General features: G+C 40.0%; 1 protein-coding gene across 3 annotated transcripts; it reads left to right on the forward strand.

The window, feature by feature from the left end:
• The first annotated feature begins 20337 nt into the window (after positions 1-20337).
• LOC148035041 (pentatricopeptide repeat-containing protein At5g27110-like) lies at positions 20338-59839 on the forward strand. 3 transcript variants are annotated; one of them, XM_087679934.1, is made up of 3 exons: positions 20338-22659; positions 51850-51976; positions 59492-59839. In XM_087679934.1, exons 1-3 carry the CDS (start codon positions 20639-20641, stop codon positions 59501-59503), a joined length of 2160 nt encoding a protein of 719 aa, XP_087536060.1. In that variant the 5' UTR covers positions 20338-20638; the 3' UTR covers positions 59504-59839. The 3 variants fall into 3 exon arrangements, 2 of the variants coding, with proteins under 2 accessions (XP_087536060.1, XP_087536059.1); XR_015691140.1 differs by lacking the exon at positions 59492-59839 and having other exon boundaries at positions 20338-26317; positions 51850-51940; XM_087679933.1 differs by lacking the exon at positions 59492-59839 and having other exon boundaries at positions 51850-52078.
• The last annotated feature ends 12250 nt before the right edge of the window (positions 59840-72089 follow it).

Consider the following 72089-nt stretch of genomic DNA (forward strand, 5'->3'; position numbering starts at 1 on the left):
CATTTGCATGGATATGAGAGATAGTTATTCTAGATGTATTTGCATCAATGTATTGTATACTTTTTGGGGAGATATTTATTTGTGTATTTTGTTGCAGCCAAAATGTGGAGTTTAATAGGGTAAATAAAGTTAATGTGCGAAAGATGAAAGAAGTGGCAAGGCCACAGGGAGGGCATGTTATTGAATCCACAAGGATAGCAAGGATTCAAAGAAATGCAAAGGCTGCTTCAAGTTCTTTGGAGTTTAAACACCTCGAGACCAAGATGAATGAGTTGATGGAATTGCATATGAGTTTATCCATATGTGTCGATCATGCTCTTGCCATTTACTCTACAGAGTTGCATGAACAAGCTAAAGGTTTGTACGGTGTTGTGTGAATGGTATGTGGGCATCATTTTGGGGGCTTGGAGATAACCATGAGCCTGTGATTTGTCAAAGGGGTTGTCGACTACTGTTCTTGCAGTTTCAAATGAATGTTAATAGGTTTAATACCTTGCTACATCAATTGAATTGTCAAATGAACAATCACAAATGAGGAGGACTTGCTCAGGATGAGGCTAATGATCTATTATTGTCTCACTTATATCTTATTTTAAAGTGCTTGGGCTAGTGCTTTTTTTTGTGATGATGTGTGTTTCCTTTTTGTATAACGAGGTTAAGCCTCGAGTAAAATGTACTAGCATTCCCTACATGCTTTGCAATGTGATGTGATGCCTCTTTCTTGAGGTTTGATCTATATAAAGAATTATCATGTCTTGCAATGTGGATACAACTTTATTGATTTTTGCAGTGTAATGCATGCGAGAGTAATATTCTCTAATTGTATAGTCTAATTGTAATGTTTGAATATTCACCTCTCTCTCTCTCTCTCTCTCTCTCTCTCTCTCTCTCTCTCTCTCTCTCTCTCTCCAACATTTGGATGAAGCTTATGATCTATTGTTGTCTCGCTTATGTTATTTTGAAGGGCTTGGGCCACTGCTTTTTTTGTGATGATGTGTGCTTCCTTTGTTGTAACGAGACTAAATTGAGTAAAATGTATTGGATATCTACAATGTGGTGTGATGTCTCTTTCTTGACATTTGATTTGTACAAAGAATTATCATTATCATGTCAAACAATGTGGATATAACTTTATTTATTTTTACGGTGTAATGCATGTGAATAATATTCTTTAATTGTATGGTCTAATTGTAATGTTTGAATATTCATCTCTCTCTCTCTCTCTCTCCAACATTTGGTTCAATTTATAGGGACTTGAATTAGATTAGGGTAATAATATGCATTTTTCTCTCTTTTAAAGAGTTTGTAAACATTGATTGCATCTATAATTCTATGTATGTATCCAATGTCTCTTTGTTGAGGTTTGTTCTATAGAAAGACTTATTATGTCTTGCAATCTAGAGAGAAAACTTCATTGATTTTTGCAATGTAGTACGTATCAAAGAGTAATATTCTTTGTAAAATACTTGGATATGGACATCTCTCTCTCTCTCTCTCTCTCTCTCTCTCTCTCTCTCTCTCTCTCTCTCTCTCTCTCTCTCTCTCTCTCTCTCTCTCTCTCTCTCTCTCTCTCTCTCTCTCTCTCCAATATTAGTTTCAATGTCTAGGAACTTGCTATGGATTGGAATAATGTGCATTCTTTCTCTTTTGAAGAGTTTGTAAATATTAAATACATTTTTATTTTTAAGTATATTACCTCTTTCTTGAGGTTTGATCTATAGAAAGACTTATTATGTCTTGCAATCTATAGAGAATAGTTCATTGATTTAAGAATCCTAACGTTTTAGGTATATTGTGCATTCATGTTGAAGAGTAATGTTTGGGTTTGAGTTATAGGCTTTGGGGGATTACTTGCCTGTTAGATATATTTATTTTCGTTTGCCTTTGGATTAGATATCTAATTGTATAGAATATATAAAAATATATGATGATTCTGATTTTGGCTGCTATTATTCCTTGCACACAGGAGGATTGTGCTAATTTAAATTGTTGTAGTATTTTGGATTATGTGATTCTAAATTGATTCTACTTTTAAGTCTTTTTGAAAATACTAATCCCAATCAAGTCTCTCCTTGAAAGAATGCATGGTTTCCCTTGATGTGTAGGCTTTGTGACAATCCAATCAATATGGGATTTTGGCATCGGACAACTAGCAGGGATTATGTGTTACGTATTCATAGGCATGGACTCAACTCTACACGACATAGACGATGACAAATTGCTAGGCTTAGGGCTCAAATGGCAAAACATGACCAAAGGGGACACAAAGAAATGTGTTCTACTATAATTGAGTGTCAGGATGTTTTGCAAGGAGGGGCTCTAAATCATGGTAGCTTAATTCATGAGGGACTTCACAGTTTGATTGAGCAACAATTTACTAATGATTATAATTGTGATGCTGAAAAACACCAAAATCTAGGAAATCCTGTGATTAATGAGTCACATGTCAATAATGCTCCAACCTTTAGTCCTTGAAATGGAGGTTTTTGCTCTATTTTACATGCTTTGCTTGCAATGGATATTCATCATGTAACTACAATATTGCTATTTCAAGACCCGATTGTGCATTCCATGAGGAGTCTTTCTAAGATGTGTGAGCGATGTTACAGCTAAATTGTGGAGATGTGAGGCTCAAGTGCAGGGGACAGTTTTGTTTGGTAAACATTGTTGTCGAAATGGAAAAGTAATATTGCCACCATTGCAACATCCACCATAGCTATTGCATGATTTGTTACATGGTATGCATCCTCAAAGTAGAGTATTTAAAAATAATATATGAACATATAATAGTGCTCTTGCATTTGTGTCACTTGGTGCCAATGTTGACGAGCTTTTGTCTATTGTGGGAAATTCTTATACCTTTAGAGTGCATGGTTCGATTTATCATCGTATAGGCCCTTTGATTCCTAATGTGCAACGACAAGAAAGGCCAAGATTTGCACAACTTTATGTTTATGATATTGAGCATGAGTTATCTAATCAGTTGGATGTTATACCTAATTTATTGATGTATATTCATAGTCTATGATGCATCAACACAATGAATATACACAAGCTTTTAGATCCGTGGGTATGCAATTGCAAAACAATCCCTTGCATGATTTGAGAATGGCTATTTTTGGGGTTCAACAGGCTAATAGACAATGCTCAGCTCCAGTGGCAACTGAGGTTGCGGCTATCATGCCAGGACAAGGCAATGAGAATACTCTTGATCGTCGAGACATGCATGTTTATAGTTGAGATGGACGATTCATTACTATTTCAAACTTGCATAGGGCATATATGCCAATGCTATACACTCTTCTTTTTCCTATGGGTGATGATGGTTGGCATGTAAAGGTACCTTATAGTGGTGTTAATGTTCCAATTAATATACATGGATTGTCTAATAAGGACTGTGCCACTCAGATGCAATTTTATGCATTTCGACTACAAGTGCATGAGGACACCGAGGTGTGCATGTTGTGGGGTGGTCGATTGTTGCAACAATTTATTGTTGATGCTTACTGTAGCATAGAGCAATTTAGGTTGGCTTGATGTCATCAGAATCAATTGGTTTTATGTTCGGAAGTTTATAAGGGCTTAGCATATATGATGGGAGTGATGGATGATGGGCCAGTGGGAATTATTGGTGCCTCTGTTGGTAAAAGGGTAGTTTTGCCATCTTCTTTTATTGGTGGGCCAAGGCACATGTATCAGTTGTATCAGGATGCCATGGCTATAATGTAGAGTAAGGGAAAACATAATCTCTTTATAATGATGACATGTAATCCAAAGTGGTTAGAGATAACTAATGCTTTTTTGCTTGGACAGACTGCTTATGATCGTTCTGATTTGACTATTCGAGTCTTTCATTAAAAACATGTTGATATGATGCATACATTGTTGAAAAGGAATCTATTTGGGAATGTTGCAGGCTAGGTTAGTGTGATTGAGTTTCAAAAGTGGGGGCTACCGCATTCTCATACTTTGCTAATTTTGGAGTACCCTTTTAAATCCACTGAAGGATGCCATTATGATAGATTTGTTTGTGATGAGTTTCCTGATAAAGCAAAGTTTTCAGCTTTGTTTGAAACTATCTCAAAATGCAATGTCCATGGTCCTTGCAGTGCAATGAATCCCAAGAGCCCTTGCATGCGCAATGGTCGATGCACTAAAAAAATCCCTCAGAGGTTTGTGAATGTAACAACTGTTGATAGCTCTGGCTATCCTATTTATAGAAGACGAGATGATGGAAAGGTGGTCACAATAAAGGGTAATACTATTGATAATTGATGGAATGTTCCATACAATCCTTACTTGAGTAAAAAATACAATGCATATGTAAATGTTGAGGTATGCTCAACGATAGCATTTGTATAAGTATATGTATAAGGGACATGATCGTGCAACCATTAAATTTTATGTTGGAAACTCAGGGTTAAATGAGTGGATGAGTTCGAGAGTTATTTAGATTCACGGTATGTTTTTGCTTCAAAAGCGTGTTGGCAAATATATGACTATGCATTGCACAATGAGAAGCCTGATATACAGTGGTTGCAGATACACTTGCCTGATGAGAATTGTGTGGTGTTTCAAGATACAGACAATATATCAAATATTATGTAGAATGAAGATAACAGGAAAACTACTCTTACGGAATGGTTTGTGTGCAATCGTATTCATCTAGAGGCTTGAGCTATTCGCTATCAAAACTTTTCGGTGTCTTGGGTGTGGAATGCACAACGAAAGATATGGACAAAGAGAAAGCGTGGAAATACATGTGGTTGAATATACTTTGTGCCGCCTATATCTAATGAGTGTTATTACTTGCGAATACTCTTGACAGTGTCTCGAGGATGTATGTCTTTTGATGATTTGTGTACTATTGGCAACGTGGTATATAACACCTTTAAGGAAGCCTGCATTGCAAAGGGCATGTTAGAGGGTGATGATGAATGTGCTGTGTGCTTGGAAGAAGTTGTATCTATACAAATTGGTACCCAGTTGCGTGCTTTGTTTGCTGCAATTTTGGTCTTCTGTGAGCCTGTGCAACCTGGTCAGCTTTGGGATAGGTTTATGTCACTAATGGTAGAGGATATTTTGTATAAGTTACAACTAGAGTATGTGCATATATCTTTTGTAGTTCTACAATAAGAGGCATCAAACATGGCTTTATTGCATCTTTAGGATCTTTTACGATAGCATGGGCGAAGATTGTCTGACTTTGATGGATTGCCAGAACCTCACCGAACATATTCTCAGTTGTGTACTAACCCTCTTTTAGAAGATGAATATGCATATGATATACTAGATCAATGTAGAGTTTGTGTTTCTATGGAGGCAATGTTGAAAGATAGACAGAGAGTTGCATATAATGCAATTATATGTGCTATTGGTGGAAACTCTGCAGATGTTTTTTTTTAATGGTCCCGATGGGTCTGGAAAGACATTTCTTTACAAGTGTTTGCTTGTTAGGTTGCGCAGTGATCAACATATAGCATTAGCAACAATATCATCTGGCATTGTTGCTTTGCTTCTATAGGGCTGTCGTATTGCTCACTCAAGGTTTAAAATTCCATTGGATCTATGTAATCAATCCCCTATAATATTCTTGTTCAAAGTGATCTTGCTCAACTATTCAAATAATCGAACCTTATTTTGTGGGATGAGGCTCCCATGCTGCGTATGTTTGCATTTGAAGTTGTTGACAAAACTTTAAGAGATGTTATGAGCTGTGATAAACCATTTGGTGGAAAGGTCACTTTTCTTGGAGGTGATTTTAGGCAGATCCTACCCGTCATGATGCAGGGCTCCCATGAAGATATTGTTAATGCGGCACTATTTTACTCTTATTTATGGCAGTATGTTAAGGTGCTAAGGTTGTCTGGGAATATGAGGATGTCAACTGTTGGTGGTATAATCGATAATGGATTTATTAGTTGGATTCAAGGGATAGGGGATGGAGTGGGTATTACAGAAAATTGTGATAAGTTACATATTCCATCTAGCATGGAATTGAAAGGACACTCTATCGAAACCTTGGTTAATAGTGTGTATGGTGAAGTGTCCACGATGAGAGACTTTGGAGCATATTTCAGCAAGTGTGCTATACTTACAGCGTGGAATACAGAGATGGCTTCTTTGAATCATTGTGCATTGCAATCGATGCCAAAAGAAGTTATATATTACTATAGTGCAGATTCAATTGCATAGATAGGTGATAGCTCATTTTTATACTTTGTAGAGTATTTAAATACACTAGATCTTGGAGGTGGATTTCCTCCCCATCTATTGTTGCTAAAGATGAATGCACCTATTATTCTGCTTAGAAACTTAAATCCAACAAAAGGTTTGTGTAATGGTACACGGTTGATATGTAAGGCATTCAATAAAAAGGTGATAGATGTTGAGATAATAACAATGACAAATGTAGGGGAACGGGTTTTCATTCCTAGGATCACTTTTATTCCTAGCACCTTGCAATTTCCATTTACTATGAGGTAGAGGCAATTTTCGACTAGCATTTGCTATGACGATCAATAAGTCGCAAGGTCAGACATTGTCCGTTGTCAGTATTTACTTAAAGACACAAGTATTTACACATGGACAGTTGTATGTTGCATTTTCAAGGGTGAAATCCTCATGTGGTGTGAGGGTCTTACTGGATGAGAATGGAAGCATTGTGAATGTCATGACAAACATTGTGTACAAGGATGTACTTCAGAAGATGCAATAAGGTGCATTGATTTTTTGCAGAGATGCATACAGATATGTATTTTTTGGAGGGTGGAATGATATGCTTGCATTTTTGCAGAGATGTATCCGCTGAATTTTGATGGCTTTATAGTCCTTGCTTTGCGCATATGTGAAATGGCCTTTGTACTATATTTGGTTGGCATATACTCAATGGTAATTGAGCATATATTTCCTACATTGTATATAAGTGTTTGCTTGACTTTTGCAAATGCCTACTCCAAGTTGAAGTTATTATCCAGATTCCGAGTATCAGAAGGAACTACAGTGTATCTTGCGCACAGTGACAATGCATGATATTATAAGAAGAACACTTGCAAGGGTCATTGAGCATTTATATAATGATGTCAATATAGAGATTTTACTTCCAGTTTTTATTGAGGTGGTGCATTGTGGGTATACTCAATGTTTTCGAGTGCATATGGGTGAAGTTGAGTAGAAAAAGAGCTTTCAATGATCTCACACTGATAGAATACCGAGGGGGTGGCCGGTGTATGAATTTAAGGACCTAAGTTGTTTTGTGACACCGAGATGAAGAGTGGCAATGGGACTGGCTTCACCTGGGCATGCTGTGTTAGAGAATAGAATTTTTCCCAGTGATTCCTCAAAGAAAAGAAAACTTCATTTTGGATAGGCCCCATGGGAAGTTTCAACATTTTTGTAGCGTTTTGATGTAGATGCATATGCATAATCAAAAAATTACACTTTGTGGTTTGTTGATACTTGGATTTATGGTACAAAGTTGTCGACTCTAGAGCAAGCTTTGGTTTTGGGCTTTGCTTCACCTATGTGGATTGTCAATATTGCTAAGAGTCTGTATTTGATGTTTGGATATGCTTAAACTTTGTGGTTTGTTTCAGCGTAGCAATATTATTTTTTATTGTAACATCCAAGGATCATGTAAAGCTACTTCTAACTTTTGCGCAAAGCAAGTATGGATGCAACTACAATATTGGTACACGGTCATTGCATGTATATATAAGTCTATGTACTCCTAGATGAAATGCATGTTTGGCCCTTTGTACATGCATGCAAGAGAGAGAGAGAGGGAGGGAGAGAGTGTGAGTGAGTGTGAATAGAGAGGGGAGAGGTGTAAAAGGGGTGAGAGATAGAGTAGAGGAGAGGGATAAAAGAGGGGAGGGAGGGAGAGGTGAAAAGGGGGGAGGAAGGAAGAGATGGAGGTTGTAGAGGGAGAAGAAAGATAATAAGGGAGGAGGGAGGGAATGAGGATGATAGATGTGAAAAAGAGAGATGGGTAACAAATATACAAGAGAGGAGTTGCAAATGGAGGAAGGGGGGTGAAGATGGGTAGAGAGAGGGAGGAAAAGGCAAAAAATAGTGAGAGAGATTCGGGATAAAGAGATTATAGTAAGCAAGCATATGGTTTCTTGCACTCAAGGATACAAAATATGCATTTCATATGTCTTTTGTTTATGATTTGGTGCAATGTTATTTCCAATTGTAACATCCAAGGATCGTATAGAGCTACTTCTAGGTATCATGCAAAGTACATATGTGTAAAGTTTACAAGTTTGGTGCATAAAAGGCATTGCATACATATGTGAGTCTCTATACACCTAGATGCAAATGCATGTCTATCCTTTTATGCATGTGTACACAAGAGAGAGAGAGAGAGAGAGAGAGAGTGTGTGTGTGTGTGTGTGTGTGTGAAAAGACAAGGAGAGATATAAAAATTGTGTGGGAGAGGGGTCGCAAACAAAGGAGAGGCATAGACCAAGGGAGGGAGGAATACATTGTGGATATACTCAATGTTTTCAAGTGCGTATGGGTGAATCTGAATAGGATAAGAGGTTTCGATGATCTCACACTGATAGAGTACCAAGAGGGTGGGCGATGTATGAATCTAAAGACCTCGATTGTTTTGTGACGCTGCATCAAGCTATGATAATGCTTACTGAATGGTTTGCGGATGTTAGGCTAGGTATTGTTGTTTTAATGTTAAGTAGTCTTTGTTGGTTGTTAGATGTGCTTACATTTACGTTGTGGGCTTCTAAAATTTTAGGTGCAAGAAAGAGAGAAAAGACTATCATGTCCCCTGTACCATCAACAAGACGAAGAGTGGTGATGGGGCTTGCTTCGCCTAGCCATGCTATGTTGGAGAGTAAAAAAGTTCCCAGTTATTTTTCAAAGAAAAGAAAGCTTAGTTTTGGTTAGGCCCCACGGGAAGTTTCAAAAATTTTATAACATTTGGATGTAGATGCATAGGCATAATCAAGGAGTGACACTTTGTGGTTTGTTGATACTTGAATTTGTAGTGCAAGGTAATTGGCACAGTCTCTAGAACAAAGTTTGGTTTCAGGCTTTGCTTCACTTGTGTGGGTTATTAATATTGAGAGTTTGCATGTAATGCTTGGACAGACTTAAACTTTGTGGTGTGGTTCATATATCTTTCATTTTTGGTTCGTTGCACCATAGCAATGTTATTTCTCATTGTAGCATCCAAGGATCATCTAGGGCTACTTCTAATTGTTGTGTAGAGCAAGTATGGATACGAGTTTACAAGTTTGGTACATTGTCATTGCATGTATATATGAGTCTATGTACTCCTGGATGCAAATGCATATTTGGCCTTTTGTACATGTATGTAAGAGAGAGAGAGAGAGAGAGAGAGAGAGAGGGCGAGAGAGGGAGGGAGAGAGTGGTGAGTGAGTGTAATATTTCCACGCAATAAAAGTTAGTTGGTTAGTTCGAAAGTTAGTTAATTAGTTTTAATAAGTTAGTAAGATTACTAAGTAAAGACTAATTAAGGTAAAAACTAACTAATGTTAATAGCTAATAATTTTTATTTAATTAAAAAAATATTTTTTAAAAACTCGAAAGTTGTAAATCTGATATTTTTCTCGGATTGACAAGGACCGTAGCCACCCTTCACGGAAGTTACAATGTGAACAAGACTTATGAGCCATGTTAATCACTAATATTGATATGTATAGTTTGGATGGTCCAAAAATATTAGATTTTGGGCAAAACTAGCATATTTTAGATATTATCCTAAAAAGATAGAACTGAATGTCATTTAAAAGAAAAGACAAGTGATGTTCTAGTTAGTTTTGGAGATTTTATAAAAAGAAAGAAAAAAGATAAAGAGAGTGATTGGCAAAATCGCGCGCGCCGTGATCGTAGTCTATAGGCAATAGACATCACTTCAAATAGGGAGAGAAAGAAGGAGTGATCTGAAAGCTTTCCAACTAAGTGTCTTGCAGTTTTACCCCCCTTTTGAAGCCAATGGAACCATCAAATTTATGAGTTAAGCATAAGATCACTGAGTTTTCCAAGAGTCCCTCCACCAAGAACTCTTGTTCTATGCCTCATCCCCTCTTCTCTAATTCATTATAAATATGAGGCATGGGGAGGCACAAGAGAGCATAAGAAGACCCGAGAGGCTGCGAGAGAGAGGTAGAGAGAAGGATACCCCTCCAAGAGATTGTGAGAGAGAGAGAGAGAAGAGTTACCCCGAGAGGTTGCACAATTCCCTCTATCTCGATCCTTGACTTAGTCGTCTTCTATTACGCTCTCCCATCTCAAATCTATTCTGCCTTCTTAATCTCTCGAGTCTACTTGCGGATGATGGCCTCCAAGTGAAGAATATCGCGTGCAGATGGCAATCCTAGAACCAGGAGCAAAGCTTCAGGCGAAGGCATCACTGTCAATCCAACTGCGATTCTAGTCGTAAGTAATGTATTTCTAAATTGATAGATGCTTGCTTTGATTCTTGCATGAGATACATTAGGCTCCATATATGATATACGATGTCGTGATGCTATGCGAACACAGTGTGAAAAAGCATGAAATGCATCATCATCCGACTTCTTTATTGATCTAGAGAGTAAATGTGATCTTAGTCATTAGTACTAGTATGAGTTGCATGGATTATCCAAACATACTAGATTTTTGGATAATTTTAGCCTATTTTAGATATATTTGACATTATTTATTGTAAAAATTTCAAAAAGTTAAAAAATCTTCCAAATTAGGATGGCATGCAAAAAGCAAGTTATTTTTTCAGTCAGTTATGAGATTTTTCATAAAAAAAGACAAATTGGCAAAATCGCGTGCATCGCAATCGCTATTGACAGGCTGAAAACTACAGTTTGAGTTGGAAGAGGAAGGAGTGATCTGGGAGATTCGTGAGTAGGTATCTTGAGATTTTACCTCCCTTTCGAAGCCAACGGAGCCATCAGATTTGGGTTCCAAGCAACAGAGAAGAAGCTGTTATTTTCTGATCCACGTTTTTGTTCTATAAAGAAGCTCCAGGAGATCTAATGCTTGGAGAGTACTTCTGAGTAGTGCCAAATAAATAATTTCAGGTTCTATCAATACATATTGATTTGGTTCATCGTGCTTTGTCATTATTGTGTTTACCTCTTGTGTATTCTTTATCTTCTCTTCCATCTCCTATCTCTACTTCCTTCTACCTCAGATCCCTGGTGGATTTGACCTTTTGACAAAAACCCCTCCGACATTGGTGAACCCGCTGTAAAAGGTTATTAGAAGAAGGAAAGACAAGATGGGAGAACCTTCGAACAGAATCTCCAGTGATGTTTTGCAACTGTTGGTGCAAAATATGAATATGCTTATGCAGGTACAACAACAACAACAGGTGATGCAAGCCTCTGCTCAAACAGAAAGTATTGTGATGAATGCTTTGCAAGCAGTTGAGCGTGAGGTGAAGTTATTCAATGGCAAGAATGTATCTGCATATGTACATACCTATGCTCAAAAGATGTGGGTGGCTCAGCCTCCATGGAGTCCATATTTTGTATGTGTTATTGTACATGAATTGAAAGTACGGATTGCTGAATTATATTTGTAGAATGCTGATGGGTAGTTTTCAAGAAGACACTCAGGGAAAAATTTTACATTGAGGATACTAGTTTGATTACACGCAAGATTTTTCAGGAGTGGGTTTTACAATCCAATAAGGGTCTTGTGGCTACATAATTGTTAAGAGAATTTGAAAGTTGATTTGAGTAGTTGGATCTTGCAGAGCAGCAAGCTCTTGCAAGCCAGAAAATTGAATTGTTTCTACAAGCAGTTGATCCTGAGCTTCAATAGAAGCTTGATGATTTGCTGGAGGATCAGACTACAGAGACAGGTCGTAAAACACAGTGGAGACATGTCAAGGAAGCTGTTATTGTACTTGTGAAGAAGCATAGAAGAAGAGAAAGATTGCATGTCTCTAGCTTGCCCAATGTTACGGGCAAGACATTTGATATATCCAGTAAGCCACCTACTTCTGTGGCTAACCCTATGGTTGTATTTGCTACTGTTCCCTCTGTCAGGGAAGATGTCTTAGATGAATTGGTCAAAGGGATGCAGGATCTTCAATTGAAGGTTGCAAAATTGGATGAAAAATGATAAGAGGAAAGGGGACGGGCAGCAACCCCTAAGCCAAGAAAAAGATGTATGTGGTGTGATAGTTTGCAGCATGAGAGAAAGGATTGTGCTGCCTATCAGGAGGCCTTGGCACGACAGCTCATCTTTTGGAAAGATGGCAAGATCCGTGCACAAGAAACGGGATTGCCTCTTGCTTTGAATTTTAGAAAGGGAGGTATGCAGAAGTTGTTGGAAGACTTGGCAGTTTGAAATGCTTATGCGACATGCTTCTACTTTTGGTCTACAGTTGGAAAGAATGCATGTCCAAGTGATGGTTGGACCAAAGGATGAAATATGGACACATGCTTTACATGTAGCTGAAGAGAGAAAGGTTACTGATAGTGAAATGTTTCATGCAAGGCAAGACATTCATGACATAACTGGTTGGGAATCACCGATAGATGCATGTTCAGTGTATGCATATTTAGCAAAGATACAAAACATGGATCTACTTGTGGAAGAAAAATGAAAGAGAGATGAAGATAATGCAGGGACATCTAAAAGAAATGACAAGAAGACATATGGATTTGTCCAAAGCTATAAATCAGCCATCTCTCAAGCATGTTATGGAAGAAGTTTTGCAGGAGCAGAAACATGATAGCAAGCAAAAGAACAAACAATAGGGATATAAGCTATAGTCTAATATTGAGACAGTTATGGATACCTTGGAAGACCCTGTACTAGAAGATTCAACCATTGTATCTATAGATTTTCTTAATGTATCTGAAGAGATTTACGAAGATCATGTTTTACTTGATGTAGAGAGTCAAAGGAAGATTGATGACTTGTTGGATGCACATGATTTGCAGGATAAAGTTATTACCTATGAGACAGTTCATGAGCTTGAGGATATGCCTGTATTAGAGGACTTTAGATATGATGCTCCACAGTTGGAAACTGTTTCAGATGCTTTATCAAAGGCCTTGATAGACAAATCAAAGTTGCTTCAAGATATGGATTGTTTCACTATTTTCGGTGATGGTGAGAATGTGTTGAATGCAAGTGAGACTCAGTTTATGTTGGATAAGGAGCAAAAAGGTTGTCAGAAGAAACTTCCCATGCAATGGGATTTGAAAGAGCATGCATGTTGGATAAGGAGCAAAAAGGTTATCAGAAGAAACTTCCCATGCAATGGGATTTGAAAGAGCAGGCATGTTGCTATGTATTTGTTGATGGGTGTATTGATAGCATGTATATGGAGATTCAACGACCTCTAATGTATGATATGCACCCAAGGCCTTATTAACCTAGAGGGGGTACTAAGTATGGCTCAAGAGTTGTACAAATGTCGAGTATTTTGATCTATGATCCAAGGGGATGATTTCTTATATGCACGATAAGCAACAAGTTGATATGATGGGTGTTTGACCCGAGTGGTTCATCGGTGGCACATACCAAAGGATGTGTAGGTTCAGAGGGGGTGGATGTCGTGCCACTATGCGCGCACAGTGTGAAAAACTCTGGAGTGCATCATCATCCGACTTTCTTATTGATCAAGAGAGTCAATGTGATCTGAGTCATTAGTACTAGTGTGAGTTGCATGGATTATCCAAGAATACTAGATTTTTGGATCATTTTTAGCCTATTTTTGATATTATTTATTGTAAAAACTGAAAAAGTTAGAAAATCTTCTAGATTAGGATGGCATGCAAAAAGCAAGTTGCTTTTTCAGCCAGTTATGGGATTTTCATAGAAAAGACAGATTGACGAAATCACACATGTCGCGATCGTTGTTGACAGGCTAAAAACTACAATTTGAACTGGAAGAGGAAGAAGGAGTGATCTGGGAGATTCGTGAGCACATGTCCTGGGGTTCTACCCCCCCTTTCAGAGCCAACGAAGCCATCAGATTTGGGTTCCGAGCAACAGAGACGGAGCTGTTATTTTCTGATCCACATTTTTGTTCTACAAAGAAGCTCTAGGAGATCTAATGCTTGGAGAGTACTTTTGAGTAGTGCTAGACAAAGAATTTCAGGTTCTGTCCATATATATGGATTTGATTCATCGTGCTTTGTCATTATTGTGTTTACCTCTTAGTGTATTCTTTATCTTCTCTTCCATCTCCTATCTCTACTTCCTTCTACCTCAAATCCCTGGTGGATTCGATCTTTCGACAAAAACCCCTTCGACAATGAGAATAGGTCATGGCAAGGGATAGGCCTCTTCTCATATATTTGAAAGATGGAGTTTGCAAAATGTATGCATTAAGGAAAGTTAATTGCACTTAGTTACGTATGGCTTATTTTGATAGAGCAATCAGCCAGGGGTTATGAATAGCATAATCGTAAAAAGAATAACATTAGGAATTGTACATACAAGTATTAAGTAAATTTTGCATATAATCGCTCTTTGATCCCAAGGGGGAGAGCAAATATGCGATGGAACTATTATTGCGTCTATTCTTGTATTGCTTGAAAAAAATATAACTAGTTTTGTTGGTTGATTGAACAACACCCTAAATGTTTTTTTTTCAATCAACTGATTTTTGCATTTGTGATTTGGGTAAATATTCCAAGGCTTGTGTTGATGGCAAATGCATGGCAAGGGTCTGTAATGACAAGTTGCCATGGGGATAAAGGAATGTTTTCCTAGAAGGTGATATTAGGGCTAATTGCGTTGATTATGCTTGATTCTTAATTGAATTAATTAAGGAAGGATATTTTGCATGGGTGGATCATCTCCAAGATCGCACCGCGAATTAACCTGAGAGAGCACTGCTCGATTCATGGGCTGAAGGTCGAGTGGTAAAAAGGCCAACCACAGAAGTTGTGTCTCACTCATAGGTCGCTTGGGGTTAATGGAGCTTTGGACACCCCTTGCCTAGATCAGAACGGAATTGTAGACTGCGGTGAGCCCAACGTCTAGGGTGTTGGAAGATCCTATTCTAAATAAAGGATGGAAATTTTGGTGCCATGTGATTTGGACCGGGTACTTCTATTGGACAAAAGGGATACATAATTCTCCTGTATGGGTAGGAAAAAAAGATTAACTTGAAGATAAGTTAAGAAACTTGTTTGTCAAAAGGATTGCTTGTTTTGTTTTCGTATATGTGTTGTAAATTATGTGAATGAATCATGTTCCATAAAAGGCTTAATTAATAAAGCTGATTTTAAATGTCGCACATAAATGTGGTAGGACCTAATTAGAAAACTAAAGCTATCAAGGAAAGCGGATGGACGAAATCCCCGACGGGTCCGTCCTATGGCAGGGTGGTCCCAGAGAACTGGGAGGCTTCTCACAAGGATTTATCGCCGTTCAACTTTAGATATTATTAAGTTAGAACCTGATTCATGCCTTTTTAGGGGACCGAAATGGGACTATGCCCTATGGGCAGAGAGATTGACTAGCGCATCCCTCTCGTTTCCCATTCTCTTTGAACCAAGTGTGGTATGGATTTGCTTCAGATTGGGTATCTCTGCATAAAGTAGGATGTCCAAAACCTGACGCTAGAATGCTGTTACGAGACCTTGGCCCTAGGAACCCTGATTTTAGGTCAATCCTAGTGGGTTCGGCCGTGAACGTTCCGTTGTGAGGTGGACTCGAGAAACCCTAGGCGACAAACCCTAGAATATTCTCTGGGAGTGCCGGACATCAATATTTAGATTTATTTCTCGATGGACTGCTAAAATGTGCTTGGATGGGCATGTTATAGTTGGTATCAAAGCCAAACTTCGTAATGATATGCGATTGATTTATGTATGGTTCATAGACATATCCTAAACAGAAATAACCTGAGTGGTATGGCTTGATTGTTAGGCACCTTTTGCATCCACGAATGCTGACATGCAAGATAAGAAATTCATTCTCAAACAAATTAAGGCACCCAAGTTTGATGGAGAAGGTTCAGACGTTGCAATAGAGGCAGAGACATGGATTGAGTCTATGGATGACTATTTCTCTGCTTTGGGAACTGTCTCTATAAATCAAGCAATGATAGCCAAACTTAAGCTAGTTGGCCAAGCTCGGATATGGTGGAAGCAATAGTGAAAATATCAAGGTGTTTCTAAAGCCGCTGTTACTTGGGCTCAGGTGAAAGATGTACACGGATGATACCTTCCGCCGACCTACCAGACTTTAAAGATGAATGAATTCTTCAAGCTCAAGTAATTGGAATTAACCTTGGAAGCTTACTACTCAAAGTTTGTAACCCTACTAAAATACACACCGCTTATGGATATTGTGCAACAAGTATCCAAGTTTTGCCATGGCTTGAACACTCCTCTGAACTACCGTCTTGAAGCAATGCACCTAATGGACTTGCAAGATGCATTACTCCGAGCAAATCCAATCGTCAAAGAACTTAAATCGGGCAATTACAGCAAAGATGACTCTCGAGATCAGGGTAAGAGATGCCATATGTGCGAGAGATAGGGCACATCTGTAGGAGATGTCCTTATCGTCAATGCTTTCATTGCAATGAGCTAGGACACATCCAAACTGATTGTCTTGATCTAAGTCCAGAAGACATTCAGCCTCTAAGAAAACGAAGTTACATAGGTGCAGTCTATGGATATATAGAGAAATTAGATGAAGATGAAGACCTAGAACCTACAACACCTCTTCAAGATGATTAGAAATCCTAGAAAATTTATTGACATGAAATACAACTTGTATTGGAATAAACTTTACTCTTGTAACTATAATTAACATGAGTAATATGAGTTGCATCTATTTTGAGCCTAGAACTTGTAAATGATTAGAGATACTCTGGCAAGGAATGATAGTTATAACTTGCAATGAATTCTTCTTAAGTTGTTCCTTCTCAACTAATATAGATCTTACTAGAATGTCGAAGCTTGGAAGTATTCTTTAGTATTACAAGCAAAGCCAATTGTCCATGGAGCTCAGTCCCGAACTAAGCAGAGGACAATCTGGGAACATAGTTTCCAAGATAAAGGACCACTTTGATCTCCTTAAAGGATCCTAGGACAATTTAGTCTAAAGAAGAAACTCATGCAAGGACGCAAGTGATAAAGTTTCACACTATTTCTATTGCAAGGAGTTAGGTCATTTCAAAAGGGAATATCCAAAGCACCTTAGACATCGACGCTTCGAGTGCCACAACATTGGATATAACTATGTCAGATGTCCGAACCAGACTCGAAGAGAACTTGAACTTACAAGGAATGAAATGTAGAAGCTCAAATGATCCAGAATATACCAAATACTTAGGAAAAACCTAGAAGATATTCATGACATGTAACTACAATAAATTTTCTCTTGTAATCAAAACTCAGATATATCAAATACAATAGGTTATTGTTTCAAAAGACCGCATGCATATGAGTGATCAAAATAACACAATGAAAGTATGGTAAGCCCATAAACCATAGGTTCCAAAATGATACCCCCTGTTTCTCTCGAGATGAGGACATCTCGATTTCTCTAAGGGGAGGAGGATGTAATATTTCCACGCAATAAAAGTTAGTTGGTTAGTTCGAAAGTTAGTTAGTTAGTTTTAATAAATTAGTAAGATAACTAACTAAAGACTAACTAATGTAAAAACTAACTAGGGTTAATAGCTAATAATTTTTAATTATATATATATATATATATATATACACACACACACACACACAATCCAAGAGTCGTAAATTTGATATTTTTCTCAGATTGACAAAGTCTGTAGCCACCCTTTATGGAAGTTACAATGTGAACGAGACTTATGAGCCATATTAATCACTATTATTAATGTGTATAGTTTGGATGGTCCAAAAATATTAGATTTTGGGCAAAACTAGCATATTTTAGATATTATCCTAAAAAAATAGAACTGGATGTCATTTAAAAGAAAATACAAGTGATGTTCTAGTTAGTTTTGGAGATTTTATAAAAAGAAAAAAGAAGATAAAGAGAGTGATTGGCAAAATCGCGCACGCCACGATTGTAGTCTATAGGTAGTAGACAACACTTCGAACAGGGAGAGAAAGAATGAGTGATCTAAAAGCTTTCCAACCAAGTGTCTTGCAGTTTTACCCGCCTTTTGGAGCCAATGGAACCATCAGATTTATAAGTTAAGTACCAAATCACCGAGTTTTCCAAGAGTCCCTCCACCAAGAACTCTTATTCTCAGTCTCATCCCCTCTTCTCTAATTCATTATAAATATGAGACATGGGGAGGCACAAGAGAGCATAAGGAGATCCCGAGAGGCTACGAGAGAAAGATAGAGGGAAGGATATCCCTCCAAGAGAGAGAGAGAGAGAGAGAGAGAGAGAGAGAGAGAGTTACCTCGAGAGGTTGCACAATTCCATCTATCTCGATCCTTGACTTAGCCATCTTTTATTAGGCTCTCCCATCTTGAATCTATTATGCCTTCTTACTCTCTTGAGTCTACTTACGGACGATGGCCTTCAAGTGAAGAATGTCGCGTGTGGATGGCAATCCTACAACCAGCCAACGAAGCTTCGGGCAAAGGTATCACTGTCAATCCAACTACGGTTCCGGTCGTAAGTAATGTATTTCTAAATTGATAGATACTTGCTTTGATTCTCGCATGAGATACATTAGGCTCCATATATGATGTACGAGAATAGGTCATGGGAAGGGATAGGCCTTTTCTCATATATTTGAAAGATGGAGTTTACAAAGTGCATGAGTGCATGTATTAAGGAAAGTTAATTGCACTTAGTTACGTATAGCTTATTCGTTGAGAGAGCAAATGGTCAGGGGTTATGAATAGCACAATCGTAAAAAAGAATAACATTAGAAATTGTACATACAAGTATTAAGTAAATTTTGCATAGAATCGCGCTTTGATCCCAAGGGGGAGAGCGAATATGCGATGAAATTATTATTGTGTCTATTCTTGTATTGTTTGGGAAAAATACAACTAGTTTTGTTGGTTGATTGAACAACATCCTAAATGTTTTTTTTTTCAATCAACTGATTGTTGCATTTGTGATTTGGGTAAATATTCCAAGGCTTGTGTTGATGGCAAATGCATAGCAGGGGTTTGTAATGATAAGTTACTATGGAAATAAATGAATGTTTTCCTAGAAGATGATATTAGGGCTGATTGCCTTGAGTATGCTTGATTCTTAATTGGATTAATTAATGAATGATATTTTGTACGGGTGGATCATCTCCAAGATCACACCACGAATTACCCTGAGAGGGCACTACTCGATTCACGAGCCGAAGGTTGAGTGGTAAAAAGACCAACCACGGAAGTTGTCTCATTCCTAGGTCGCTTGGGGTCAGTGGAGCTTTGGACACCCCTTGTTTAGACCGGAACGAAATTGTAAACTCCTGTGAGCCCAACGTCTAGGGCATTGGAAGATCCTATTCTAGATAAAAGATGGAAATTTTGGTGCCATGTGATTTGGACTGGGTACTTCTATTGGACAAAAGGGATACATAATTCTCCTGTATGGGCAGGAGAAAAAGATTAACTTGAAGATAAGTTAAGAAACTTGTTTGTCAAAAGGATTGCTTGTTTTGTTTTCGTATCTGTGTTGTAAATTACACGAATGAATCCTGTTCCCTAAAAGGCTTAATTAATAAAGCTGATTTTAAATGTCGCACATAAATGTGGTAGGACCTAATTAGAAAACTAAAGCTACAAGGAAAGCGGATGGACGGAATCCTCGATGGGTCGTCCTATGGTAGGGTGGTCCCAGAGAACTGGGAGGCTTCTCACAAAGATTTATTGCCGTTCGACTTTAGATATTATTAAGTTAGAACCTGATTCATGCTGTTTTAGGAGCCGGAATGGGACTATGCCCTATGGGCAAAGAGGTTGATTGGCGCATCCCTCTCGTTATCCATTCTCTTTGACTTACCCATACCTGCTTCGGATTGGGTATCTTTACGTAAAGTAGGATGTTCAAAATCCGACGCTAGAATGCTATTAGGAGACCTTGGCACTAGGAGCCCTGATTTTAATTCGATCCTAGTGGGTTCGGCTGTGAACATTCCACTACGAGGCGAACTCTGGAAACCCTAGGCGACAAACCTTGGAATATTTCTTGGGAGTGCTGGGCGGTGACACTTAGATTCGTTTCTCGATGAACTGCTAAAACGTGCTTGGACAGCTGATAGACGGGCACGTTATAGTGAGTGAGTGTGGATACAAAGGGAGAAGGTGTAAAAAGGGTGAGAGATAGAGGGGTTGTGAGTAGAGGAGAGTGAAACATATGTTGTTTTTGTGATAACATTACCCACTGTGCAATAAGGAAGTGAAGCTGTGGTGCGATTCCCTTGCACCCGCTTGGCGACAGCAAGATAACGGAACGCTAGTGCAAATTCAAAAAGAAAGGCGATGCTTTAGCTTGCCATAGTGCACCATCGTTTTACATTAAAACTTGGTTTTAGTGAACACTAATTAAGATCATTCATGGCGGCTGGGCAGATGCATTGAGAAGCCAGTTAACGACTTGGCAAATGAAGGCTGAAGACAGGTTCTGATCAGATAAGCAGTGTGGGCGCAGAGGGAAGAGACAGAGGCAAGGGGGTGAACATGGTTCTCTGTCTAAACATGTATTCTGTAATTCTGCATCCCCAACCATGGCTGACCTGCGTGCTGCTGAGCATTACCTCATCGACATCTTGCGGAAATGCAGAAAGAAAAAGAGCCTGTCCTTCGCTCAGCAACTGCACGCTTACATGTGCCAGCAGCGGTTGGACACCCACACCGTTCTTGGCAACTACCTCATACCGGCTCTTGTTGAATGTGGTGGCTTGCCTCATGCGCAGCGTGCCTTCGATCGACTTCCCTACCCGAATGAGTACTCCTGGAGTTCCCTCATCTCCGGCTATGTTGATTCCCGGGATATACATCAGGCCCTCCACATGTACCACAAAATGCAAGAGCAACATGTACTGCCAAGCAGTTTTACACTGGTTGCTCTGCTTAAAGCCTGCAGTGCTGTACAAGATGTAGGCAAAGGTATTGCTTTGCATGATGACATCATCAAGAAAGGGCTGGAAAGTGACTTGTGTGTTAGTAGCACAATAGTGGTTATGTATGGAAAATTTGGTTTGCTTACAGAGGCACATCATGTGCTAGAGAAGCTTCCTGCCCGAGATGCAGTCTTGTGGAATTCTCTGATTGCAGGGTATGCAGAACATGCACTTGGTGAGGATGCTCTCAATTGCTTTGACAAGATGCAGTCCGAAGGTGTTTCTCCTACTCATGTCACTTTTGCTTGTGGCTTAAAGGCCTGTGCCAGCACAGAAGCTGTAGGGGAAGGGCAGCTGCTTTGTGCTGAGGTGTTCAAAAGAGGGTTTGAGAGTGAACTTCCTGTCACCAACGCCATAATAGACATGTTTGGCAAATGTGGCTCAGTTGCAGAAGCATGCCATGTGTTTGACAAGCTTCTTGTGCGGGATGTTGTGTCATGGAACACATTGATTGCAAGTTATGTTGAGCATGGGCTTGCTCAGGAGGCTCTAACCAGTTTTGGATGGCTGGAGCTGGATGGTGTATCCCCTACTGATGGCACATTTATTTCCAGTCTGAAAGCCTGTGGCTGGATAGGAGATATCGAAAGAGGTCGGATAATATGTGCTGATATTGTGAGAAAGGGATTGGATAAAGATCTGTTTGTTGGGAGCACAATGATTGATATGTATGTCAAATGTGGCTTGCTTGTAGAAGCTCAGCAAGGTTTTGACAAGCTCTCTAGCCGGGATGTAGTGTCCTGGAATACACTGATTGCCGGCTATGCTGAACATGGTTTTGGCGAGGAAGCATTGAACTGCTTCCAGCAAATGCAGCTGGAGAATGTGTGTCCAGTTGCTGTCACTTTCCTTGGCAGCTTGAGAGCATGTGGCATTGTGGGAGCATTAGATGTAGGCCAAGAAATACATATTGAAATTATTAGGAGAGGCTGGGAAAGAGACCCTACTCTTATTATCTCATTGATAGACATGTATGGCAAATGCAGCTCTCTTATAGAAGCAAGGGATGTGTTTGACAGGATGGCTGTCAGAGATGTTGTGTCATGGACTGCATTGATAAAAGGGTATGGTGAAAACCATCAGGGAAACATGGCAGTAAAATGTTTTGAGGATATGCCAAAGCAAGGTGTGAAACCAAACAGTATCACCTTCACATGCCTTCTAGGTGCATGCAGCCATGGTAGCTTACTCATGGAGGGTCTTAAATATTTCAAGGTGATGAGAGAAGAGTATGAGATTGAACCAACATCAGATCACTATGCTTGTATGGTTGATCTTCTTGCAAGAGCAGGAAATGTTTTGGAGGCAGAAGTTTTCGCTGAAGCCATGCAATGTCTTCCATCTGAGGAAGTCTTGACAGCTTTGCTTAGTGCCTGCAAAATTCATGGGGAGGTTAGAGTGGGATTAAGATGCTTTCAGCAGCTTATACAGGTGACTGAAAAAGATGCCACCCCCTATCTGCTGATGGCAGATGTTTATGCAAGTGCTGGCAGGTGGGATGATGCAAAACGAATGGAGGAGCTGAGGGTTCTTGCAGGGGCAAAGAAGAAGCCTGGAAGTGCATCATTGGAGCTGGACAAAGTGGTACATGACTTTGGAAAAACTGAAAACTTGTGTAATGACAGGTTAGCAGTATTTGACATATTGAGTTCATGCTTGAAAGATAAAGGATATGTGCCATCTCTAGATTTGATTTCAACAGCTTTATCTGATGATGAGGATAACAGTGCACCTTATGTAACTGCATCATAAGCTTGATCATTGTTTGTGCTTAGTGTACCATAATTACAAGATTCCTACCTTAAGAAATTTTGCAGCACATGTACTACCATCAAGATTATGGACAGGTGAAGAGTGAGTTTTGTGTGCTTAATCATTTGTTTATATGTTGCATCATATATTAAACATTTGTTGTGCTTGTCATACCATCAAGACAAAGTTCTATACCTCAAAAATTTTGCATCACTTTTAGCATGTTTGCCATCAAGCTTATACAGATGGGTTAACAGTAAGTTTGGCTTTAGTAGATGTTCAGAGTCATGTGTGTGTTGCCTCTATTTGATGCACTGCAATAATATTAACTTGCTACACCATGCAACGAGAGTTATAGCCGGGCATCTTGGAATACAACTTTTGGTACCATCTATTCTTTAATCCTTAGGCATGTCAAGTGGGATGTGTTGGGAAATTTTTTCACGTTACTAAAATGTCACATATTGCCATCTGGAAACATAATGTCCGAGTTTGGTGATGATGGACGACAAGTGTTGTGAAAGCTGGGCATGAATTACAAAAGCATTTATGTATTTCTCAATGATTTTGTGCTCTTTCGAGGAGAATATGAGTCCATGGAAACATGTTTGAAGTGTGATGCCTACAGGTATCAACAAGACCTACAAGGCCAAATCGTCTCTCTCAAATGATTCTTAAGACACTTTCCACTCATACCGCATGTCCTTGACATGCACTTCTTATGGAGAAGACACTTGAAGTGGACCACATATCCAAATTGTTCTCTAATGTGATGGCCTAAGCTGGAACCTTGAACTACATAATGGGGGTGTGATGTGATGAAAGAGAACATGCTCTTTATCATGTATTTGAAGAGATGAAATGTTGCTTTTTATAGTTATTTAGGATATGTGCATGAGATGAATCTTAAGCTTCAACTGAGCTGCCAGGACGTATACTGGGAAGGGCAATGCTTATAGAGGCCATCAGTTTGGACATACAGTCCCCAAAACTATTGAAGAGAAAGAAATGGAAGAGGCAGCCTAACAGGAGGCAGGGAAGTCTCCTTTGTCATAGCTGTTGGACGTAGGCTAATATTTCTTGGATCAACACAAGGAGATCACTTTTTATTTTCTCCTAAGAGAGAGATCAGTTTGAAATGCCTTGTTTACCTACCAAAAGGCACTCTAGCTTAACAATTTAGGTGCGTGAATACATAACCAAAGTAATTGCAGTATTGGGTTAAAACACTGTATGACCATCTAGATCTCACAAGATAGATTTCTGCCCTCGCTCGTTGTAGGTTAGCATTGACAGGGAAAGGACGGGAGATGTCAGACAAGGTTTCCATGTGTGGTTTTGCAGAGGACTGGTTTGCAGTGGTGATTCAAATGTTGTGCTACTGTGTTGTTTGCAGAAGGGTTGTTTTGCAAGTTGGGGCTGACTGGAGTAAGTTCCTGCAGCGAATAAAGACAATGGGAGGATAGAGATGGTTGGTGGAGGCTTATCATGCTACACATGCCATCCATGTCAAACCTACTGACAAGGCGGGAACAAGATCCTTATTAGTCACTCTCCAGACATTTAGTAAAGAGGGTAAGGAAAGGAAAAAAAGCTAATATTTCACCTGTTCAGCAGTGTTTGTTTGCTGATTTAGTGAAAGCACAACCAAGAGCATTAAGATAATAGGCTGGCACAGGCTGGCACATGATGTGTCAGATGTTTCCATGACAGAAGGCCATTGGGAGCAATGAAATTCTTTCTAGGATGAGGGATTTGGAGAACAATTTTTGGACAAATGGATCTTCAACTTGATCTTCAGATTTGGCAATTCTTTGTGGGAAAAGCCAGACCTTTTGGGAGTTGGTTACTCAGAAGTTTAGCTTCTAAGGTTTTTGGTTTTGGTACTGTAGTGCTGAGTAGGCGGGGCAGTGGGTTGATGCCCGGTCAAAGAAAACTGGTGATTTTGTACCTATAGAGTTCAGACTGGTCAGCTGTTCATTTAGTAAAATGTTGATGGGATCTTTTAAACAGCACAGATGGCTGACTCATTTGGGAGTGACTGGAAAGAGCTCCCAACCATCTCATCTTCTCTTAGGGTCATCACGAGTGGGAGGAGAGCTTTTTGAGAGGCTATTTAATGTTGAGGGTGGGCTGTCAGAAGAGGATGCAATTCCATAGTTAGCATCAGATCTTTGGCTGCTGTGTTGATTTCAGTCAACTGTTACCAGCTTCCTTCAAGAATAGGTCGCTGTTCATGTTACCTCCCCTATGAAGCGAGGTCAAAGTCATGATTAGTTCAATAACTATGTTGAAATTATAGGGTATCTATGAAGCAGGTGTATAAGGCAGCTGTAAAAATATGTTACAGTTTGCACTGAGAAAACATAGAATGCAGGAACATGACTGAAACACACAAATTCAGACAAAATGGCAAAAATAGGGAAGATGTAGAATCTTTTAAATGAATGGATGCTGAATGTGAAATTAGTGAAGAAGATGACACAAGATGATGTGTCATCTTCTGTGTATGGGTCCTGAGTGCAGCAGTACCGCCAAATCTGAAGAAGATGCAGCCAACTGGAGTTGAGGGTGATATCAAGCAGCAGCTGAGGGCTAATTGGAGTGATGAATGACTGTAAATATAAAGCAGAATGCTGTAAGACTGTACAATGACCTGCTGGGTGGAAAAACCATCTGGCTGGAAAGAGGTCGAAACAGCAGCAAATCGGGTCATCCAGTTGAGGATGGAATCACAACAGCAGTAGCCCAGGTTGCCTGAAGATGGGTAATGATGTAGATGCTGAAAATCAGGTTGTGGCAGCTAAAACAGGGTGAGGAAGCCTCTGAATAGCAGCAAACTGGTAGTTCATGAGAGTAATGATGGTGGTGAGAGAGCATTTAAGGGATAGGCTCTTTTGTAATGCACTAGGGCACTACCTATATACCTTTGCTCATACATCAGGCAGGTGATAGGACAGGTGGGGTGGATGATGTGGCAAAAGGATTTCATGGCAGGCAGATCATGTGTGCAACCACTAGTAGTTTGTGATGGGCACTAAGGCATGGTTAGCAGGTTGATGACAGCAGGTTGCTCTTGATGACAGTTGAGTGCGACATGAAAAAAGAAAATGCCAATATGACAGTTGATTGTGACATGGAAAAAAATGCCAACATAAATTAAGCTTAGTGACATGGCTCTGTATAAAGTCAGTTGAACTTAATTTAAATGGGAAGCAAAAAAATGCTGGGCTTGACTGCAATTGAAATAAACCAGTTGGCTGTATGTTTCTCCAAAATTGGATAAATGGGACTGTTGGGTGGTGAATTGCAGTGACATTGTGTAATCATTGTGGTGTGGATAAAAAATTTGTCTTCCACTTGTGTTCATGCCTTCTGCGATGAGGAGCGAGAGAGAACTCTAGCTGGTGAATTGGAGTGTTCATGAGTTCAGCGATCAAGAGTGTTCGTGGCAGAATGTGGCTGAAGACTGAGGATGGGCATGCTGTTAGAGATTTGGTCATCCCTTGGATGGGCACAGACAGTGTGCAGGTACTTTAGGTCAGATTTGTGCATTTCTAGATCAGGTTGGACAGTTCGCAGCAGTCACCAGCATGAATGCATGGATACATTTGGAAGGCCATTGTCCATATCTCCTCTCCTTCAGCATTCATTCAGTGCAGATTTCTACATTCCTCTTTTTTTTTTTTCGTAAATTCTACATTCCTCTCTCTCTCTCTCTCTCTCTCTCTCTCTCTTTCAATCCGGTCATATGCTTTTGCATTTTCTGCACTTTGACATGGTATCAGAGCGGCATTGAAGGGCATATTGATTGTGGGCAGACTTGAAGAGGAGATTTCAGTGCTATACCAAGGCTGTGTTTTTAGTGTTCGAGGGTGAGTGGGAGGGCTATGCATCAACACAAGTTTGAAATGAGCAAAGAAATGCGGGAAGAGGAGCAAAGTTGCTGATTTTTTGCAGGTTTTGCTGTTCATGAAGGAGAAAAGGCTATGCTTTCAGCCTTTTGCTCCAGCTTTTGAGTTTTCATCACCTTTGGCGGTTGAAGGAGGTTAGGGACAAGTGGAGGAAGCCCTTGTAGGCTGTGTTTTTGGAGTTAGAGGGGGACTGCCCTTGTTTTTGTGTAGGTTATTTAGGTGACAATGTCTTCCAAGCTCGATGTGGGGTTCTAGGCTATTATGGACTGAAAGGTCCTTGTGTCGCCAGCTCTTCCTCAAAATTAGAAACTTGATGGGAAGAATTATCACAGATGGGGTAATGATGCTTGCCATCTTGAAGTCCTATGACTTGTAGCTCCTGACCAAGGCCATAGACCATTCTATAGCATGTGACTTATCCAAGCTTTCTTTAGATGACAAAGTTTAGTTGGCAGAGGTTCACACACATTGGGACAAGCTAAACAGTGGTCCATAATTTTGCAGATACGGTTTGCTAGTTCTTCAGGAGTAGCATGGCTCACACTTGAGAAGGTGTTTGCTGGAAAAAATGAGACATGCATTTCTTTCTTGAAAAAGGAGTTTGAGAATGTGAAAATGAATAAAGGTGATGCCATGCAAGATCATCTTAACAAAATTTAGGACTTGCGTGAGCAGTTGATGAATGTAGATGAGTATTATTCTAATGCACAGATGATCTCTACTACTTTGAATTTCTCTTATTTGGCCTTCACACGGCCTTAAATCTCACCGTGAGAATTTCTCCGTTGCCACCTACCTTTCTTCAATTGGTTAGTTTGCTCCTAGAAAAAGAGCAAACAAGGAAGAACAATGGGATAGATGTTGCAGCCTCTGAACATGCTTTTATGGCGAGACAAAAGGGTAAGGCAGTCCATCTATGGAAGTTCAGGTACTTCATAGAGCAACAAGAAGCAGGCGGGCACGCAAGCCAAAAAGGGGCAAGTGCCATTATTGTAAAAAGCCAGGGCACTACATCACATAGTGCAAGAAACACATTGCCAAGGAGGAGTCCGAGATGTTTGTTTCTAATGCACCTTCTACTACTACAGAGTCCGGGTCTTTTGTTGTTGACCATGACTATTGTTTTTACTCTTGCACGATTGTTTCTTTTTTTTTTTCGGACACACTAGTTGTAATAGCCCATATAGAGCATTTGATCATTGCTCAGGAGATATGGTTGGAATTGGATTAGTTGTATAATCAGATGATTAGAGTGTGGTGAGGAGTGTGCTCATACATGCTCCGTTTGATGAGATAAAGCGGATTCATGTTACGTAATGCATGGGTTTTCTCATTGGATGGGTGCTTGCTTTCACAAGTTCGCACCCAACCAAGGTGACTAACATATATGCATAATGCTAATGCAAAGGAGTAATGCATAAGGGGCAATGTGCATGCTCATGCAACAAGGTGTTGCCACTTGGACAATGTCCTTGTGAGGGAATCATTTGCTTGTTCGTGTCCTTTTACAAGAATGGATTATATAATGAAATGCTATAATGTGCCATAATGCCAAAGGAATATGTAATCGAGAAGGGATGATGTTAAGGACAAAAATACAATGTTGAGATGAATATGTTATTCAAGTGGGAAAAGAAACCCTCTCTCAAACCATAGAAGTGGTTGTTGAAGGACTTGATGTTGGCAATGTGGTACCCAGAACTAGTATGAATAAGTGTATATAGAAGCAACTTAATTGGAAGAGCTATGTCGGAAAAGCATATCATGGTAGCATAAGAGAGATGGTTGAAGCTCAACCTTAGGGGGGGAGGCCTCCATGCGGGCCAAAAGTATTATTAAGGACTCACCAAGCGAGATCACGTAGCCACCATGGAATGGTTGACTAATTGCCTTCACCTAGTTAGTGTTAAAAGTGATGATATCACATGTTCATGGGCACCCACACCCTAATTTATGGGTGGCCTCTTTATTATTTATTTGGCTATTGGCCAACATATTTTATGGTAGGACAACTTCATTTTTGTCTACAAAAGGAGGGAACATGGCCATAGTTATTCATTCATGTAATTGTAGATTCTTGATGCGGAGAAAGGGAGCGTGTGGAATATGTGAACTAGGATCGATCATTGTCCTCTTGATTATCGGAGTGGATTTCTATTCTTGGTTGTCTTGTGCATCCTCTTTCATCGATCTTGTGTCTTCCATTCTTTTGTTGCTTGTCTTGCTCTTATGGGTATTAGATATAAAGGTTTATTGAATGAAGAGATGCTCATATGCTTGTGCTGTTGGTGCAAAAGGATAGATCTTGTGTTAGATATGCTCAATGCTCCACCTTCATAAGGTGCCACCAATGATCGATAGTGCTCAAAGTTGTAAGGCCCCCATTATGAGGAGCCATATGTGAGCCCGGACATTGGTTGAGTCCTGACTTGTACGTCAGATAAGGTCTATGTGACCGGATAACACCATATTGGGGAATATGGGAATTTCCCATAAGTTTGAAACACATGGTCAAATCTTTGAATTTGTCATAACTTGAACAATATAACTCAAAATCAAGCGCTCTATAGCTCAATAGATTCCATTTTTCAAGCCCTTTCCAATAATAGGTCACATCATATGGTTTTGAGGAAGTTATCGACATGTTATCCGAGTGCCACATTTTTAGTATTCAAAAAATGGGAATTGGGAGATTCCCAAACTCACTAATATTGTGTTGGATGGCAAAAAGGTGATCGTTGTGGGTCTAATCTTTGGGTTAGACAGAGTAGTTAAGCTGGTAGCAACTCGAGGCACATTACATTGAGTTGCGGGATAAGAGAGTTATCAGGGGCCCTAGCCAATGGTAAAGGGAATATTCCCTGGCCAACTAGTGGAGGTGCATATGGAAGGTCAACAGACACATGGGCACATGGAAGGTCAACAGACATATGTGCATATGGAAGGTCAACAGACACAGGTGCATATGGAAGGTCATCCATCATGACTCCCTTCACAATCTATAAAAGCTAAACCCCTTCACAGCCATCATTATCCATCTTTCACCTAGTCAAAGTTGCTCTTCACCTATCTTCTGTCTAGATTGCTATCTAAGCTTCATAGTGGAAGCGCACGGGTGGACAGAGCCATCTTTGTATCAGTTGTTTGGAGATAAAGAAATTTTGTTATTCTCCTCTTATCTGTTGTGTACTCTCTATCTCTTTCTTAGATTCTGTTCGCTGCGCCATGTAATTTTTACATCTTGTGTAGGATCGCTATTGCCATGGTCCTTGAATTGTATTGTGACTCTATATTGATTGCCTATGTGTTCTTGGATACTTACCGATGTTGCTACATGTGACTTGTGGTCTTCATTTTGGAAGCCACAAGTGCTTATGTTTCACATTGTCATTGGATGTGCATGTGGGCAGGTGACATGGCTATTTTTGTTTTACCTCTAAGTTTGACATTTGGACTTCTAATGCTTTGTTGTAATGGCTTGGCACCTATTGATGACACTTGGTAGGTAAAAGCTCATTACAATACTTATGTCTAAACTTACTGTGTGCATTTTAGCTAGTTGTATGTGAGCAAAATATTTTGTGTTTGCTTGTGATTTGCCTTTTCCTTGCTTGTGGGGTGGTTGGATGCATGTGAGTCATGTCATTCATGTTTGACTTCTCTCTGTTTGTTTGCATGTGGATGGCTTGTCTTTTGACTTTGATTAAAGCCTTTATTCACGTGGAATATCTTTTGTGGGTTATTCTCATATTTTGTTGGAGCTTAAGGATGGGAATGGAATTACTTGTCTCAACTTGAGTTTTCACATGTTAATCACACTTCCTTTTGTATTCTCTCTCTACTAAGGTAATGTGTGAGTACTTTTTCATTCCCATTTGATTGCACAATGATCTTGTTTGTGCCCTTGTGATTGAGTGATTTATTGTTCTAACGTACCTTGTGGAGCCATAATTGAGTGTTAATGCTTGTGAGTGCTTTTTTGAGAGGATGTTGAATTGCTCCAATATTTGGAGGAATCTTTGTTTCCATCATGATGTGGACTAGTGGTCATGCATGTGAAGGTAAAGAGAGAATTGTGTGGCATGGTGTCACATTTAACAAGAAAGAAGATACAAAAGACATACTGCTCGTGTGTGGTGGATATCATGGTCATGCTTGGTGGGCATGAGATTGCAAGCACATCTATATCATCTTGGCTCACCTAGGGCCTACTGATGGTTGGAGTAGATGGTTCTTCTCATCTCTAGTGATGTTGTATGTCCTCATCCCTACCCATAAGGAACACGTGTGAGGATGGAGAGAGGGCATGTTGAAGGTCTGTCATTCTTAGTGGATTTAATGTTTATTATTGACTTCACGTGTTCTGGTGACTCCAAATCTTGGATTGATGTGTCAAGCACCAAGCTCATGATGGGACATGTGACATGATGTATTCATGTGGTCTTGCACGAGATGATCTAATGGGCACATGTATGCTCTACTAGGCGAATCTTGGAGCTTGTGTGGCTATAGGAGATGCAAGGTGGCTAGTTTGACTACTTTGCTTTCAAATAGGAATTGACTTTTGGACTTCTTTTTTAGGGTGCATTCTTATTGAGGCACAACCAACAGAGTGAGTGCTCGTAGAGTATCCATAGTGCACCTTGGGTATTCTTGTTCTTTGCTTGTTCATATATGCTTTGAGAGAGGATGTTAGAGATGGTCATATCATAGGTTCACAAGTGCCCATGCCCTAATTTATGGGCAGTAATTGACTAGCTTATTTAGTGGTAGGATAACTCCTTTCTTTTTGTCTATATAAGGAAGAAGTGTGGTTACAATCATTCGTTCATGTAGTTGTATATTCTTGGTGTGGAGAGAGGAAGATCGTGGAGCATGCGAGTTGGCTCTCACCCATTCTACTCTTAATTATCATAGTGGATTCCTATTCTAGTCTTTATCTTATGTATTGTCTGAGTGTACCAACTGTAGTTGTGATTGAGTAACTTACTAAGCAAGGTCTTCTTTTTCTACTTGATCTCTCTCTCCCTCTTGTGCACACCTTCTCATATTGACATTCCAATATTTCAACATCACTCAATTTAGTATTGAAAGATTAGTATAAAAAGGAGGATGTAGCTTGGTTCATCGCCATTACTAATAATCATAGGAAAGTTGTCAAGTTTTTTCTCAAAAGAGGCCAAGTGTTGGATATTCATCATATTTGGATGTCACATATGCTAAATTTTTCTACTCAGATACAACTGTGTATCCACCTTTACACTTTAGAGTCTTTGCTTCAAAACAAGTCTATTGTGATAGAGAAGTTCTCATGTGTGGACATCTACGACTAAGAGGCTTAAGAAAAGTGAGCAAGTGAGGGGGAAGGTTGTTGAGTCATGTTCCAATTGTGCGAACAAAGACAAGTGGTGGCGGTCTTTGGTTGATGCATACCATTGTAATATACTAGTTCTTACATCAAGTCAAATAACAAGAAATTTATGAATTACACCATGCTTGCAAAGAAATACAAGAAATACACCATGTTTGCAAGGAAGCCATAGCCAAGGTAGCTAGACATGAAATAGTATTGCCATGGAAAGCTGAGAATCATAGATGTAAGCTGCAACATGAATACTCACCTCATGTCAAGGTGGGATATGGTATACACCCCATATCTTGGTGGCTAAGAGCATGCACCCTCTTAGTTGGTGGGAGGAAGGAACTTTGAAAGCATGTATTGCTTGAAATGGCAAAAAGATCCCTCACAAGTTACATCTCCACCTTTTATACTTAACCTTAGCCTACTCTAGACTAAGGTGACTTATGCCTTATTACAAGCCATCCCGAAATAAAAGAGCTTTGTCCTCAAAGCTGAATTGGGAACAAATTACAAGGATGATTACAAAGATAGCTTGAAGCATTTGGAATCATGCTAAAATAAAGCTCCATGTTGATGAAGATCAAAGAAGTTGATGAAGATGGACCACATAAATGGAACAAACTGCTATAAACTGTCCAAAATAGGCTGTACTACAGAATTGGCCATATCTTGAGCTAGAAGTGGCCAATTTCCATGTGCCAAATATAGAAATGTAGAGGACAACATGTAGTATCCAGCCATGCCTTCAAAATCAAATTTTGAAGCCAATAAGACATTTTACTTTCTCATAGAAATTTAATACAGCAAGATGTTTACTGCCATGTTTATTAACTATCCTCTTGTTGAAGCCATGTAAATTGTTCCAAATATGATGCTTGTTGCCATGAAGACTCTTTAATAGGCAAAACCTTCCATTTGATAAGGTATTCAACAAGAATGCGGTTCCTTAGAACCTTCTCTCGCTTGCCAATAATCTTCTCGGATTCATAGATTATTAAACCATCATCATCCAAGGGAGGTAGTTCAACAACTTGAATTTGAGGTCCCACATACTTTTTAAGCTGAGACACATGAAAGACATTATGGATTCTTATGTTTGAAGGTAAGTCTAGTTGATAAGCAAGATCCCCAACTCGCTTGACAATACAATAAGGACCATAAAACCTATGAGCAAGTTTGTTGTGTCCTCCTTTAAGAGAAGCATAACGTGACTTAGGAACCTTCAAAAATACCCATTCATCTTCCTCAAACTCCACATGTCTTCTTTTCTCATATGCATAGACCTTCATTGTCTCTTGAGCTTTATGAATATTGTCCTTGCATTGCTTCATAAGGGCCTCCATCTTTTCCAACTCCTCACATGCTTGTGGATTTACATCTTCATGAAACAATGCGGAGGGTACTTGTACTTTGTAGCCATATAAAGCTTCAAAAGGAGACATTCCAATGCTCATATGGTAAGTATTGTTGTAACAAAACTCCACAAGATGGAGCCATTGGTCCCATCCATTTTGTGTCTCATGGCAAAAGTGCCTCAAATAAACTTCTAGCCATTTGTTTAACTCTTTCAGTTTGCCCATCCGTTTGCGGGTGATATGTGGTACTAGAAGTCAAAAGAGTCCCCATTGAAGAGAAAAAACTCCTCCAAAAGCTGCCCATAAACTTAGTGTCGCGATCAAACACAATCTTCATTGGAAAACCATGAAGCTTGAAAATACATTCCATGAATTGTTGAGCCACTTGCTTTGATGTAAATTGGGCCTTAGTAGGGATGAAATGGGCTGATTTAGTCAACCGATCAACTACTACATAAATGCTATTCCACCCATTCTTAGTTGTAGGAAATCCCACTATAAAATCCATAGAGATATCGGTCCACTTGCCTTGAGGAATAGGAAGTGGCTGAAGTAAGCCATCGGGTAGAAGAGATGAGACTTTATTTTGTTGACACAAAAGACATTACATCCCATAATCCTTAACAGAGTCAATAGGGTGGTCTACCTCTCTCTTTGGAGGCAAAGATAATGGATGTTGAAATAAATATTTGTATTCTTCCAATAGCTCTTCCATTCTTGGATCTTTTTGCTTTGAAGAAGATGATGGCTTATTTGGTGACTACTCTTCATCCACTTTCGCAAGCAAAAGAGTGAATATGCATGACTGTGCATTGATTTCTTTACGCATCTTCTTCATAGAGATGAGTTCCATTTGCTTTTGACCAATGCCCTTCAATATCATAGGCTATCCACTGCATTGGAATTCCATCAGCATGTTATGCAAGTCCAAAGAAAATTTTCCAATTGTTTTCAACCAATCGCAGCCAATGACAATATCTATGGGACCCATTTCCAAAGTGATCAAGTCCACTTCCATAACACGTGAAGGAGATAGGGTAATAGGAGTGTGTAGGCATACTTCATTACTTGATTCATAAGCTCCATTAGCAATTAGAATCTTCAATGGCGCTTGCATTTGTTGAGGAAGCAATCTCAACCCATGCAAAAATTTGGTATTAATAAAGCTATGGGTGCTGCCCGTATCAATCAAAATATGAACTTTTCTGCCATTGATTAGCCCTTCAAGTCTAAGGGTGTTTTCTCTTTTATAACTGGTCCATGCGTCATGAGAAATTGCACATAAAGAACCACCGGATCAAAAGAAAAATTATCCACAATATCATAAAATTCATAATTATTTCTTTCATCTTCGTCATGCATTTCTTCAAACATAGGGTTTGCTTCTACCTAAAATACATTCCCCTCTTCACTTTCATTCTCATCCGGCTCATGGATGATAACAAAGTTAAGCTTTCTATTTTTGGATTTGCATTTCAGCCTATGGTCTTGTGTCAACTTTTCTCCACACTTGAAGCATAACCATTTTGCCCTCATGTCTCTAATTTTTTCGTTTGAAAGAACTTTGCTGTAAGTGATGTTTTTAAATCCCTTTTGTGCATTTTCAGCCCTTGCAAAGCTTTTTTTGCTTCAGCCACCATTGGTCTATAACATTTTCCTCCACTTGGTTTTGATCCATAGACCGTTGGATATGTAGGCAACTTGCTGTAATTACGGTTATAAGTACTAGTTCACTTTCCTTCTTGCCTATAAACACCCCTTTGCTGGCTGAAATGTGTTCCAACCCTTGAAGGCTGATTAGGTAATGAATACCCTGCACTTTTTGGCTGAACTACCATTGAATCTCTTCTATATTTCTACCCATACCTTTCAGTATATAAATGGCTTCATGAATTGTCTTGGGCTGCATTGCACCTACTTTTGAAGAGAGAGCTGAATCTAGACCAAATATATATTTGTTTAACTTGGCCAAATCATCAATACCTTCAATGTACATAGAAAGATTAAGGAACATGTTAGAGTAATCATTAACGGACATGCCTCGTTGTTGAAGACTATACCATCTTCTTTGCAATCTTTCTTTTTCCATTGGAGAGACAAACACTTCCAACATTGCCTTCTTAAAATCCTCCCAAGAAGCAAAATTGTGACCAATTCTTTGCATATATCTCCACCATGTATGCGCGTAGCCTTCAAGATGGAGTGCTGCAAAATAGATCTTGGCTTCATCATGGCGAGGGAAAGGTGTGAAGTACATCTTTAATTCGTTTACCCATTCTTCCCACTCCGTTAGAGATGCATTATCCCCCTTGAAGTTGGAAATGGTAATATTTTCTTTGTACTCCCTTTCATTATAGGTTGGCTGGAAATTGTTGCCAATAGATAATTATAAGAATCTCTATTCATTGAATCTCTTCCAAAAGAGTTTGGTCTAGGATTATTACCATCATGATTCGATTGTCCCAATCCAAAAGAATGATGTTGTCCATTAGTGGGTTGACCATAAAATGACTTCTCTTTGTTGGTGATATCATGAAATGACTTTCTTTCATCAAATCTTCCACTCTTATCATGAAAGTCTGATTCTTTTTGCTTAATGGTAGATTGAGAGGGAAAAGATTTGTAGAAGGGGTCACATCCATGAAACTCCTCATTCTTTTTTTCGCTTATGTTCTCCTCTTCTTCATAAGTAGCCTCACATCTTGGATTGAATTGAGGACAGGCGTGGTGCTTTGATGATATTGGTGGCTCAATGTAGATGGCTCTCCTTTCTCAAAGGTTGACATAATAGGTTGATCAATCCCCTTTTCTTTCATATTGGAGGGCTGGGCTGAAGTGTTTTCAATATGAATAGTGGGTTCATTTGGTATAAAGGATGTGGTTTGAGTCTTCAAATCCTTAATAGCTGCTACTACATCCTCAAATCCACTCTTCATGAACTTGACCAGCTCTACTGAAGTCCTTCATCCACTTTGTTGGATGTGTTCTCAATCTTTCCCAAGGATTTGGAAGGTTGCTCATATTGATCATGCATTCCAATGTTCAGCATACATATTTCTCTTGAAAGCATGTGATCTTCAAAAGGTTCGTGAGACAAGGGATTTCCATCATTACCCAATCGTGCACTATGAACATTACCAACACTTACATCATCACCTTGTTGGTCATGATTAAGGGTTTCATTAGTGTTGTTTTTATCGTTGATGTATTCTTTGATATCTTCTTGAATGGTTTACATGAGTTGATCTTTTCTCTTGTGTTTGGCCATCAAGGATAGGTGCTGTCAAAATGACTATGGAGAAGAAAACTGTCAATAACTTGCTTACTATTGCACCAATGCCAATGGTTTATTAATCCAAACAAAGCTTATATATCAGGGATACTCCAGACTTAGCAAGATCTCATCTTGCAATAGGGTATATGGGTAGAATGAACTCAAATAGTGCACCCCTATCAGCCTGTCTAGGTGCAATCCACTAGACCCCTTGTTAGTAAATTGGCCATAACTTTTGCTTTCAATGTCCGATTACTAAATTTTTTTATTAAAATGAAATCTTAATATCCCCTCTTCAAATCAAGATATTAAGATCCCAAATCGGATCATGATAGAATTTTCTGTAATAGAAACTGTGTACCTATCCTATGAATTCCTGTGACTTGTTAACACCCTATAGAGACTCTGTTTCACCCTGAAATGAGTCCTATATCACTTGTAGACCTCCAAAGCAATTAATAGACCTGTGATGGGCTGTAAGGCACCTGTAAGTATGTGGGAGCTTTCGCTCAACAGCTCTTGTTGGGCACACACCAAAGAATGAGCTTCCATTCACTTTTTGAACTTTATAGATACAAACCCTAAAACCCCATGGGCACCCATCCCTGTTTACATGACCGGCCATTGTGGCAAGGTCCCTTTTTCTAATTCCCTCTTTTTGCTTCATGTCCTAGGCCTATATTTGACTATTCTTTTACAAGTGGCGCAGGAGGGAGCCTGGCGCTCTTTTACAAGAGTTTTTGGAGTTTTTAAGGCGCCTTTTATTTAAAACTATGCTTTTGGCCTCGACTTAGCTTTAGAGGCCACCTGCGTGTCCTTGCTCCTTTTCTATCTTCTTTTCGCTTTTTCATTCATCCTTCCACCTTCTCGGCTTGGGGTTAACATTACCCCAAGACAGGTGCCAGTCCCATGGCACTCTTGTCGACTGTTGGTATTTAAAAGGCAGTTGTTGAAGTAGTCATGCGAGGGCAGGGCAATGTGTAAACTCGGGTGCTCGTGGAAGCATGGTAGTAAGGTTGGTTGGAGAAGTCAAACGAATAGTAAGTGGTTGACGGGGGCCTCCGTGGCAATGCCATTCTTCGACACCACGTGGCCGAGGATGCATCCATGCTTCACCCAAAGCTGGCATTTCAAGGGGCTTAAGGAGAGATGATATAGGCGACACCGGTCAAAGATTGCTTGAAGTTTGTTCAAGTGTTCCATCCAGGTCGAGTGAATGCAGAGGTCATCAATAAAGACTTTTAACTCGCGAAGCATGTCTTTAAATATGGTACACATGAGACATTGAAAGGTGGCAGGGGCATTAGTCAACCCAAAAGGCATGACTATGTATGCAAAGATGTCCCACTCGGTGGCGAAGGCAGTCTTATGCCTGTCGGCAGGATACACTTGCACCTAATTGTATCCTAAGAAGCCGTCCAGAAAACTGTAGGCCTCCTTGCCTGCCACTCTTTCAAGCATGTGCTCGGTGTATGGCAATGGATAATTATCCCTTTTAGTAGCAGTGTTCACCTTCTTGTAATTGATGCACACTCTAATTTTTCCATTTTTCTTCATCACAATAGCTATGGGTGATACCCAGTTCGTGTGCTCAATTTCATAAATGAATCCTACTTTCATCAGCTTATCAATCTCTTTCTTGATAGCATGAGCGTGCTTAGGATTCATTGGGTACGGTCGCTGCTTCACCGGTGTTGCGTTTGGTGTCATGGATATGTTATGAGTCACTACACTCTGATCTACCCCTTTAAGCTCTTCCAAGGACCATGCGAATACGTCTACATACTCTCGCAAGAGAGCGACAAGACTCACTTCCTCTTTCTCAGCCAAGTCATCGGCAATGAAGACTGGTCGGGGTGTCTCCCCTTCCCGGGCTAAGTTCACATCTTTGACCCTGGCCGGTCCCTCGATCGGTTCACTCGTTTGCCCTTGCCATTTGGCACCCATCAAGATCACTACCCTATCTCCTTTCTTGAATTTCATAAATCGTTTAGGAAGGTCCCGTGGTTTTCGTTGTTCGTCTGTTTGGTGTCCCCGGGTTGGTTCGCCCTTCCTTACTTCAATCGTCTGCGCCTCAGGTGGACAGGTAAGTCCCCGGCTGTGCGTTGGGTCTTGGGTGGCCTAGGTATTTCTGGGTGGCCTGCTTGCTCAAGGTCTATGGCTCCTATGTGTTCTAACTAGGCGCGGTTACAATTTATGTGCATGAGTCCTCGCTCTGTCTTGTAGGTACTTCTTTTTTGCGGCTTGGAATTTGCCTGTATTTGTTCTATTTCATGTCCCTCCATGTCGTATTCTACCGAATCCATCTCACCCTCACTTCCATCACTGAAGGGTGTTGGCAGTCTTCGTACTCGTCATCAGAGTTCTCTGCGCTAGACTATTCATCGTCTCGTAGGGCTTGGTACATCTCTTATCGTCGATCCGGAACTAAGGCCCAGTTGTACATAAGGTTCAAGTCATGCACCCTGGTCCATTGCCACTTGGATTCACCTAAGAGATCCTGGAGTGGTTTGAGGTTTCCTGCTAAATTGTCAGCCAGCTTGTCTATTAAGTATTCCAAGGCCTCCTGAAGTTCTCTCTTGTTGCATGGCACTTGGAAGGTGACGGGCTTAGGTCTCCCAAGAAGGGTTCCTTCCATCATGCACACTGATATAGAGGGCGTGCCATCGGTCGTGCCCATCATCTTGATGGCTTGCTCATGCACCTCTTGATCCGAGAACGGGAGGTCGACTGTAGCAAAGACATGCATCCAATCCCGTAGGGATTCTCTTGAAGAGGCTTCTTACGTGGGTACGTAATTGCGAATGTCCTCCTCTTTCTGCTTGACATTCATCAGTCGCACAAGCAGATTGTCGGAGTATCCAGGCTCGGCAAATCTCTTAATGAAGAGATTCTTGAGATTATTGAAGTTTGCCCGCTCTGCGGTGTCTAAGCTTGTATACCAGGTCCTGCCCTTGTCACCTAAGCAGAGCCCGGACGCTTGAGAACGCTAAGTTAGGTCACTGAGGTTGTTGGCTTCGTAGACTTGCTCGACAAAGCTATATGGGTCATCATGGGGTTGGTACTTGTCGAGCTGCTTTGCGACTTTTGGGATTTTAGACTGGCTCTTAGAGCCTTTGGTTGCTCCTAATCCTGCCAGGAGCAGTGAGGTCGCCAATGCTGCAGCACTTTGCTCTACTGCGGTGTTGTCTAACAATTGCTTCATAAGAAGTTCGCTTAGCGTTAAGTCTCCTTCTAGGGCTCTCTCGTGATTCGTTCGGTTTTTGCCGGCTAAGTTCAGCACTCGCTATACCTCACGCAACTTCGTGCTTTGCCTTTGACTCCTAGCTTGCTGGTCTCTATTGTATGCGGCTATTCCTTGCAACGCCTTATGGGCTAGCTTCCTTTCTTCTTCTAAGTCTACGATGATAGCATCTGTTGTCCGACCGCATTGCTCATACCGGGCGTGCACATCGTAGCTACTGACCAGTTGCTGAATAGCCTCTAGGAAGACGCCCAAGTCGAGTTCCTCGTTAGACCTGCGGTCTGAGCTTTTCTCTGCCATAATCGAGTTCTCGTGCTTCGCTAGTGGGTTTGTCAAATCCCCTTCGTTTGTGCCACTTGCTTGGTCCTACTTTGTGTGTTGATGGGTTGTCTCTGTCTGTGGGTTCTCTCCTATTCGTGGGTCCCTTGAGTGGCTTATCTGAGTGAGTTCCTTGACTTATTAAATACAGCCCTCAAGTTATCTCCACTCCGTGCGTGTGTTCTTTCTGGTGCACTTGTGTTCAATCAGGCTTTCAGTTTTTCTTAAGTGCACTTCAAGTGCGGAAATTCAAGGTAAGTGCGGCAAACAGCCTCTAAGCATCTCATGCACCCTCAGGCCTGATAGGCTTTGTAGATCAATTCTCTAGCCGTCTAGACGGGATTTAGGGCCTTTCGGTTACGTTGCCTTGTCGTTTTTGGGCTCGATCAAGGTTTTATGGCTCAGCAGGTTGCCTCTAGTCTCTGGGTTTCTAGGTATCGCAACAGCCCACTCAAACTATTAAGCGGCTATGCCTTACGATTTTGTCTACTCGGTGCACCAGAATCAGGCTCTGAACGTCAGGAGGGCTTACGACATGTTGCACTACTGAGCTCCAATTGGGTCACGTCAAATTTATGAGACTGAGTTAGACACACACTCGGCGCAACTGGTCCGAATTGCAAGGACCGAGCGAGTGACTCGGACAGACCGAATCGCACTTGTCTGAGTGCAAAAAAAATTTCGTAGGCCGAGGTCCGAGTGGAGTAACTTGGACGGGCCGAGTCAAATATTGGACCGAGGGCTGAGTAGGGTCCTGGGCCGATTGGACCTCAGGCCAAGTGTCGGTTTGGTCAAAGGGCCGAGTGGAGTAACTCAGACGGGCCGAGTGGAATGTTGGGCCGAGGGCCGATTAGAATTTTCGGGTTGAGGTCCGAATGGACGGGTCCGAGGGCCAAGTCTAGGACTCGGCCTAACAAGGGCCGTTCGGACGAGCCGAATGCGGCGCGACGAATACCGCGCGATGACGATTTCGATCGAATCTCCCGAGCCAAGCAATCATCACAAGCACAAACTTCCAGATCCTGGCTAAGGCACCAAGGGAAGTGATTGGTATACCTGGGGTGAGCGGTAGGCTCTCCGATGACGCAATCGAATCGAATCTTTGCGGGCTCTCTCTCTCTCTCTCTCTCTTTGTGCAATGGTTGCAAATGAGCTCTCCCTTGGCCTCCTGGCTCTTAAACCCCTTCCGAGGCATGGCTTTGACACTCTCAATCACTCACTTGCCAACATTGAGCATCCAAGCCAGCTTTTTGCCATTTTTTGCATGATTTATGCCCTGTTTGCAACAGTAAACCCTACCCTTTTCCAGTTCGATTTCCTAATCATATCCTATACTAAATGCAATGAGAATTGAAAGCAACAAACTAAAATGATTTCTCCCTATTTTTCAATCATCAAACAAACTAACTAACCCAAAATACTTACTTGTTTCGAAGATCAAAACACCCAACCTTCCTACCTACCTTAAGCTCCGTTTCGGGGGAGAATCCCTTACTTTAATGCTCGATATGGGGCGCACAAGTGCTCAAGCTTGAATTCGTTGGTCCCGACAACAATGGAACCAAAATGTGGGAGCTTTCGCTCATTGCCAAGACCCACAGATTGCTTATTGTTTCAAGCATTCCAAGTGAGCTCTAATGGTTACCTCTCACATAGCCGACGCGCCATCGATCCTACGAGTGTAGTGAGCTTACCTTGATGCCGATATGAGTTGCCTTCTCTCTCGCGCACTCTGGTAGCTCCACGATCCTAGATGCTAGCTCAAGCATCCTCAAGCCTCCTCCATCTCCAAGATTCATCCACCATAGCCGTGTACACAAGAGAAGAAAAGAGAAGAGAAGAGAAGAGGAGATGGTGAAGAGCTTCACCCTCTTGATCCCTCACTCCCTCACACTCTCACACTCCCTCTCTCACCAAAGAATGAGCTTCCATTCACTTTTTGAACTTTATATATACAAACCCTAAAACCCCATGGGCACCCATCCCTTTTTACATGACCGGCCATTGTGGCAAGGTCCCTTTTTCTAATTCCCTCTTTTTGCTTCATGCCCTAGGCCTATATTCGACTATTCATTTACAAGTGGCACAGGAGGGAGCCTGGCGCTCTTTTACAAGAGTTTTTGGAGTTTTTGAGGCACCTTTTATTTAAAACTACTCTTTTGGCCCCGGCTTAGCTTTAGAGGCCGCCTGCGTGTCCTTGCTCCTTTTCCATCTTCTTTTCGCTTTTTCATTCATCCTTCCACCTTCTCGGCTTAGGGTTAACAAAGTATCTAGTAAACACCTGCAACTGATAGGTACCTATTGGAAAGACTTGTATAATTGTCCAAGGATGTCACAAAGTACCCTGTTTGGTACCCCTAGTCTTCAAATCTTTATCCACTCTTTCCCAAGTGATCTTCCATGGTCCACCACCTGTGGTGAGGGATAAAATGGTAGGATAGGCACCTAAATGGGCTCTGAAACTCCGAAAGGTGTGCAAAGTTTCTTTCGAGCCAAGTTGTGCACCTCTACGGAGTCTTAAATAGCAAGGGAGGGTCACCTCTCTTTTGTCTTTCTATCTCGTCCGACTTCAATCTTTTTCCTCGATCGGAATATACATGGCAGAGCTAGTATTCTATCAATCAAAGTATGATATGCATGGCTAAATCAAAATCTTGTCATTTCATGATATATAGGAACAAAATGGAATAGAACTGAATTGAAATGGATATGGGTAAGGAATACCTACAGCAGTGACTCACTACTTTACAATTCTATTCCACTTACCGATTGATTCTTATTTTCAACCATATTTAATTCAATCACATCAAGCAATTCAAGATTAGGATTAGCACAATTTTCCCAACAAATGGAAGGAATTAGCAACAATTGGCTACTGATTTGTATTGGGTAAGATGAAAAGAATTCAGCATAACATCATTCAGCCCTAAGTTGCGTCTATATGCAATAAAATGGTAATTCTTTAATGGGATTACTCTTAATTATCCCTTTTCAACAAATGGATGGCTTAAGCAATTGGATTTTAAAGGGATTAATAGCAAAAGTAAGAAATACCTCTTGCATTGTTGAAGTAGATGATTATGGAAGCTCCAATATCCGTATGAGACTTGAAATTCTTGAACTCCCGCTTGATGTATCCAAGAATATCCTCAAATTACAATCCCCATGATGAATATGTAGCTCATAGACTCCAATTTCTCTTCAAGGAAGCTCCAATATCCAAAAGCTTGATAGAAGTGATCCTTGTAGCCCAAATGTGGCTGGAAATTTGTAAGGGAGTCAATGATAAGCGTCAAAAGGGGTAGAAGACTTCAATCCTTGATAGAGAACTCTTCCATTGTAGCACATAAGCTTGCATATGTTGCCCATACGCTTGCAATGCCAAGAAGAAGCCCTATTCTTGCAATATTGATGCAAGACCATGAATTCTTGATATAATCCCGTGCATAAAGCTTTAGGATGCATTAAGAACCAAAAGCCCCATGATAGCAAGCTTCAAAGATAAAAAATGCTGAAAATTCAAGTGGCTGCCCTGTTTTGCCCCAATTCAAGAGAAAAGAATGCTTCAATCTTGCAAGAAATATTCAATGGCGGTCCAATGCTTGATGTAGATGCTTGCCTTTGCTATTAGGAAGCTAGAAGAAGTCAAGAAGAGGCCAAATCTTCAAGAAATTGAAGGATTCCTCATGCTGTACATTTTCAGCCATGGCTAGGGTTTGAAGAGAGCTTCAATCTTGAAGGGAGGAGAAGGAAGAATGCCATTGATGCCTTGTACATCACCTTTGTGATCCAAATAACCTTGTGGAAGAGCTTGTAGCCTCCAATTCTTCAAATGTTAGATAAAATGGCAGTTTCAAGTGCTGGAAAATTGGCGCAAACTGCTGCAAGCATGCCTCTTCAACCACGTGATGGATACTTCACTAAATCCAAGCATATAGGTATTTAATATCAAGCTTAGGATGCCTACTTTGATCCTATATAGGTTGCATAGATGATAGAAACAATGGGAGACAGAGATGAGTAATTTCCTCCATGGCAGGTTGAAGAGAAAGCTTGAGAAAGAGGAAAGAAGCTTGTTCCAAAAAGTAATACAGGGTTTAACTCCTAAATCCCCAATTTAGACTCCAGTTAAAATCAAGAACCTTCAAAATGGACCTCCATTTGACCACGTCCTGCTATTTCGGTTAATAATTTCCATCTTCCTCAAGATCTTCTTCAAGAAACCTCCAAAATTAGTCTCGACTTGTTGCAGAGAACTCTGACTAGTCACGATTTGAACTGTACCAAACCCTGTGAATCTTTGTACTCCAATTAACTGGTTCTTGTCCTTGTGAATAAATTCTCCAAGAAAATGACTCTTTCCATGGATCAAAATCCATGCTGCTCTGATACCAATGTAATATATTAGTTCTCACAACAAGTCAAATAACAAGAAATTTATGGATTACACCATGCTTGCAAAGAAATACACCATGTTTGCAAGGAAGCCATAGCCAAGGTAGCTAGGCATGAAATAGTATTGCCATGGAAGGGTGAGAATCATAGATGTAAGTTGCAACATGAATACTCACCTCGTGTCAAGGTGGGACATGGTATGTATCCCATATCTTGGTGGCTAATAGCATGCACCCTCTTAGTTGGTGGAGGAAGGAACCTCAAAGCATGTATTGCTTGAAATGGCAAAAAGATCCCTCACAAGTTACATCTCCACCTTTTATACTTAACCCTAGCCTACTCTAGACTAAGGTGACTTATGCTTTATTACAACCATTTAAGGATTCCCATCTTGTATGCCATATATAACATGGATGAAAGGGTGGCTAACAACTATAGTGATGAAGGGAGAGAGGCATCAATCTCTAGTGAGAACAATCATTCTAAGGGCAACGATAAGGGCACATTGCAACAAACATTGAGATGTAGATGTGGTGGTGGCATATTCTAACATTGAGGAGCGTCTCACCCATAGATTGACTCGATCCCAAGCAATGCTTGAGGAGTTATAACAGTAAGAGACAATAATGGATTAGCTTTCAAGGTTCGCATCTCTACTAGCTTTGATGCAAGGAACTTTAAACATTATAAATGGTTGAGACCCTTTCAAAGTTGCAAGCTTGAACATTTGGCATACATAACTAATTTACATTGTTTAACACTTAACTTCCAAAGTGAAAGAGAGCTTCCTTGTTTGCACAATTAATAAAGAGAGTGTGTGAATGTGTAAGTGCATGCACATGCATATGCAAGTGATTTTTGAAAGTTGAAAAGAAAGAGAGAATCAAAGAGCTATAGCATTTCAAGTTTATCCAAAAAATTTCCATTACTCATCATTATGTTTAAGTACAAATGGAATTACATTACAATCCACAACTAGGTTTGAATCAAATTGCAAGTTCTGGAGAGCATTGGAGGTACTCCTAGTACTTAGATTTAGAACTAATCAAATCAAATGCAACTAAATACACAAAACATCAACTATGGTCCAAACATTCAAATGACAAATTACATGAAACATACGATAGATTCAAGGCACCCACAGACTCATAAAGACATGAAAGCTACCAAATTGTATTTCGAAAATGTTGTGTTTTATAAGAAATACAAAAAATATAGGGCTTATTACAAGGGGCAGCCCAAGCTCTATAAGGGGTCACTACATCTTTGCAAGTTTGATGTCACGTTCTGCTCCAAAAAGAATCATCCAAATCAACAAAGGATGACTACAAGGCCCTATCATCTACTAGCATGTGATCCCTAGCCTTTGACTCTATGAGTTATATCACCATTTTTGTCGTGGGTATCCACCTGCTCCCTATGCAACCAAATGTGTTGGTCTAATTGCCAAAATTTGATCATGAATATAATGAGCCAGCCCAAAGCATACATGTAAAACTCCTTGATGCAAGTAGTTTAGCACATGAGATCATAAATTTCTAGTGTAGTCCATGGCCTCTTTCTCCTTTTCATCTCCCCTTTTCTTTGGTGCTCATTAATGACATCTATGAGTTTCGCATCAATGCCACACTACTAGTTGAGGTTTTGCCATGTTAGGTCTAAGATGAGCTTCAGACATTAATCAATGATGCTAGCCCTAGGGATATTATCTTTGATGAAGTCTAGCATAATGTTATCTACATGCCAATCAATGTGGATGATGCTAACACTATGTATAGTCTTCACTGCATCTACTAATGCATGAATGATGTGTGGAATATTATTATTAACCCCAAGGATTTTGGCCCTACGCTCTTCATCAAGGACTCTTCCTACAATTGGTGTAAAGCCAATAGCTAGTTTTTGCAAGCACTTAATGGTCCTTTTATACGTGCAATCAAGAAGCAGACCCCACATTAGAAATTTTTTTAACATGTCTTTGTTTAAAGAGTGAATACAATCACCCAAGGAGGCTCAAAAAGTGAAAGCAATGCATTGCATGATCAACAGATTGGTTCTACATGCCTTGCTCAACCTAAAATTGTTGCAATTTTATACTTTTGGAAACCTTGTACATCTTTGCACAATATTTGAGATCTGATATTTTCTATGGTGACTTAGAGGCATTGCCTAAAGACTCCACTTTTGAGGGCCTTGCCTAGCAAAGGTGTGCCAATCATTAGTGCGCACTAGTGATTCCTTAGTGTGCACAAGAGGGTCGCTTACCATTGATGAATCCTCTTATTGCCTAATGGCACTAGCATATGACCTGCACCAATCTCCGTCTTAAGATGCTTTCAAATAAAGGTTGGGTTGGATAGTTCCTTTGCCATCTTTGCATGAGCTAGCACCTCCCTCCACTTCATATTCCATAAGGGCTAGCTTTTCTCTAGATGCAACTGGGAGTGCTAGTTCCCTAAGGCTTTCTACCATCTTTGGGGCATTCTTTAGCACAATTCAATAGAGATGGAGGCTTTTTGACGGGTTTGAAACTTCATCAACAACAAGGTGCCCATACCCCTATCGAGCACATGGCAATACACGCCTAATTAAAAAGTCCACCAATGCAAATTCATTGCTATTGATATGTCATATTTGGTCATCTCTGTACTCAACAATATTGCTTCTACTAGACAGATGCATAGCGCTTTGGTGACATTAAGGTTCATTCTTGCAATATCTTGACAAGAGAGAAAGACAAGCATGTGAGCATGGTGACCAAGGATTAAACTAACACCCCGAGAAAACAAGTTATACAATCTTGCAAATACAAGGCACCATGACTATAGACTTGAGATAGTGAGAGTACTCACAAGTGTGTGCAAGGTGCCTCTATATAGCCAATATTAACACGACAAAATGAGGAATTGACATAAATAAAAGATACACCATCGAAGCAACGATGGCAAACCACAAGAGCATCTATACAATCTACAATATCATATGCATGTATAATCAGTGTGGATGACCCTTTGCTAAAGATGGGGCATGATGACAATTTCTTCTAGGTGTTCAAAGAGCTCCATCTTTTCAAAATTGTACAAAACTATGAGTACAATCCTAGCTATAATTTTGGGACAATAATGAAGAGTATTGCATCTCTCTCTTTTTTTTCTTCGTAAAAGGTAATTGTATTAATTACGAAAAAAAGTACAAGATGACTTGATTACAAGATACATGACGACAATCTAAGCCATCATGTGAAAAGGTTCCTAAGTACTACAAGTTACAATGTTATGGCAAGGATGCAGATGAAATTGCCATATGCCAGGGACGTAAGTCCTCCCTAGAGAGCAAATTAGAATGTTGGAGAAGATCCAACTGCCAATACAAGAGGCCCTTAAGCCTCGCAATATGCCGCTGAACATTATGGGGGGAGTCAAAAAGAAAGGCATTCCTAATGATCCAGTTATGCCAACAGCCCCAATATCGAAGAAAATGATACATGAGCTTCATATGTGGTTGTGCAGGAGTGGGGTATTTGGGCTGGCCGAAAACCCAATCAAAGGGGCGCAGGGTGAATCCAACCACTCCTTGCCAAACAGCCGACAAAAATAACCAGACTTTCTTTGCGATGGGGCAAGAAATAAATCGGTGGCGGGCTGATTCCACAGCAGTGGTGCAAAAGAAACATTTGCCATTGGAGATTCGTCGCTTGGAAAGAGCCGACGCAAGCGGAAGACCACCAATCATCACTCTCCAAAGAAAGACTTTACATTTGAAGGGTGTCTTGTTCAACCAGCCCTCCATCACTGTTGCCCTCCACCATGACCGGGATTTACGTAATCTCCATAAAGCATTCGCTTTGGTAACTAGCCATTGATGATCTTTAATCAGAATATGATAAACTTGGTTAGCAGAAGCTTTGCTTAAAGTCAGCCGGCCTTGTAGGTCCCAATCCTGCCAGGGATGATCTGAAGCAAGGGCAGGAAAGGGTTGTCTGCTCTGGAGCATCTGCAAAAGCTGTTCCCATAAAGGCCTATATCCCCGAGGGATCCTGAAAAGCCTCCGAGCCGTACGAAAAGATATAAGCACATTGCGACTGGCAAGGGTGGCATCCGCAACTGAAGACAAGCCCAAACGGGCCATCCGGTTGAATTGTGGTCTAAGCTCATGTTTACCTTCCCATGCAAGTAAACGCGAGACCGCCAGTAATTCCAATTGAAAAGAGTTAGTAGCCAAGCGATCCTCCGCTGGATGCTACTGGGCCTTCTGGAGGACCCGTTTCCAGGAGCACACCAAATGAGTAAGCAGCGACGAAGAAGAACTGGAGAACCTCGAATCAGCATTAAGAACATGCCACCAAGAACTCCTGATTTGGGTATTGCCATGTAGAAGCCCATGGCTCTCAAGGAAATAACGGGCTATATCGACCCATGGATGATGATCCGAGCACATGGCACGGAAAAGAGACCAACGGAGTGCCTGCATGTGAGTTTGGGCATCCAAAATAGCTCCGCCACCCATGCGTTTGGGGGTGCACGCATGCGACCAAGAGATCCAGGAAATACCTGCATGCAATGAGTCCTTCTTCCATAGCATGAAGCGAATAGACTGAGTGAGAGCATTCAGAGTCGTAGTAGTCCAGGGCAACAATGGCAAGAAATATGTGAGCATTGGCAACATAATTGTCTGGGCCACTTTGAGGCGAATATGGAAGGGCCAAGCTTGAGATTTCCAATACATAAACTTAGCCACCATTTTCTGGGAAATCCACTGCAGAAGCTGCTTTGGTGGAATGTCAACACCCAAAGGGTACCCAAGGTGCCTGACAATTGAGCCACGAGGAACAACCAGACCCTGCCAGTCCAAGGACTGCAAGTCCGACTCCGTGTAGCTGAGATTGCATATCTCTCTCTCTCTCTCTCTCTCTCTCTCTTTAAATAGAGAAAAAAAAACAAGGTAATATTTCCATTGAGCCCTCTAGCATTCAAAAGTTGATAAGAGAGTGTGCATGTATCAAAGTCTTCATCAAGTTGTGTTTTGTAAGATATGTTTATATGTGCAAACAAATATTTTTCTATGCTCTCAACTTGTGTTTTTCCACTTTCCCATATACTTTTTTTTGCAATAAAATTTCTTGTCTAAAGATTGTTCATGCAAGTTTCCCATCAAGAAAATAACTCATGGCTCATGATGCATCAAATAAGCTTACAATGGTGTAATGAGTGCTTATAAGCACAATTAGACTCATAGTTATCTTCATGAAAAAATAGGTATTACACTTTGTCTTTAGTGTTAGATTGTACAAGTTTTATTATTCGTTATTTGTTGATGTAACATTGTCATTGGTCCACGTAACATTGATTGCATGACAATTGTAAGTTAAAAACCATACAAACATTGCAACTTCTCATTAAAAACCACACATAGGTGAGGACATTATCTAGTTGAATACACGACCTTAATGCCCATTCCATCAAACAATACGAGACAATCAAGACACTATCCGATTGAATGCACGACCAAATGCCCATCACTCTACCATTATAGTGTAGCTCATTAGGACACTATTTAGCTAAATTCACAAATGAGTACCCATCAATGGCCTAGAGAGAAAGGGAGGGTATCATAACCAAAATGACACCTCTATGTGGAGTTCATGACATAGTGTGAAGTCGATTGTGATATACTTGCCAAAAGATACTCAATGAATGTATGATTGACTGATTGATTGGCATGCACACACCGAAACACATAATGAGTGATAGGGAAGGATCGCCTCATGACATGCATACACTAAGTATACAATGCATACCAATGAGCAAGCTCTCCCTATTATGCATGTGCATGTGCATGTGCATGCACACATAGAGAGTGGGTGGCAAGAGGATTGCCTTATAACATGCATATATCGAGTACATGATGCATGCCTGAGTGGTAGGAGAGGACTACTTCATGATATATATATGCCGAATGCATGGCACATGCCAATCACTAGGCCCCTTGCTTCACACACACACACACACACACACACACATAGAACCTCAAGTGTCAAGCTCCAAATGAAAACTCAATGGGCCCCTGTTTATAGATTTTTAGGGTCTCATGGTGAGTTTTTTTTAGCCAAACTCCTCGAGAAAAATGAAAACCACAATAGGGTTTTTCCAAATTATTAGGTCACTTATGACCTAGTCAAGACAGAACAAGAATGAGGGTGAGCATCTAGACATGATAATTACTCATCCTCTTTTCAAAAAAATTTGAGTAGTTGCATAAATATATTATCCCCTCTTACTATAAACTCATGCATAACAATTGAAGATAGTCCCAAAGTTGGTTGCTCCCACCTCTACCATCATCCACCATTTCTTCCTCATGAAATCTCATTTTCACTCTTCTCACACTACTATTTTATAAGCAGCACATATATTCTCTTTGTAATTCATTGATATCTATGAAAATGCATTAAGAGATAGCCACCAAGTAGATCACAACAATGCTCTTCCCTGAGGGACTTAGTTGAGTAAAACTAGATTTCTTTGAGGAGAAGAGGTAAGGGTGGAAGGTGGCAGTCTTCGCCATTCTTCAATCCTCAACTTTGACTATAGCTACAATTTTTTTATGTAATATCATATTTAGCTTAAGCATTCATCCTTACCATCTTTTAAGAATATTAACTCTTGAATCTGAGTGAATATAGTTGTTAAGCATACTGCTTTGTACAGGGCCAATGATGCTACATGTATCACATATAGCCCAATTTTTTTCGCATCCGAGCAACATTGAAATTTATTTTAGCTGCTTCTAGAAAGCTATTGAGAAAGTCTGGATCGGCTGATTTAATTATTGGATTGGCCATGATGAAATGCACCCAAAGGAGCAAACTATACAACAAAATAACGCTGCTCAAGATGAGCCTTCAACCAATCTTCAACCCTCAACTATCTATAGCCATGATTTTCCGAATGATTGTCATATTTAGCTTCAAGTATTCGTTCTTTACATTTTCTTCAAATGTTGAACTCTCAGAAATAAGTGACTATTATATTATAGTTGTTAACCATATTACATTGTACGGAGCCAATGATGCTATATTTTTCATGTCTGGCCTGGTTTTGTTCGCATCTGAGCAACATTCAACATTATGTTAGGTATAAGAAGCCTTCTTGACAGCTACTGGAAAGTTTGGATTGACGGATTTGATTATTGAATTGGCCAGGAATGGAATGCACCCAAAGGAGCAAACTAGACAAGAAACTAGTGCAGCTCAAGATGAGCCTCTCATGTTGGCCCTGAAGGGAATGGACCCAAAGGAGCAAACCAGACAAGAAACTAGTGCTGGTCAGGTAAACCATTCATGGGCATGTTCCATAAACGTTAGTGTCAAATTTGATTGCAAGAAAGCAGAAAAAATCCTATGCAAAGTAACTCATGGCCCAAATATCTAACGCTGCTGAAAAATAATCCCTAGGTCACACCTGCAATGTTTTGTTGTAGCTTTGTATTAATCAAAAGGTCCTATTACAGCTCCTACTTATGAATTCTTGCTTTCTTGTAAAACTGATTCTATGTTTGGTACGTGTCCTTCATACTTCATACTCAAGTTTACCAATTGTAACATGGATGATATACTTTCACTTCGTCTGCCACCCACAACAAAGTCAAGCAACTCTCTATTTACCTCTATCGATGCACTCGCAGGCTTTTTTTCTGCACGTACTTGCTTTCTCATCTCCTCTATTCTGCTTGCATCTATCAACATACCACCACTTGCATAGATGTCAGCCATTAGTAAATATGCAGAAGCATCATCTTGATTTGCTTGGACAAGTTGTTGAAAGCACCTCAGTCCCAGTTCAACTTCCTCATGAATTTTGCATGCACTAAGCAGTGCCCTTAGCGTTCCTTCAGATGGAAGGTGTTGCATAGCTCCAATAAGTCTGTCTGCCTCATAAACATGTCCTGATCGTGCAAGAAGATCAACCATACAAGCAAAATGATCCCATGTCGGTTTGATTCCGTGATCTCTCATCAAGTGAAAATACTCGTGACCTTTCTGAACCAAATTTGAATGGCTGCATGCACCCAGAAGACATGTGAATGTGATAGCATCTGGCTTCACACCTCGTTCTTGCATCTTCTCGAAACATTCAACCACCATGGTCCCCTCATGATTCTCACCATATCCCTTAATCAATATGTTCCATGATACAACATTTTGTAGAGGCAGCTTCTCAAACACATTGTGGCCTTCTACAAGAGAGCCACATTTTCCATACATTTCTACCAACGTGTTGGCCACAAAATGATATTTTTCCAATCCCTGTTTCAATATCTCAGCATGTATTCTGTGGCCTGTTTCTAGAGCTCCTGTGATGCCACATGCTTTCAAGCTGCAAGCATGAGTAACAACCACAGGACACACACTCTCTAAGTGCATCTTTTCAAAACAGTTCAATATTTCCTCACCAAGCCCTTTCTCAGCATAACCTGCAAGCAATGCATTCCATGACACTCCATCTCGAACAGGGAGTTTGTCTAGCATTTGCCATGATTCTGCAAAGCAGCCACATTTCACATACATATCTATCAAGCTGCTGCAAACAAATAGATCACTATCCAGTCCTCTTTTGGATAACTCAGCATGAATTTTGTGTCCTGTTTTTGGAGCTTTTACAATGCTGCAAGCTTTCAAACTACCTGAAAATGTTACCACATCTGGAAACACACCCTCATGTTGCATTTGTTCAAAACAGTTCAGTGCTTCCTCACCAAATCCATGTTCAGCATAACCTGCAACTAAAGCATTCCACACAACTTTACTACGGACAGGAAGCTTGATGAGAATGTGGTGTGCTTCCGCAATGGAACCACACTTGGCCAACATATCAACCATTGCACTACTTATGAAAATATCCTTCTCCAATCCTCTTTTAGTTATCTCAGCACAGAGCAGCTTGCCTCTTTCTGTGGCTCCTATAGTTCCACAAGCTTTTAAGCTGCAAGGAAATGTGACCCCATCAGGAGGAGTGCCATCTAACTGCATTTGATCAACACAGCGTAGTGCTTCCTCACCATGTCCTTGGTCAGCATATCCAGCAATAAGTGCATTCCATGATACAACATCTCGAATAGGGCATTTCTCAAGCATTTTGTGTGCATCTGCAAGTGAGCTGCACTTACTGTACATATCTATTACAGTATTTGCAATAACAAGGTCCTTTTCGAGACCTCTTTTGAAGATCTCAGTACATAACAGGTGGCCTTGCTCTATTGATCCTTCAATACTACAAGCTTTAAGACTGTACAGGAATGTTGCATCATCAGGAGGAAAGCCTTCCAATTGCATCCTTTCAAAACAGTCCCATGTTTCACTCCAAAGGGCTTGTTCAGCATATGCTGCGATGAGTGTATTCCATAAGATTGCATCCTGAATAGGAAGCTTGTTAAACACACTGCATGCTTCTGCAAGCAAGCCACATTTGGCATGCATATCCACCATAGTGTTGCCAATAAGTATGTCATTTTCCATACCTTTTTTGGTAATCTCAGCACAAATTGACCTGCCCCTTTCAAAATCTCCTATGCTGCCACAAGCTTTCAGGCAGAAAACATAAGTAACATTGTCTGAGCCAACATCCTCAAGCTGCATTTTTTCAAAACAGCTCAATGCTTCCTCTCCAAGCCCATGTTCTGCGTACCCTGCAATCAGCACATTCCACGAGACCACATCATGAGTAAAAAGCTTCTTGTGCACTTGGTGAGCATCTGCAAGCAAGCCAATTTTGCCATACATGTCCACCAGACTGTTACCAATAAAGAGATCATTGTCAAGCCCCATTTTGACAATATCGGCATGTAATGCATTCTTTCTTTCCACATTATCAAGCCTGGAGCAAGCTTTTAGCAGAGCAACAAATGTGTAATTGTTGGGTTGTACATGATCCTTTTGCATTTTGAAGTAAAGATGGAAGGCATGTTCCGACTCCCCACTGTGGACATACCCTGAGATGAGGGAGGTCCAAGAGTAGACATTGTGAAGTGACAAACCGTTGAAGACCTGCTGAGCTTCGAACAAGCACCCACATTCGACAAGCACAGACACAAGGTAGTTCCCAAGGACGGTGTGCCACTGAAGCCGCTGGCTGCACACATAGGCATGCAATTGCTTTGCCTGCTCCACATTCCGCTTGTGTCTGCATTGCTGAAGGAGGCACTTCAGCTTGTCGATAGTAGATACATCAGCTGGCATTCTCTGGTAAGACCATGTTCTGAGGGAGCACGTGATCTCTCAGTGGCAGCATATTTCTAGTCACAGCCACTGCTCTTGGCACAGTGTTCATAAAGCTTTTTCAGTTCTGCGATAGCACGGCAAGGGCCAAATCTTGGTGATGTTCTGTTCCTGCTTCATGAATCCTATATGTATCTGTGTATATATGTTACGGCGAGGAACATCACAGTCTCAAACCTAAGAGAATACTTCAATTCCAGAATCTTTATCTCGTCTTTTTGGCCCACATTGCAAGTGATGGTGATAATGAAATGCCACTCTCTTCTTCTTCTTCTTCTCCGAGGAAATCCCTCTATCCTCCTCTTCTTCTTCTACGCCTGTTTTATTCCTGCTTCTCTTTGGTCCACTCTCTTCCTCTTCTTCTTCTTCTTCTTCTTCTTCTTCTTCTTCTTCTTGTCCGAGTAAATCCCTCTCTCCTCTTCTTCTTCTACGCCTGTTTTAATCCTGCTTCTCTTTGGTCCGGCACAGCAAACATTTTGTAGAGTGTCCAAAAACGAGTCCTGGAAATTTGGATTGGACTTATTTTCAACATAGATTTCATTGCCCCATGATTATGGGCGATCAGGCGATGGATATTCAGAGCCCCGCACGCCTAAGCTTACAGACATGACATGGAGGAGCTTTGCACTGCAGAGCTTGTGGTCACGCTTTACCTCCAACTTGTGTGAACGCCATGACCCCGTTTACAAAAAACAATATTTAAGAATAATAGACGCTATAAAAAGAATTGAGGGGGAGAGAGAGAGAGAGTCGGGAGTCGGGACTACAAGGACCGGGTGAAGTCTTCAAAAAAAAGCTGTTCAGTGAGCCCGGGAACTTCTGCAAATTAAGTATTGCTTCCTACTACCTAGCCTCCATTTGCCAAGACTTTTGGACTCGCCAAAGCCTCAAGCCATAGGGTGTCTAGCTCGTAAGAGTTGGGATCTACGGCCAAAAGTGCATCTTTCACTCATGATTAATCACGCCCATTACATGTTGGGGTCCACTTAGTCATATAATTCAATGGCATGGGCTCACAAAATCCGAGTACTTTGCTTGCCTAGATCAAATGTAAACCCGACATACGATGTAAATTTACCCAACCAATCTAGCATACTTGACCATCCAAACTCCAAAGTTCACAAGAAATTGTTATCGCCCTTTTATATCTCTATATTAGCAATAGAAAATATTTGCACACAACCTGTGGTAAGCAAATGTTTGGAAGAAAGTTATAAAGTACTTATTTCAACCATACCTAAGCTTTTAAGGTTAAAATCTTTGAAATTCATCAATTATGGCTTCCACATTTGGGATACGATTCTCTCTATCTCTTTCTTTCTCTCATGTTTCCAATATCCATCATGTAATTGTCATAATGTTTGTGTGATATATATCTTTAGTCATCAACAAGTGACAAGGCTAAGATATGTGACTTCCTTGATAAAGATAATGATTTGACAACACAAGGAAGAAGTAGCATTACACCAAGCCCACTATGTTTTACCTTGTCTCTTTTGATAGAGAGGAGCTATAGCTTGAGTGTTGAAAGGTGACAAGGTCATTGTGTTGAAAATGCTCAAACAACATAACAAAAGGGAGTTGCTAAATTGGAAGAACATAGTCTTTGCACTATGAAAAATGCTGTTGGACAAGTTGTGTCATCCTTGAAATCGGAACCATCATTGCATGTTGCATGCATAGAGGATTTGGAAAGCATCATTCTTGCAAACCATATAAATAGGGTTATAGGTTTTCATGAAGATATCAATGCAACAATCATTGCATGTTGCATGCATAGAGGATTTGGAAAGCATCATTCTTGCAAACCATATAAATAGGGTTATAGGTTTTCATGAACATATCAATGCAACAATCGAGTCTCTCAAATCCAAGTGATGCATGGATATGAGGAAGCATGGCATTTTGTTTCCCTATGTTAAAGAGCTCATCAGTTCTTATACTTGCAAGGTGTATGTGAAGTTCCATGAGTCGAATGGTTCTTTTGTATTGGAGCTTATGTCATATAGATCTCTTGTGGAGCACAAGTTTCATGAGAATAATTGTACACAAAGTTAGACTAGGCAAGCTTTGTTCAACTAGAAAACATGGTCCATCCACTAAGACAATAGTGAAATAAGCATACCATAATGGTGGTAGCAAAGCTCAAAAGGCTTCTCAAATAAATGGATTAAGAACCTCTAAAAAATGCAGTTTGCCATTGAAGATGTAGGTTAAGTATCACTTACTAGTGCATCCACATGTTATTGAATGCTACAAGTTGGATTTGTTTGATGTTAGAATGTGCCACTTTGTCACTAAGATGAGCCAAACAAAATAGTAGTTTCTTTTGAAGAAAGCCCCTCCATTGGATCATGTCACCTTTAGGTTCTTCATGACTCCAAAAGAAGTGCAAACATTGTCTTATCAAATACAAAACAGAGTCATGTTCTCTTATTTTATGTTATGGCTTTATGATCTAAAAGTGCTTTGAGCATCAATGCTATTGCTACCTTGTAGGTAAACGTTCCAAGGATGGTTGGCCGATGACGTACTTGAAAGCTCTTCATCTATGAAACCCAAACAAACTAGTCTTTATAACACTTTTCTAATTTATCCTACTTTTGGGATCTTGTGAAGTCTCTTGTGTTATAGATATTATTTCATCTATGTAATAAAGAGTTTTGGATTCCTATAGGTGTTGTACTACCAACCATATAATCCTCATGCAAATGAGTACAAGGATAAACCAATCATATTCATTATCCAGGAGTTGGAAATGAGCAAGATATTCTCCCAAAATAATACTTGGGTGATTGATAATACATTCAAGACCAATGTGTTTGGTCTTTCACTTTATGCAACCATTCTACCAAACCAATGTGGAATAGGCATCCATGTGTGGTTCATGTTTGCAAAAGTTGCAACGGTTCCAATCAAGAGATGTGTCTTTGCTATCTTATTTTCTACTTCCTCATGGGGTTCTATTTCTCTTGAAACAACAATGTTCCCCATTTCTAAAGAAAATTGATTTCCTCTTCCTCAATAGTCTCTTCCAAGGATGGTTGACCTCTTTCCTCTTCTTTAACACTCCTTGCCAATGTATTTTCTTAATTTTGTTGAATCTCTTGTGTTGTCTTAGCCTGTTTTGGGTTTTCTTCTTTAAGTTTGTGAACTCTTCTAGTGTCTTTTGCATATTCTCTGTCATGGTCACATCCATTTCAATCTAGAGTTTCTCTGAGTTTCAATCCCAATCCTTTTGCTCAAAGTAGATTCTTGCAAAGCAGATCTTTCCCAGTCCTACCTAGCAACTACTAATAAGCTTTCAAAGTTAATCAAAGAAGTTTCCACCATCTCTGTATTATCTAGGTTTGCATCAACCTTATCAACGGAATTAGTGAAATGTGTTAAGCAATTCCCACTCATTTAAACATCACAATCTTTGTTAATATCAAATTGAACCTTTCTAGGGCTCCCAACACCTCCAACATCATTCTCAGTATCACATTGAGGTACTCCAGGACCCATAACATTACCAAAACCACTCTAAATATTGGGTTTCTCTTTTAGACTCCCCTCACAACTCAAACTAGTCTCCAACAACTTATTATTAACCAAACATGACTCCGATAAGTCACTACCACCAACAACATACAAGGAGTGGACAACGCTTGTCTAAACACTCTCACAACCTACCTCTAGACTTAAAATCTCATCCTCAAAATTGCACTCATTTCAACCATCTTTCCTAGACAACAAATTAAGGGGGATTTTAATTTTGCAAGCTTTCCTTTTCATTCTTTTGCAATCAAACCTTGTTTTCGAGCTTTTCCGTGCAATGTATCCATTCTACATATAAATATCCCTATGCAACATACCCCCACATGGAAATATCCTATGTTATGCATGATTTGCATGCATGCATTTATAGCATGATAAACTAAAATAGGAAAAGATCCTAGTTCATGGTTTTCATGCATACAAAAAGAGAATAATAATTCTTCATGATGCCAGGAGGCATATTCCATGGTGGATTCCATGAGGTTTTCAGTGGATTCTGTAAAACTAGAGGCATATTCCACGGTGGATTCTGTGAGGTTTTTCGATGGATTCCATAAAACTATATGTATTTGCCGGGGCTCGTACACAAGGTGGATTCCTTGTGCGAGAAGTTGATTTGTAGCTGAAGACTGCTAGGTATTCACTATTGTTTGTTTATTTTATTTATAAACAATTGTGAATGCTTCAATTGATGTGTAGAGCAGGTAGCAGTGGCTTTGGGTAGCACTAGGCGTTAGCGTAAGTCCAAGAGTAAATTTCATAATTATGATTAGTTATCTTAAGTATAATATATAATATTATGTATTTATATGATATTGAATTATTAAAATTATTACTCTATTTGTAAGTTATAAGTTTAAACTTCTTTAGTGATAATTAGATCATTGTCCTTAGTACTATTAATTAATTTATTTTTAATATAGATTATTTTAAAATATGAGATTTAATATATGCTTTTATTAAAATAAGCTTTCTTTATGGAATACCTTGCTATTTTCTTAATGTGGTTAAGTTTAAAAGGCTTTTCCAGCTTTCTTTATAAAAGCAACAGGATCGCGCGCAAAATAGGAGAAGATGGTGAAAATTGAGTTTTTTTCGTTTCTACCTCATCTCGAATCGGAATTCAGAGCTTCAAGAGCTGTTTGGATTTTGGCACGCTCCAGACGTAATGGTGACGTCAAAACGTCAAGATTCATATCACAAAATTTTCTGCAACAACTGCAACATGTTACAGGATACCTCTTGACTCTTAAAACTCTGTATTTCAATTGATATTTGTACTTTCTTTGTAATTATATGTAAGATATAAATGCAAATATCTATGTAAAACTATAATATATAATTAAAGATGGCAAATCATGGCTTTTGCCATGGGAGAGGTTGGGCCCAATCATGTGTTTTTCTCTTGTCTTTCTCAATCTATTGAGTTATTTAAATCCTCTTATGTATTTTAATGTTGTTTGTATTTAATAGTCGAGATGTTTGATTTGTTAGATTTTTCCACTAAGTTTTTTGTTTATGATTGAGATTTGATTTTCCAGATTTGCCACGTATTCAGCTTCATAACACTTTATGATTGAGATTTGATTTGCTAGATTTGTCACGTGTTTCGCTTCGTAACACTTTACTATTACCAAAAGAGTCTGACACTTTCATTTAGATCAAAGCTATCCAAAAAACACAAAAAAAAACCAACATGGCATACTCTCAACATAACCAACAAGTATTTCTTGCTTGTGTCTAATACATGAACACACATCAAGAAAACAAAACCAACATGGCATTCCCAACATAACCAATGAAAAACTAGTAAAACATATGTACCATATAGTCACAAGATATGCTCTCTTAAGTACAAGTTAAAGATCCTAATGTACACAATCTCCTAGACAAAATTTTGTAGAGACTCCTTTGAACAACAAACATTTTTCAATATAATATACCAACAACCCTCACAAATTGTCACAAACCAATATAGTCACATGCTGACCACAGACTCACATGGTATGGTATCAACACAACCAACCACAAAGCAAAATGTCACACTAAATAGCATAGTAAGGTCACATATGCCTTTATAACAAACATGAAAATCCACAAAGATATTTTTAGGTTAGATTACAATACAAGCAAGGATGATAGCACAACATTGATGCAATTACAACCTATAGTATGTGGCTCTTAAGGGAGGCTTTAAAGTAGTCCTCAAATTTTAATGGAAGCTTGGAACCATCAACTTGAAGCTTGTGAATTACTAAGAAAGCTTTGACATACATGTGATCCCATATATACTTCCTTCCTTATGTATCCCTGAAAGGTTTTATAGTCTCCAAAGTAAAAGAATTGGGGGTCTTTTGCCTTGATTAGGCTCACGAGATGTAAAATGATTTTCTTTCTGCAAAATGTGGCCCATTCTCACAATATATGCATTATAAAAGGCAAAAATATAACCCCTGTTTTTATTAGATTGAAGCAAATGGAGCATTTTGACAATCAAACAAACCTCTTTGGGAAATTTTGGGAGCTTGATAGGCAATATAACTTGTTGCAGTGAGTAATCTTTACCATGCTTGGTTCATCTCATTAAATCTTATATCATACCTTGAAAGACATATAATCATACATAAATGGATGCCATCATGCATACATACATATAATCCATTTGTGCAAATATACATATAATCATACATACATAGATGCCATCATACATACGTACATGATACTTGCATCATACTAATTATAGTAATTGTAAAAAATCAAGTGCTAAGGAGGATAGACACACCTATGTAATGACACATCTTGTCAAATGAACGAAAAAGTGCTAAGGCATGAGCCCATACAAGGTATAACTTGAATCATACATATCTTCTTAATTAAGGCTAAGAGGATAGCCTATTACGTCAAACATATAATATCGAGTGACTATAAAGAAAAACATATCTCTTCTTATTAAATAGTGCCTCTAGTAAAGTCATGATTCAATGTACATTCAATTGACACATAATAGAATCTAGTTAGAAAGCAAGCCCCAAAAAAACATAGGAAAAAATTTGCATTTTAGCAGTTAGTAGCATCCATCCCTCCACTATCAATCTATGTGAAGTAACACCTTAAAACATCACACAAAATAATATATCACATTTAAAAAATAGGATTTTAATGTGATATCAAATAATATTTACATGCCTACATCTTCACCCAACTTGCACTTGGAGGTGCTCCAAAGCTGCTAGCAATGTAAGCTCTCAATGCATCACACCGCTCTCTTACTTGTATGGTTTATTGGGCCTAATTAGGTGACTTCTGAGCGTTATAATTATAGAGATATAGTCAGTGGCATGCGCTTGTGAAGATATGAACATACGTGACTGTGGGATGAAGGGAGTTGAATAGGTTCCTTCATCTATGGTGGTGGCTTCATCTTGCCTGGTCAAGGTGACTCGTGTGAACATGACTCCTAATCTGCTTGTGGTCAAGTGTGCTTGTAGCTCTTAGTAGCCATGACTATGTGGCTTCAAGTACACTGGAAGAAATGACTCAAAGTCCACATGTGATATGGATCCAAGTATGAGATGAGATGGAGTGGAGAATGGATAAAGAGTATGGATCTACATGGATTTTGAGTTGTGCATCGATCCTCTTTGAGAGCAAGACTATGTAGTGGAGTAGGTGGTGAGACTATGGAGTCATAGTAGGCTCCAAGAGCTAAGTGTAAGTGAGATGCAGTTGGACATATGTGTACTAGATAGAATCAATTATAGCAAAGGTGGTTGAGCTTAGTCACGCAAAGGTGATAGAGTCAAGTTAGGCAAAAGTGATGGAGTCGAGTTGGATCTAATGATTGGATGATGAGAGGGAGCCAAGTGTAAAGCCAAAGCCAAGTAGGGTAAAGATAATGGAGTCAAGTAAGTAAACAGTGAATAAGTAGGGATAAGGTGGTGGAGCCAAGCAATCTGATGATGATTCAACAAATTATAGCTATTAGGGTATGATAGTGGAGCTCTTAGTTCCTAAGTTGTGATCATTAGAAGGCATGCCAATTCTAGGAACTATGATAGAATGTGCTTTGATGATTATCCCTATCTTGAGCAATCCTTATATGAACTTCATGGTTGAAACGTTCAACTTGGTTAGTGTATGGCCTTGTGTTGACAACTTTCCTTTTATCCATTGCAATTCTCAATCAATAGTGTACCATATGTCATGCATGTAAGTTGACTTGGTGTTCCTCTCATTCTAGTGCTTCTGTTGGTTTTATGCTACAATCAAGATTGCAACCAAAGATATGCATTGTCTTGAACTTTGCAAATTGAATCAACACTTAGATCTAATGCTCTACATATGAGTTCACTATAGTAGTTGTAACGTGCTTGCCCGAGCCGCTTCCTCGTCGACACGTTCTTAGTAGCCATCTAGAGATGACCTAGAAAATGCCGTTCGAGACTTGATGAAATACCTTGGAGTTTGCTATCTAGGCTTACTTGAGTCTATCTCACATTGGAAGTTCCAGTTGTTTCCATGAGGATCGACCTGAGTTTTTGGTTCCTATTATAAATAAAATCAACTACTAATGGTTGATTAGTATCAGTAGTTTGAGTTTTCACTTCTCATAGAATTGCCCAATTGAAACGGACTTGCATTATGCTAGGTTCAAAGAGAATGGGAGATTATCCCTTCTACCCATGGTGCAAAAATCCCATTCCAGCCTTAAAACAATGCAAGTCACACTTTTTGATCCCTAATGGTCATACATTTACCTATTAAAAATGTAATTTTTATTTCTTTTTAGGCAAGCTCTCGGCTCATCGAGACTATCCAACCATAGGTCTGGATCCGTTGGGGGTCCATTCTCCCGCTTCCCTCGAGAGAGTATTTTTAATAACCTACCACCTTAGATTCAACATATAAAAATGACTTCTTTGATTATCTCTTGATACAAATTTGTTACACGCTTTTATTTCACAACACAAAGACTGAGTAAATCAATTCCTTCTCAATAGTTCCTTTAAGAAAAATAACTTTTTACAATGTTTTCTGTTCTAGCTGATATAATGTCAACTTAAAGGTATTACTCTCTCCGAGTTCAATTCCTAAACAAGTATTGGAACTTCCAGGATACTATCTGGAATTCGAAGGGTGGTTGGCAGTTTGTAAGAGTCTAAGGAGTTTATGACCAGAGCCCCCTGGTATCCTCACCTCCTCTTGCTAACTAGAGTTTCCTATGACAAGACCTCTCGTGCCATGTTTGGTCTATACTCGCTAACGCGAAAACAAAAAAAAAACACACATTGAAGTAGGTTTTATCCATGCTAGCCTTGGGGAGGTCTAGTGCCATCAAAGAACACTGCCTCAGTCGCATTCTATGCTCACTAGAATACTGCCTCGTTTGGCGATCTGTACTCGATTATCCATCTTTTAGCCTGATGATTTTTGGAAAGATTAGTACCTAGCTTACAATCACAAACCTCTTATTTTGAATGCATTATACATAAACTTTAAACAAATCTCTTCTTTTCTAAAATAATAATATCAAGGCAAAACTCAGTGTAAGTGGCAATATCTTCCAATAATCTTCTCATTATATCTAGTTCAAATTGAATCTAAACAAGAATTCTATTTTTTAGAACAACTCCCTTGATGGTATTTTCTCAATGGAGTTTCGTGGGTCCTTACCTCACGATAATTCCAAAAAAAAATATTGGTTAGTTTTATTATGAAAAGTATTCTTTTAACAATTTCATCTCAAGACCTTTTATATATCGAGAGTTAGCGTCCATGTTTATCCATTAGAGGTTCCATTAGTTCAATACAAATCAAAAATTTTAAGTCTTTTTAGGAACACAGTACCGTCCTTGTACTTCTCCTTGGTACACCTCGTACAAACCCAAATTATCCCTTGGAATTTGTGGTTAAGAATTTATGTAAAAGATTTTATGCAAGAGATTTTAAAAATCCTACTTTAGAATGCAGCTTTTTGTTTCCAACTCATAGAATGATGGCTTGCTAGGTGCCTTTAATATCAAAATATAGTACTTGGGGATCTATGACAAGTGCTTGGTTGATGGTATTTGCAGCTTCGTTTGCAATCCCAGTACTTGTCATTTCGTTTGTAGTGGCCGTATCTGCAACATTATTGGTAGCTCTTGCCTCCATGACCTTCATAACTTTGTTCTTCGGGGCCATGGTCTTTAATCACAAGATTGTAGAGGGGATTTTGGCAATAGAGCTTGGGGGTTGTTGCAATCAGATTGATGGGGGATGGCGATCACAAGAATTGAGAAAGTGAGGAATTCGATTTCAAAGCCCACGGAGTATCCTCCTTGTCTTTGTGACAAGAATTTCTGTCCTCACACTCCTCTTACCCCACTCCCTCTCCCTCTTGCTCTATACTTTGAGAAGAGCCTCTCTTCTTTGATTAGGTTGCCTCGCAACGGCTCCTCATGCCCCATATTTATAGTTAAATTAAAGAAGAAGGGTTGTGGCCAAGAAGAGGAGCTCTTTGTTTGAGGGTATCTTGGCAATCTAACAATCTGGAAGCTTTCGAGATGCAATCTGATGTTGGTGATATGATCTTTGAGGTCTAGAGAGGTTGCCAGAGATGCCATGACTGATTCGCCTAGCTCTCTCGGATGATCTTGCTCCATTCTAGGCCTCTTATCGAACTGAGAAAAGGGGGAGATTGTTGGAGCCTTCTGTTGAGATTGAAGAGGAGAATTCAGGCTTTCATTCATGCTTTCAGCATCTCCAATTTTAGGAGGGAGAGAGAGAAAATATGGCATCGTTTTTTTCATTATAAAAAGGGGGGCCTGTTCATCATCTTCTTCTTCCTTAATCTTTCTTTTTTTTAAAAAGATTTAAGCTTTAAATTTTCTCTTACTTCCTAAGTTTTAAACGTGCTTAGTTAGGTTTGACTTACAAGCCAAGACTTCCATTCATATGGTGATTTTTCGTGAAGGATGTCTATAGATCTTATTGGCCCTGGAAGGTGTCCGGTTACAAATTTTGGATTATTTTATTAGATACTTCCTCTATTTAATGGTCTAGAATTCTCCAAATCTAATTACGAGAAGTCGACAAGATTGAAAATAATGTTGGAAGTTCACATCTGAGGTGAGGATACTAGGGGGCTTTGGTCATAAACTCCTTAGACAACTACCCTTCAAATTTCAGATAGTATCTTGGAAATTCCAATACTAGTTTAGGAAATGACTTGGAGAGAATATTACCTTCAAGTTGACATCATATCTAGCTAGAACAGAAAACATTGTAAAAAGTTATTTTTCTTAAAGGAACTATTGAGAAGGAATTGCTTTACTCTGTCTTTGTGTTGTGAAATAAAGACGTGTAATGAATTTGTATCAGGAGATAATCAAAGAAGCTATTTTTATATGTTGAATCTAAGGTGGTAGATAATTAGGTAATTAAAAATCCCCTCTCGAGGAAAGTAGGAGAATGGACCCTCTACGACGTCTCCAGACCTATGGTTGGCTGGTCTCGGTGAGCCGAGAGCTTTCCTAAAAAGGAATAAGAATTACATTTTAAATAGGTAAATGTATGACCATTAGAGATCAGAAAGCCTCTGACTTGCATCGTTTTAGGGCCGGAATGGGATTTTTGCACCATGGGTAGAAGGGATCACAATGCCACATTCCCCTTCATCTCCCATTCTCTTTTAACCTAGTGCAATGCAAGTTCGTTTCAGTTGGGCAATTCTATAAGAAGTGGAAACTCGAATTGCTAATACTAATCAATCATTAGTAGTTGATTTGACTCATAATAGGAACCAAAAACTTAGGTCGAGGATCCTCGTGGGAACGGCCAGAACTTCCACTACGGGGTAGACTCAAGCGAGCCTAGATAGCAAACTCTAAGGTATTTCATCAAATCCCGGATAGCATTTTCTAGGACATCACTTAATGGGCTACTAAGAATGTGTCGACGAGGAAGCGGCTTAGGTGAACATGTTACAGTTGGTATCAGAGCTCATGTTGATATAGGATACATGCAAGTAAATAAAACTAGTTATAATTACAACATTAAATATTTTTCCCTTAAGTTGTGAAAATCTTCTCTTGTTAATATATGTTCTTGGTTTCTGGTAGAGAGGCAAACCTTTGAAACGATTCTTGATTTTCCAAGTTATGTTTATGTCAGCAATGCACTCCTCTAGTTTCAGCTGGAGAAACCAGATGATGCGAATATTAGGTTAGATATATAATCCTTCGCAATTTGTATTATGAAAGACGATGGATGTTAAGCGGAGGGTATTGTTACATTGATGCAAACCATCTTGCTTACCTCCAGAACAATTTAAAGAGGCTAAGGTGGATGGAAACCCTTAAAGTTGCTAAGATTTATCTCTTCTATGAGGCCAGATTGAACTCAAACATGTTCACTAGAGGACAACAAGTCAAATTAAACTGGTACATCTATGAGAAGGTTATAAAGGTTATACCGACTAACTGAGTCATGGTTGTAGGATGCTCCAATTACCGCAACTACAAGAAAGATGGATTACTTGATCTTTCCCTGAAATATAGATTTATGGATATCAATTCCCACAATCCTAATTACTATGTAATGGATGTATCGCAATGCCATGCCTAGGTTGTGGTAGAAAACCTTTTCCAAGAATAATATGTGCCACAAATGGGAACTCCAACAACCACAATGTGTGGCCAGGCCTTCCTTTATTCAAACTAAGTGATTGTGGCTGGTGCCCACCACCTGTAGTGTGTAGTGGCAGGTACTGTCAGTGTAGTAATACACAGGCGGCTAGGCGGAGGCACCTTTACTCCCAACAACCTCTCACTTAAAGGAAAATCTGCCCCAGTGAGAGAGAGAAAAATGAAAAGACAGTACAACATGTACACATGTACAACTAGATGAGGAAAAAGACATCATCTCATCTAATGCCCATCAATCTCCTGAGGAAGGCAAAGCACTCAGTAGTGAGGCTCTTCGTGAGCAAGTCTGCAAGATTCTACTCAGTCGGAATCTTGACAAGGTCAATAGATCTGTCCTCAACGACCTCGCGAATGAAGTGATACCTCACCTCAATATGTTTCGTCTTCACATGGAAGACCGGATTCTTGGCCAACTAAATGTCATTCATAGAATCCGAATGCAGTGTCGGCATAGCATCTGTCATACCAAGGTTTGCAATTAGACGGCCTAACCAAATAGCCTCCTTGCAAGCCTCTGTGGCTGCAATATACTCTGCCTCTGTAGTAGAAAGGGCCATACACTTCTGCGCCCTGGATATCCAAGAGATAGCCCCTCCAGCATAAGTGAATAAGTGGACTTCCTACTATCTGCATGTCCTGCATAATCAGAGTCAGTGTACCCCACGACTCTTGTATCCTGGTTGCCATAACAAAGACACATATTTGCTATGCCCTTTAGGTACCTCACGATACCCTTCATGGCATTCCAATGTTTCTTGCCAGGTGTGGCCATATGACGTGCCACAACCCCAACTGTAAAAGCAATATCTGGACGAGTGGCTATCATGGCATACATAAGATTGCCCACGGCTGATGCATAGGGAATCTTGGCCATCTCGGCCCTCTGCTCATCTGTCTGTGGACGATCGGCCTGTGAAACCTTCACATGAGAAGGCAATGGATAGCCAATAGGCTTAACATCCTGCATGTGGAAGCGCTCAAGGGCTTTATGAATTTACTCCCTCTATGATAGATAGAGTAGTTCTTGAGATCTATTGTGCGTAATGCACATACCAAGTATATGAGAGGCTTGTCCCATATCTTTCATCTCAAAGCTCTTTTTGAGCTGAGCCTTAAGAGCATCTAGCTCTCAAGAGCTATTCTTGTTAAAAGCATGTCATCCACATAGAGTACCAAAATCAGTAAAGAACTGTCATGGGCTTTCTTCATGTACAAGCACGGATCCATAGCACTACGGCTGTAGCCCTGTGATTGACTGCATGAACACATCAAACTTATGGTACCATTTCCTAGGTGCCTACTTCAAGCCATATAGACTCTTCTTTAGCTTGCACACTAGGTGTTCCTTGCCAGGGTCTACAAAGCCCTTAGGCTGCTCCATGTAAATCTCATCATGCAATTCCCCAATGTAGAAAAGCCGTCTTGAGATCCATCTGATACAAGTCGAGGTCAAGCTATGCAACCAATGCCAAAACTAAGCATAGGGTGGTCATCTTGGCCACAGGAGAAAAGACTTCATCAAAGTCAACACCATGCTCCTGCTTAAAACCCTTAGCAACCAATCAAGCCTTGTATGTCGGCTTGGGGTGTCCAGGGGTACTTTTCAGCTTGTATACCCACTTGCATGGCAAAACCTTATTACCCTGAGGCAAGGAAACCAAATCCCAAGTCTTATTCTTATGCAATGAGTCAAGCTCAGACTGCATAGCCCTCTCCCAAGAGTGACAATCACCCCTGCGCATAGCCTTATCATAAGTAAGAGGCTCTCCTGCATCTATAACCAGTACATAATCCATAGAGGCGCAAAACGGTCAGGAGGTCGTCTATCTCTAGTAGAATGCCTCAACCCAGGCTCTGCTACCTGACCGACATCTTGTCTAACATCAGCATGTCTAGCATCTGGGCCATGAGCATCAAGTGATGCTACACGCTATCTAGCTAGCTGTGGAGCAGGTTGAACGGGAGTAGGTGGCTCCTCCTGAAAGATAACTCTGCGTACCTCAACCACTTTCTCAGGCTGCATATGCATTTTGTCCTCATGAAAGATGACATCATGGCTGCGGATCACTTTCCATGCCTGCGGATCCCATAGACGGTAACCCATCTCTCCTGCATCTCCATAGCCAATGAAAATGCATTTGACACTTTTAGGATATAGCTTATTGCGTTTGTCCTTGGGTACATGGTAGAATGTCTCACATCCAAAGACACACAAATGATCATAAGAGGGGAGACTTGCCTGCCCATACCTCCTCTGCAACCTGAAAGTCAATGCCACTGCTAGGTGACCTGTTAATGAGATGCACTATAGTAGTAACTGCCTCAGTCCAAAAGTGTTGCGGTAAGCCAGCCTAGCTAAGCATGCTACAGACCCTTTCCTGAATGGTCTTATTCATGCGTTCAGCCATACCATTTTGGGGTGGGATGTAAGGGGCTGTCAACTGACACTTAATACCCCGCTCATCACAAAACTGCTCAAAAGCACGTGATACATACTCACCCCCATTATTTGACCTTAGGCATTTGAGCCTTTTCCCAGACTAGTTCTCTGCCAATGCAAGCCAATGCTGAAATGTGTCTAAGACATCGGATTTTCTCTTTATGGGATAAGTCCAAACCTTACGTGAGTAATCATCTATGAAAGTAACAAAGTACTTTGCTCCACCAAGGGACTGACACGGCATGGGCCCACATACATCTGAGTACATAAGAGCCAAGGACTCACCCATGCGTTCCTTACCAAACTTTTTATGCGTATTTCTAGTCTTCTTGCCATACAAACAATGATCACAAGAATCAAAAAGCGAATAGTCAAAAGGTGGAAGATACTGCAAAGTATGGAGCATTTTCATTCCTTTAAGAGACATATGCCCCAAACGAGCATGCCAAAGGGATACATAGGAAATAGAACCCATAGACAAAACATGATCCAATGTAGCTCCTGATACAAGTAAGGGATAGAGGCTGCCAGACTTGGCACCTCTTGCAAGTACAAGCCTGCCACGAGTAATCTTCCATGCAGAGTCTCCAAAAGACACAAAATACCATGCATCATCAAGTTGTCTAGTTGACATAAGGCTACGAGTCAATGCAGATACATAGCGTACATCATGCAAAACAAAAGAACTGCTAGAAGGAAACTGTAGCCTAACATCTCCAATGCCCATAATGTCAAGAGACTTGCCATCACCAAGACGCACAAAACCAGACATGGTACGATAGGTATGAAACCAATCTCGACAGGGTGTCATATGAAAGGACACACCCGAATCCAAGAGCCAGCACTGCACATACATAGAATGTATCTCAGAAGCGTGTAAAGCATTGCATGAAGAAGCTGCAAGTATGTAATCATCATCTGAATTAGTGGCATGCATGACATTAACCTCTTCTATCTTCACACTGGACTTTGCACGTACAATACTGCGCTCAGAAGACTTTTCTTGCACTTTTTCTTTTCCCTTTTCCTTGTGCTTATCATCGCGCATTTTATGGCACTGCGGTCTAATATGTCATGTTTTCCCACAATAATGACATGTTAGATAAGACTTCCGTCCACGGGACTTAGTGTGACCACGTGACTTGGACTTAGTGCGACCACGTGACTTGGACTTGGACTTTTGAGAGTCCCTGCTCTTATGATCATTATCATGCTTGCCATGTCTGCCACCTCTAACGATTAATGCATGTGAAGAGCGGAAAGTATCATTGTTTCTCATGTTGATTTCCTCAGTCAATAAAGCACTCTCAACATCTTTGATTTTCAACCCATCAAGCTTGTTCGTGCATATGGCAGTACGGGACATCCCATGATTCAGGCAAGGTGCCAAGTAGAAACAACAGGTGCAAGTTGTCTTTGAACTCAATACCCTGTGACAACATACTCTTTATGATAGCATGAAATTGACTAAAATGAGATGAAAGGGAGGTCCCCTCCTTCATGCGAAGGTCCATTAACTGCTTTAGCCAATACATCTGTGACAAAGGACTCTGCTACGCATAAAGCTCCTGAATCTTCTCCCATAAATCCCATGCACTCTAATTCTCATCTTCAACAACATTATGATGGACCTCTTCTGAGAGTGACAAAATAATGGTAAACTTGCATAGCTCATCAACTTCCATCCAAACATCATCATCCATATCCTCAGGTTTGACACTCTTGAAACGCAAGGGTTTAATCTGTAATTTCTGCACTAAAACCTGCCATATTTGGGACTTCCAATACCCATAGTTGGTACCATCTAGCTTGGTAATGTTAAAGAGAGCTGTGTCTTTCAAATGACCAGCCATACTGTCCCAAATCAAAGCAAAAAAGTAAAATTGCAGGTAACTGCTGTAATTAGTAGAAAATGCATTAAAACCATTGCATATGTCACTGCAACTGCTAGGTAACAAGATACATCCAACTGTGAGTTTCCAGGGGCAAGAAGATACCAAGAATTGTCAAACCAATAACCTGTCAGGCAAGAGACATCTCATAGGTCCAGAAGTCATGCATGTAATGGGTAAGAGAAGAGATCAAGCACAAACATAACTGATAGAGCAAGAGGCTCAATACATAACCATCCAAGATGCATACAAAACTGACAAACATGTGATAGAGATAGGTGCTTGCCCCAATAGGCGTATCAAATCAACCCACTACAGACAAACTGCAGACATAAAGCTCTCAAGAGAGCAAATGCAAGTAACTGTCCCACAAGCTCAAGCTCATCTGTAAATAAGACTCTGTGTACATCCGAATATACCAAGAGGCTCCCACTGGAAGTGAAGTCAGATGCAAGGAGAGCAAGCAATGCTCTAATACATCAAATACATAGCATCAGACATGCCAAATCCCAGTAGGGTACATTTGGAGCATAAATCTCAAGCTATCTCAGACCCATAAAGCATAAGTCTGAAAGCATTCAAAAAGTATGTAATTGACAACCAAATGTA

Source organism: Lygodium microphyllum, chromosome 6, assembly GCF_053477565.2.
Source record: "Lygodium microphyllum isolate KBCC chromosome 6, Lygodium_microphyllum_v1.1.10, whole genome shotgun sequence".
NCBI lineage: Eukaryota > Viridiplantae > Streptophyta > Polypodiopsida > Schizaeales > Lygodiaceae > Lygodium > Lygodium microphyllum.

Coding starts and splice junctions, on each gene's coding strand:
- LOC148035041 (XM_087679933.1), top strand. CDS start 20,639: ATGGCTGACCTGCGTGCTGCTGAGCATTACCTCATCGACATCTTGCGG. Junction 22,660..51,849: donor GAAAACTTGTGTAATGACAG/GTTAGCAGTATT, acceptor TGAATTGGCCAG/GAATGGAATGCACCCAAAGG.